Source organism: Odocoileus virginianus, chromosome 25 (assembly GCF_023699985.2).
Source record: "Odocoileus virginianus isolate 20LAN1187 ecotype Illinois chromosome 25, Ovbor_1.2, whole genome shotgun sequence".
Taxonomy (NCBI): Eukaryota; Metazoa; Chordata; class Mammalia; order Artiodactyla; family Cervidae; genus Odocoileus; species Odocoileus virginianus.
In genome coordinates this window covers 22,659,053-22,731,141 of record NC_069698.1, presented here as the reverse complement: position 1 = coordinate 22,731,141, position 72,089 = coordinate 22,659,053, and positions in this window count along the sequence as shown.

Genomic DNA, 72,089 nt, shown 5'->3' with positions numbered 1-72,089 from the left:
ATCCTACAAAATACACCTGTGAATTGTACCATTAAACACTAGAGAGGAGACTACTTATCTACTGATTACTGCCCTCATTCTCTAGGGGCTGTCCCATGAGTTGTTAACCTCCATTTTCCTCCAGGTTTGTGTTTGGGAGAGTGAGCATATATACATGGAGATAATTAAACCCTAAGCAGAAAATTAAAAGTATGAGGTACAGCTGATGAAAAGTGTTGTCAAGTTATTCTTATGCAAAGATGATAACCATGACACCTTCTAGAATAAAAAGTAGTTTTATAGCATTGGTTTCCAACTTTATTGTACATCAGAATCACCAGGAGAGCTTATTAAAACACTATTTTTGGTCTCTACCTTTTTTATAAGGTATGTGATAGAGCCTGAAGTTTTGACTTCAAATAAGTTCCTTGGTGATGTTGATACTCATGCTCCTGGAACCACTGTTTTAGTGTATATAAGGTGAAAAGCAAGAACTGCTTACATGAAAAAAACATAACTTATTCAAGCAACATAATCAGAGAACACAAAAATAATTCAGTGAAGAGTATTAGAATATAGAATATGCACATAATCTCAAAATATCACCTTCCAAACTGCTTATTAATTGAAAAAAAGACAATATATAGTTGAAAGACCTTGAGGATAAAATTTAACCAAATGATCAAACTTTGCATCACTGAAAATGGAGCGTACTGGTACTATGTGTTTTCTGTGATGATGATTGAATAAGGATGACATTATCAATCAGGTATTACCAATTATCTAACTTGAATCTTACAATGAGGAAGACAATTGACTTAGATTCTTAAACATATACATACCAGATAAGGTAAAATGGGACGGTACTACTCTAAAAAAAGAACAATGAAGAAACATGACAATAGGATCATAATTTTTGATTTAGATGTTGAGGGGAAGGGCAGACAGAAAAGTCACTATTGGTAGAATTAGTTAAATATAGACCTTATTTTAGTTTATTATACTAATGCTAAATTTTGCATATATGATAATTGTATTGTTATTTTATAGGAGAATACTCTTGCTCTGGGCAATTCATACAGAAGTATTTATAGGGGAAATGCCATGACACTCTCAAATTACTTCCAGAAATTCAGCACAAAACAATAGAAAATATGTATAGGGAAAGATAAAGCAGAATACAAACACTAAATCTAGGTAAAAATGTATAAGTGGTCATTATACCATTTCTTCAAGTTTCTGTACATTTAAATTCTTTTAAAATAAAGTAAATTGGAAAAAATACAAGAGATAACATGGTGAACACCATCAAATAAACCCTAGAAATATTCTGAAACTATTAAAAATATTAGGAGATAAATCATAGAAATTGGAGGAGTTTCAGCTAGACAGACAAATTTGCATCAGCTCTTGAAAATCATATAATTTTGACACATAAAAAGATAATGTTCAGTAGTATTATTATTGCTATCAACAATAACAGCTGCATCTTATCATTAGCATGTTCAAGACATTAAAGCATTCTAGGAAAATTGAGATAAATTAGCTAAAATCTTGAAAGAATTAGTAACAGTTTTTTGCTAAGGTAATACTAGGTTCCAAATAGAATCCAAGTAAGTTTTCAAATAATATGCACCTTAGTTTTAAGGTACAAACCAGCATATTCTAGGGCAAAGTGAAGCAATTGCATTTTCTGTTATATATACAATACCTGTACAATTAAAAAAAAAAAGTAATGAATTACATGTAGCCATAGGTCTTTTATCCAGAAACAATAGCTTATATAGTGTGAATTTTCAAAAATTGGATATGTCAATTATCTTACAGATTGGCTATGGTTATGCAGATGGTTTAGTGTATTCCCTACATAAATTCAGATTTGTTTTTGTAAGTGTTTTCTTCCATTGTCAAGTGTAATATTTGTGTAAGGGAGGTTTTATAGTCATGCACAGGGAAGCTGTTGCTTTTAGTCACCATTCTCTTAGATAATATGGGGCTTTCTAATGTTAAAGTTCTCCTCCTTCAACACACCGGCCAATCACTAACTACCTGTTACTACAGTACTGAATGGATTTGTTTGGCAACACCCCCTCTAGACTCAACCCTTTAAATTTTCTCATAATATGTGAATTTGTGCTCTATTAAAACCAAACTGTTTAACACACACACAAACACACTCTTCTGCTACTAAGGATCATCTCTGTTTTGCTGCTGCTGTTGTCAATTATTTTCATTGACTTGTCTAGAATAAAATGCCCACCAAAATGTCAGTAACAGTAAATCAGAGGTCTGATCCTGGGAACTGATGGCCTGGAAGATGGCCTAGGTTATTGTGGATTTTTATTTGCTTTTTATATATAAGTTTTGTGTCTCTTCCTACATAAATAGCACAAGGTCAGCTACATATTATAAATTCCTAAAATCCCAGTTCCAGCACTGTAAATTACATGTGATACATGTTTATTGCTCAAATACTTGAATTTTTTTTTTTCTTCAGTATAATATTTGCCAACCTGCTACAAAGTTGAGAACTTGTTCCTACCTCCCAAACTGGCCTGTTTCAAGCACCCCAAGCCAAAAAGTATATATCTGGGAGGAGAAATTCCCTTACAAATTTGATTGCTTTTTATTTTTTAAAATTTCTTGAAACTCCCCATATGCAGGGAATTCTCAGAATACTTCTAAATGAAGGTTGATTCTCTCAGAAGATATACATAAAAGTCTTCCTTTACCTATTCTTCCCAAAGATTCTCATGATAAAAATGCTCTTGAACTCTGAAGAGTTTAATAGTAAATATCCTGTTCCAAGAAGCTCACCTTGAGTGAAGTGGATCTTAAATTTCCCTAGACCTCCAAAAAGGGAAATCACCCAAAGACCAGATTTCTCTCGCTCTCTCTCTCTTTCCCTCATTCCCTCCCTCCTGCTCTTCCTCCCTTTCTCCCCATTTTTTTTTTATTTATTTTTTTTAGTTGGAGGCTAATTACTTTACAATATTGTAGTGGTTTTTGCCATACATTGACATGAATCAGCCATGGATTTACATGTGTTCCCCATCCTAAACCCCCTCCCACTTCCCTCCCCATCCCATCTCTCTGGGTCATCCCAGTGCACCAGCCCCGAGCACTAGTCTCATGCATCCAGCCTGGACTGGCGATCTGTTTCACACTTGATAGTATGTCCCTTTTTAAATAAATAGTTTGGATAACTTTCTATTCTAAAGAAATGCACACAGAGCGAATCAGTCTGAAATAGTGAAACTACCTGAGTTTGCTCCCCAGTCCCAGCGTGTTTTGCTCTAACAAAATTTCATGATCTTTATCATGTAAAAGAAAAATAATAAATAGAAACTTTAATTAAATAGAGTCTAGAGATCAGAAGTGCGGGTGGTGGTGGGGGGGTGTTCTCACACCCTGGGAAGACAGCAGCAGAGCCCAGAAGGAAGAAAACTCTTCTCCATGGACTCTGTTTGCTCTGGCTTTTCCCAGCTTCCTTTTCCTCTTTGTAAGTGTTTTTCTTCTCATGCTGTGCTGGAACTTGCATGTGGCTCTCCACAGACCCCAAATAGCAATTTTCAGCTGATCCTGAATAAACTTATCTTCACTAGAGAAACAACTGGCAACCTATTTGTTTTAGGTCAACAATCACTCTATCAATTTGCTTACTTCTGAAATCAGTGGTTTTAGATTTGTCTGTCACTGCTATCATTGTTATTGTCATCAGGGAATGCCATCCTTTCCAAAACAAACGCTGTCACATTTTGATGGCCAGCTGCTGCTGTCTACATTGGAAAAGTGTGAAGGCTGCCTCTAATTTCATGATTGAGCACTGCTCAGCTAAGAGATCTTTCAAAGTGGTCACAGTATTTTACAAAACTATCAAATGTATTAAACTAGGTTTAGTGACTATGATTCACAAATCTATTTTTCCAAAATCTTTATGGTGCAGACTTACAACAGAGACCAAGCCAAATCTAGCTCTTAGCAACTTTCCTATCTTGCATTCAGCTCTTTATTTTAGTTTCAATTGCTAAAATAAAGGGGGAAATGAGATTTTTGCCTTTATAGTCGAACTTCAACATGGATATAAAAGAATTCAATTTGACCATGTGGTCACATACTGTTTTCTACACTGTGGTATATGTTGCTTCTTCTATGATCCAAAGATTCATTCTGTAGCATTACTGCATAGAGAGTTATTTGTTTATTTATGCCATAAAATCCACAAAAGTTGAGCGGCCATTTTCCATCCATTATGACACAATATTTACACAAATAGGTAAGTGAGTAAATAAGTAAATAGTTCCATTATGATAAAAACCCTGGTTCAGAAACATCAAATTCAAAGAAGGGAGGATTATAATAAGAATAAATGCAGACTTGGATGAAATACATGAATCAATCACTAAAGGGGGAAGGAGGAAATCAATAACAAATTTTGAACTGGATGGAGCATAAGACAGTAGAAAACAATACAAGAAACATATGGAAAGCCATAACTATAAATATCTACATAAATCAAAAATAAAGACCAAACAAAATAAGAAACTATCCAACTCAATAAGATTAAAACTACATATAGCATAATAATTTAAACAAGTACAATGAAAAAAAATATACATTACAAAAAATTTAAAAATACTATATGCAAACAAAAGCTGATCTGTGAAAGAGATTTGCATAATTATTATGCACATATATATAATATACAATAATATAATAATAATGTGATCATCCACTACCCACCCTTAAGAAAAATGTGGAGTAAGCTCCAGAACACTTGACACAAGAATAATTTGGGGGAGGGGGGGCGGGATCACAAATGAGAAAACATTTTAAATCTTTTTTCTCAACTCTGCAAATACACTTCTTCCTGAATATCTAGGGCAATGGTTTATCAAAATACACCACATAGGAGACAGAAGAGATAAACACATGAATATTTGTATCAGAATTGGAGAATATTGTCAAAGAGTATACACTCCTCCCAAATCATCAGGCCCAGGCAGAGTCACAGAATGATACTATATATCCTTTTCAGTTACAGAATTATAATGCTATTTAACTAGTAAGAAGATATAAGAATTAAAAAAAAATTCGAAGAAAAAAAAATCATAAATCATTGCTTTATTCCCTAAGACATCTAGTAGCATATTAAAACTATAATTCACTGTGACAAATGTGGATTAGTCCTAGAATGAAAGCATGGTTCAATACTAGGATATGTATTATTATAATGTATCATTATGGCAGATGCATGGAGACAATTATATAATCATTCCCAAAGATGCTGTTAAACACAAAGTGTTGAATTGACAAACATGAACTATATAAATTATACCAAGTTTTCTGATATTTTAAAGGTTACAAGCAATGCTATGATACAGGAGTTTAAAACATGTCCATTTTGGAGAAATCTGAGATTATTGGACATAGTTCCATAAAATGCTCCCCTCTCCCCTTTCCTTTCTTCCATGAGGATGCATCTTTATTTCAGATTTAAAGACAAAATTTTATTGAGCAATGTATGTGGAGACATCATCCACACAAAAAGAGCCATTTTCATTAAAGGAATTCTTCATTTTATATTCTACTAATTGCACAGCTTACATGATTTTCAAACCAACCATGCTCCCTAAATCCATATATGCCTGGATTATTTACAAGTAAAAATCTGAGTAGATGTGTTTTACTAAAAACATTTTATTAAAAAGCTTAATAAGGAGGTCTGAGCAGTGATCATTAGCTATTTTATAGATATAGCTGATTGAGATAATTTATGCCTCTCCTGTATCCGAGAGGGAGAATGTATACACTGACTATTAGCAACTTCCTATCCAGATGCTAAAAAGACATCGGAAAACATTCACAACCTTTTTTTTTTTTTCATTCACAACCCTTTATAAACTAGAAGTATAGGTATTATAAAAAATAAAGGTAAATCAGTCAGAGATTCAAAAAAGGTAATTGTATCTTTGAGAAATAAAAGAGAAGGAACTATAATATTTTAAATGAGACAAATAATTATTATGTGAAACTATTGCTTTCATACATTTAAAAATAAATTAGATTAAAATACATCTTTCATAGCAGCAACAAATTATAATTCATTTACAAATAAATTTAACAATAAATTCAAGATCTATATAATGAAAAGTTTAAGACACTCATGTAGAATACAAACAACCGTCTCAAAACGTACTTATGAAAATCTTGAACAGCAACAAAAAGTTCAGATCCATTCCATTCAGTTAATTCAAGATAGAACATATCTATTTTTTTTCCCAAAGCGCATGAAAATTTTTTAATATCCCTGTAAAATACCAGTAGATTTCTTTAGAATTGAATGATTTTTATTAACATTTATATGTAAAAATAAGCTAAACATTGACTGTAGGAAATCTTTGAAAAAAAAATTGAATAAGAGAAGACACACTATACTAAATGAGAAAACATTTTATCAAGCTTTAAATATTAAACCAGTGTAGCAAATGCTCACGAATAATCTGATACATTAAAAATAAAACATAAATGCCAGAAATAAACTAAGGACAAATTATTTACTAAAATCATTGGAGAAAAATGGTGGAAAATTAAATAAGTTCTATTTACCAATGTGGATAGCTTGTCGTTAAGAAAAAGAGAAAAGAAAAAAAAAACAAGAAATTATTAAAACTGAATATCAGTCAGTCAGTTCAGTCACTCAGTTGTGTCCAACTCTTTGCCACCCAATAGACTGCAGAACACCAGGTCTCCCTGTCCATCACCAACTCCCAGAGTCTACTCAAACTCATGTCCATTGAGTCGGTGATGCCATCCAACCATCTCATCCACTGTCATCCCCTTCTCCTCCCGCCTTCAATCTTTCCCAGCATCAGGGTCTTTTCAAATGAGTCAGCTCTTTGCATCAGGTGGCCAAAGTATTGGAGTTTCAGCTTCAACATCAGTCCTTCCAATGAATATTCAGGACTGAATTTCTTTATGATTAACTGGTTGGATCTCCTTGCAGTCAAAGGGACTCTCAAGAGTCTTTTCCAACATCACAGTACAAAAGCATCAGTTCTTTTGCGCTCAGCTTTCTTTATAGTCCATCTCTCACATCCATACATGACCACTGGAAAAACCATAACCTTGACTAGATAGAGCTCTGTTGGCAAAGTAATGATTTTGCTTTTTAATATGCTGTCTAGGTTGGTCATAACTTTCCTTCCAAGGAGCAAGTGTCTTTTAATTTCATGTCTGCAGTCACCATCTGCAGTGATTTTGGAGGCCCCCCCCCCAAAAAAAAAGTCTTCCTCTGTTTCTGTTGTTTCCCCAGCTATTTGCCATGAAGTGATGGGACCAGATGCCATGATCTTAGTTTTCTGAATGTTGAATTTTAAGCCAACTTTTTCACTCTCCTCTTTTACTTTCATCAAGAAGCTCTTTATTTCTTTACTTTCTGCCATAAGGGTGGTGTTATCTGCATATTTGAGGTTATTAATATTTCTTTCAGCAGTCTTGATTCCAGCTTGTTTTTTATCCAACCCAGCATTTCTCATGATATACTCTGCAAATATGTTAAATAAGCAAGGTAACAATATACAGCCTTGATTTACTCCTTTCCCTATTTGGAACCAGTCTGTTGTTCCATGATGTATATCACTTCATATTCATGGATAAATTACAAATGGATGACTGATATAAATGAAGTTTAACCATCAAGCTTCTAGTTGAAAATATGTGAGACAGATATTTTGTTAGCTTGGAACAAGGAAATGCCTTTTTAATTATTACTTAAAACCCAGAAAACAAAATATTTATGTATGACTAAGCTGTTTCAATGATAAGATAAACATGAACTAATGACTTACTGGAAAAATTACTGGCACTCAAAATAAGTTCACACTGCTCTCAAAAAATTTCCTTCTTTATAATAGAAATATAAATTATGCTTCAATTGGTTAAAATTTCAAGAGTTTGGAATCAGTTTGTGAACCATGGGAAAATGGACAATCTCATAGATAGCAATTTTAAAAATGTGATAGTCTTTCCACTCAACACAATTTTTATTGTTGTTGATGATAGAGAAAGTTCTCAGTGTACTAATGAGATGTCCCAAGTATACAATAATATATTTTGTGTGAAAAGGAGGGAGGATACTTTATTCCTATTTTCTTATATAAATGTAAATTTGTGAGGAATAGTAAAAAATATCAGCTAAAAACAGTTAGGGTCTCTGATAATTTCAGATGGTAAAGAATCTGCCTGTAATGCAGGACACCCAGGTTCAATTCCTGGGTTGGGAAGATCCCCTGGAGAAGAGAATGGCAATCCAGTCCAGATAGGACTGAGTGGCTAACATGTTTACATTTCAAGAAAGGTTAGCTATGGCAGATTACTGAGTTGGTACTGACAAAATGGGTGAATAGGGAAAGAGGAAATATTTCTCTTTCTATACTTTATATTTAACATATGATGTCACTTCCTAATTCATAATTCCATGATTTCTATATCCATTAGCCGGCATTCTTATTCAAGAAGTTAATTTGCCATTATTATTATGATGATGATGATGTTGGTGGTGTCTTTATGGACTTTTGTTTCTAAAATGTATTATTATATATTACCATCACTGTATGTTTTATATATGTGGAATACTTCTTGTTTTTTAAATTTTTTAAAAATCAAAATTCGGAGGGACCAAAACAGTGAAAATTAAACTTTAATTAATATAATTAAACTCCAATTTTCTAAATCTAATCAATATAAAAAAGAATGGTATATATTAAAATATATTTCAAAGTAATTATTAAACACCTTCTATGTAACCTTGAAAAATGTATTCTCTAATGACATTTGGAATTATTTTGTTTTGCATCTTAGTGCTTTTCTGACAAATTAATAAATGAAAACTTTTATTAGTTTTTATTTTTTTTAAATACACATGCTCAAATATCATATTTGAAATATAAGTGTCAAAACTGAGGACATGATAATGATGAGGCAAATACCTTTTTGTCTTAATGGGTATATATCTAGAAGACATTGCTCATTTTTATCAATTATGAAAATGAATTATATATTAATACTTTTAGTTACCACACAACTTTTTCATGAATCAACATTTAAGAATTTAAATGCTATAGTTTCAATTTATTTGGTTTACATTAAATGTTAACCTAGAATTTTACAGTAAAAACACAGGTAATGAAAACCTAAGAGAGACCACCATGTTCCCCATCTGTAGCATGGTGTTCCTCTCAGTGGTCTTCACAATTTTCTTATCTCAATAGATGCCATTGGTTTCAGTTTTCTATTTTCCTTATTTTGATTTTATTTTGAAATAAAAAACAAAATTCTGTTTTTATCTAAAAAAAGTCAAACTTATAAGGCAATTGGAAGAAAAAGTTCCTCAACAAGATTCACTAATATCTGAGTACACTCAGATCATGTCCCAGTTTGAGCTCACCATATTTCCAGGCACATGTACCTAGTGACTGCTGAATCAAACAGCATAGTTCTAGAGTATGCTATGGCTCAGGAAGGGAATGGAAAAATGAATGTGCTGATCATTTTGTGCCAAACATTTTCACCTGGGCTATAATGCAGGCTTGTATTTGAATTTGTGGTCTAAAATATCTCATAAAATGATGGCCCTCATCTTCCTACCAAAATTATTAAAATTGCATAAATAAATGTATTAATTTATAAATTATCTGAAGACATAGGACAACTGAGTCTAGAGAAGCAGATAGTAGTTATATGCCCTGATTTGTCCACTATCAACATTTTCACCTATGTAATATTTTTATCCAAAGTAACTGAGAGTGTCCAAATGGATCAATTACTTTCTTGGGGCCTATCTTCTTCTTCTTCTTTTTTTTTTTTCCACCAGCAGGAAGTATTCTCTTTATTTATATATAACTAAAATTGCCATTAACGAGGTTGTTTTCTTAGTCTGTGTTCCCAGAATGTTAGAAAAACACTTATCAGCAGTAGTTTATTTGGGAATGTTAACCCAGGCAACAGAGATGCAGTGAGAAGGAATAAAACAGAAATGAAGAGAAAGTCAGTACAAAATGGCAATATTGAGTTTGCATGGTTTTCCACTTGCCAAAATCTCATAAGCAGTTTTATAAAATGTATTTCATAACTGTTCACCTCAACCCCTGCCCTGGATGGAAAGAAGGAACCATTTATCCTCATCTGCCATTCATCAAAGGTGTTAACCCTTCCAAAGGAGTCAAATACTCTGCCCTTTCTGCCTCTGATGGTTCAAATGGTAAAGAATTTGCCTGGACTGCAGGAGACCAGAGTTTGATCCCTGGGTCAGGAAAACCCCCTGGAGAAGGAAATGACAACCCACTCTGGTATCTTCATTTGGAGAATTCCATGGACTCAAGACCCTGATGGGCTATAGTCCATAGGGTCACAAAGAGTTGGATATGACTGAGTGCAACTAACACACACACACCTTTTCTGGCTATGAGTGAATACAAGTGTGTAGGCCAGAGCTCCTGGACGTCCTATTCTTACATCAGAGCAGCCCAAAGGGGAAAGTGGCCTAGTTGAAGTAAGGTGCAGTCTAATTTTACTTGCACTAAACTGGGCAAGGCTTATATGAAACTAGTCAACACTCAACTGGTTAGAATAAATAGTAGGACAAGAGGATTATGAAATGGTATACAATTGTTCTTGTGTGTGTATGCTGTTTTGTTTTCCTAGAGGATTTCCCAATGTGAATTCAAGTTGTAAGCTCTAGTAAAGTTGCCCCTTTACTAGATTATCTACTAGATTATCTGGAATACATTTTCTGAATTTTGAAATTCCTATAAGTATTAATATATGAACATTTTAGGGCATACTTTATTTGACGCTCACAAGTAAACACTCTGTTTTCTACCTATCATTCTTCACATCTGTTGGAATCCCCCTGACTGGAATAAATAAGTATCTGAAAGCCCCTTCTTGCCAAGGACGTGAAGCTCTGAAACCCAGGTAGCTAATGGTACCCTGTCTCTTGGTACTTAGTGAAAAATAAAAACACTTGGTTTTAACTATAATTCACAATTATGAATGATTAGTAACTTTGCTACTTCAGAGGGTTTTAGGAATTCTTTAATATTCATGTCCATTTTTAATTCTAACATTATTTTAGTAACTGTGTGTAATTCTATGAAATTCAAAGAATTGATAGATCCTGGAATTCCAGAAATATGATGTAAAGTTATTTTGAAGTCTACCACAGTGTTAACTTATCCTATAGCCCATGCTAATTTCTACCCTTGATTTATAAGTTTAAACAACTATCAGAGATGTAAAAATGATAAAATTATGCTTATGTTATCATAGTTCTCATTTAAAAACCATATTCTTGCTTCAATGCATCTTTCAGTTCAAATGCAAGACTTGAATAATTTAAACTAAAGATATTCCAAAAGTACCACCCCTATCCTTCTAACAACAGATCAATATTAAAACTTTTGTTCTACTTCTGTCAAGTTTTATCCTGATTGAGGAGACAGGTATTGCTCTTCCAAGCACAGAGCTTTTGACGTTTAAAGTGATTTTTAAAAATGCTTCATATATATTATCTTTAAAACTCAAAACTGCTTACACAATGAAGAGGCTAAATTTTTTATGGATATTGGTGCAAAAATACAGTGGGAGTATAGCAGGCAGAGAATAAAAATAAAATTTACTGAAAGTTAATTAATTAAAAAATACTAAGTGACATCTAAATTTTAGGTAAAGGGAAAACTTTTGCTATTTTTCTGATGTTCCAGCTATCTTATATTACTTAGCAATTAACCCCAAACAAATAAAAAAGGGACAAATTTCTAATGATATAACTGAATATTTGACTCAGTGTGTGCGTGTTTTCAAGGTTAAAGAGAACAAATATAAAAAAAAATCAATCAATGATTCAATCAGGAAGCAAAAATTCTGCAACAAGAGAGAACAGAATGCTCATAATTATATAGAAGTAATTGGGTTTTGAGGTTAGAGAGAGAAAAACATGGACCTTAACTTTTATGTAAGGAGAAGTTTTTTGGCCTTATGTTCCACGATATTCATAGAGCTTATAGTAATATAAGTGTGGTAGTTCAGTTCACTCAGTCATGTCCAACTCTTTGTGACCCCATAGACTATAGTATGCAAAGCTTCCCTGTCCATCACCAACTCCCAGAGCTTGCTCTGGCTCCATGGTGTCAGTGATGCCATCCAACCATCTCATCCTCTGTTGTCCCCTTCTCCCACCTTCAATCTTCCCCAGCATCAGGGTCTTCCCCAATGAGTCAGGTCTTTGTGTCAGGTGGCCAAAGTATTGGAGCTTCAGCTTCAGCTTCAGTCCTTCCAATGAATGTTCAGGACTGATTTCCTTTAGAGTGGACTGGTTGAACTCCTTGTAGTCCAAGGGACTCTCAACAGTCTTCTCCAACACCACAGGTAAACAGCATCAATTCTTTGGCACTCAGCTTTCTTTATAGTCCAAATTTCATATCCATACATGACTACTGGCAAAACCACAGCTTTGACTAGACAGATCTTTGTTGGCAAAGTAATTGTCTCTGTTTTTAAATACACTGTGTAGTTGGTCATATCTTTTCTTCCAAAGAGCAAGTGTCTTTAAATTTCATGGCAGCAGTCACCATCTACAGTGACTTTGGAGACCAAGAAAATAAAGTCTGTCACTGTTTCCATTCTTTCCCCATCTATTTGCCATGAAGTGAAGGGACCAGATGCCATGAACTTCTTTTTTGAATGTTGTTTTGAGCCAGCATTTCACTTTTCATTTTCATCAAGTGGCTCTTTAGTTCCTCCTCACTTTCTGCCATAGGGTCATGTCATCTGCATATCTGAGGTTATTAATATTTCTCCTGCAATCTTGATTCCATCTTGTGCTTCATCCAGTCTTGAATTTCACATGGTGTACTCTGTGTAGAAGTTAAATAAGCAGGATGACAATATACATCTTTGATGTACTCCTTTCCCAATTTGGAACCAGTCCCTTGTTCCGTGTCCAGTTCTAACTGTTGCCTCTTGACCACCATACAAATTTCTCAGGAGGCAGGTAAGGTGGTCTCTTATTCCCATCTCTTGAAGAATTTTCCACAGCATGGCTTTGGCATAGTCAATAAAACAGAAGTAGATATTTTTTCTGGAACACTCTTGCTTTTTCTATGATCCAATGAATGTTGTCTATTTGATCTCTGGTGTCTCTGCCTTTTCTAAATCCAGCTTGAACATCTGGAAGTTAGCAGTTCACATACCATCGAAGCCTGGTTTGGAGAATTTTGAGCAATACTTTTGCTAGCGTGTGAGATGAGTCCAATTGTGTGGTAGTTTGAACAATCTTTATCATTGCCTTTCTTTGGGATTGTAATGAAAACTGATCTTTTCCAGTCCTGTAGCCACCAAATTTGCTGGCATATTGAGTGTAGCATTTTCACAGCATCATCTTTTAGTATTTGAAATAGTTCAACTGGAATTCCATCACCTCCACCAGCTTTGTTCGTAGTGATGCTTCCTAAGGCCCACTTGATTTCACATTCTATGATGTCAAGCTCTAGGTGAGTGATCACACCATAGTGTTTATCTTGGTCATTAACTATTTTTTGTATATTTACTCTGTGTATTACCTTTCCTTAATATCTCCTGTTTCTGTTAGGTCCATACTATTTCTGTCCTTTGTTATGCCCATCTTTACATGAAATGTTTCCTTGGTATTTTCTCAAAGAGATCTCTAGTATGCAAATAAATATTCTCATAGTACCTATCACACTTAGTATGAAAAGGTAAGTGTGATATGTACTATGCAAATATTTATTAAACAAATGAATTATTATTTCCTCATCCTATAATTAAATACCTCATTGATTTACACACACCCACACATATAGGTGATTTTACACAAAGATAATAAAATTCTCTAGACTCTGTTGTCAATATTCATAACTATTATAAGTATGGTAACATAACTATGTCCAAGAACTCATTTCCTAAGCTTCTTGAATGTAGCCAGGTGAAATATTATTGAAGAGGAAATGCTTGAAATGTGGTACCATACTGCAGTTAAAAGAAATGTATTCCATCAGGGCATTGTTAAAACTAGTAACACAGCAGAATAGGGAGATTTAGGAGGTTGCGGGGATATATCAACAAATTTCAACCACCTGATGATCTTGATAATAGAGGTGAAACTCCTGAGAGGAAATATAGACAGCTTATCCAGTTAATCAGTCAGTTCATCAGTCTTCTGGCACTGATACCAATGGAAGGACACTAACATCAGTGTAATATGATGATAGATCTTGGACCAAATGGATAATGCATAGAAATATTAATTATTATTATTATTTATTTACTAATCATACTCTTCAACTTATTCCACTAACCAAGTTGACGCAATACTGAGAAAACTGGTACTGAAATCCTATTGCTTATATTTGAAAAATAATAATTTGAAAAGATCCATCATTTCCGTGCTATATATATCAAATAAGGAAAGCACTATTATTAAGATATATTTTATAAAAAATAAAAAAATTAAAAAATAAATTAAAAACCTCAGAGTTGCCTCAGAGTTTTAAAAAGGCAATCAGTATACTGTAATGGTCTTTATCTTTCTGGCTTACTTCGCTCTGTATAATGGGCTCCAGTTTCATCCATCTCATTAGAACTGATTCAAATGAATTCTTTTTAATGGCTGAGTAATATTCCATGGTGTATATGTACCACAGCTTCCTCGTCCATTCGTCTGCTGATGGGCATCTAGGTTGCTTCCATGACCTGGCTATTATAAACAGTGCTGCGATGAACATTGGGGTGCATGTGTCTCTTTCAGATCTGGTTTCCTTGGTGTGTATGCCCAGAAGTGGGATTGCTGGGTCATATGGCAGTTCTATTTCCAGCTTTTTAAGAAATCTCCACACTGTTTTCCATAGTGGCTGTACTATTTTGCATGCCCACCAACAGTGTAATAGGGTTCCCTTTTCTCCACACCCTCTCCAGCATTTATCGCTTGTAGACTTTTGGATAGCAGCCATCCTGACTGGCGTATAATGGTACCTCATTGTGGTTTTGATTTGCATTTCTCTGATAATGAGTGATGTTGAGCATCTTTTCATGTGTTTTTTAGCCATCTGTATGTCTTCCTTGGAGAAATGTCTGTTTAGTTCTTTGGCCCATTTTTGGATTGGGTCATTTATTTTTCTGGAGTTGAGCTGGAGGAGTTGTTTGTATATTTATACGGAATTTAGAAAGATGGTAATGATAACACTTTATGCAAAACAGAAAAAGAGACTCAGATGTATAGAACAGACTTGTGGACTCTGGGAGAAGCCGAGGGTGGGATGTTTCAAGAGAACAGCATTGAAACATGTATATTATCTAGGGTGAAACAGATCACCAGCCCAGGTTGGGTGCATGAGACAAGTGCTCGGGCCTGGTGCAGTGGGAAGACCCAGAGGGATCGGGTGGAGAGGGAGGTGGGAGGCGGGACTGGGATGGGGAATACATGTAAATCCATGGCTAATTCATTTCAATGTATGACAAAAACTACTGTAATGATGTAAAGTAATTAGCCTCCAACTAATAAAAAAAAATGTTAAAAAAATAAAAAGGCAATCAGATTTGAATATTTGGAGGCATTTTAGTAGAAATTTTTTAATTGCAAATTGCATTATCCAATTAAATTCATAATAGTCAAAGAGACAAAAACATGAACATGGTTTATCTCTACACTTTTCTCTTGCAACTCACATTCCACATCATTTCACTAGCTTTCTTATACAAATTTGTAAATTGCCTGTCTTTTCATTGCTTCTTCTCTCCTTTTTAATAGAATTAATTGTCTGTTACAAGCAACTTTTAAAAATTAAATCTCTACTACTACATTTTCTCTCATTTCTTTTTGCTAAACTTCTCATTATTTTAACACTTCTTTAATTGACTATTATCACCTTTTATTAAATGAGAAGCAAAAGTAAATCTTGTTTTCAAAGTTGGCTTTAGACTATAGAAGCTCAGAAATACACCACGGTTGCAGTCTATGTCTGACTAGACATAAAATTGCTTTCTCAGTAATATATGCATTAATATATAAATCACCAATTCAGTTCAGTCACTCAGTAGTGCCCAACTCTTTCTCACCCCATGGACTGCAGAACGCCAGGCCTCTCTGTCCATGTCCAACTCCCAGAATTACTAAAAATCATGTCCACTGAGTCAGTGATTTCATCCAACTATCTCATCCTCTGTCATCCCCTTCTCCTCCCACCTTCAATTTTTCCCAACATCAGGGTCTTTTCAAATGAGTCAGTTCTTTGGATCAGGTGGCCAAAGTATTGGAGTTTCAGCTTTAGCATCAGTCCTTCCAATGAATATTCAGGACTGATTTCCTTCAGGATGCACAGGTTGGATCTCCTTGCTGTCCAAGGGATTCTCAAGAGTCTTCTCCAACAGCACAGTCAAAAGCATCAATTCTTCAGGCACTCAGACTTCTTTATGATCAAACTCTCACATCCATACATGACTATTAGAAAAATCATACATTTGACTAGATGAACCTTTGTTGGCAAGGATATGTCTCTGCTTTTTAAAATGCTATAGAGGTTGGTCAAAACTTTTCTTCCAAGGAGCAAGCATCTTTTAATTTTATGTCTGCAGTCACCATCTGCAGAGATTTTGGAGCCCCCCACAATAAAGCCTTTCACTGTTTCCACTGTTTCCCCATCTATTTGCCATGAAGTGATGGGACTGCATGCCATGATCTTAGTTTTCTGAATGTTAAGTTTTGAGTTTAAGCCAACTTTTTCACTCTCCTCTTTCACTTTCATCAAGAGGCTCTTTAGTTTTTCTTTGCTTTCTGCCGTAAGTGTGGTGTCATCTGCATATCTGAGGTTATTGTTATTTCTCCCAGCAATCTTGTTTCCAGTTTGTGCTTCACCCAGTCCAGCATTTCTCATGATGTACTCAGCATATAAGTAAAATAAGCAGGGTGACAATATACAGCCTTGACCTACTCCTTTCCCGATTTAGAATCAGTCTGTTGTGCCATGTCCAGTTCTAACTGTTGCTTCTTGACCTCCATACAGATTTCTCAGGAGGCAAGTATGGTGGTCAGGTATTCTGTCTCCTGAAGAATTTTCCACAGTTTGCTGTTATCCACACAGCTTTGGGATAGTCAATAAAGTAGAAATAGATATTTTTCTGGAAGTATCTTGCTTTTTCGATGATCCAATGGATGCTGGCAATTTGATCTCTGGTTCCTCTGCCTGTTCTAAATCCAGCTTGAACATCTGCAATTTACTGTTCATGTACTGTTGAAGCCTGCCTTGGAGAATTTTGAGCATTACTTTGCTTGCGTGTGAGATGAGTCAATTGTGCTGTAGTTTGGGCATTCTTTGGCATTGCCTTTCTTTGTGATTGGAATGCAAACTGACCTTTTCCAGTCCCATGGCCACTGCTGAGTTTTCCAAATGTGCTGGCGTATTGAGTGTAGCACTTTCACAGCATCATTTTTTTTTTTTTTTTTTTTTTTTTTTTTAGGATTTGAACTAGCTCAACTGGAATTCTATCACCTCCACTAGCTTTGTTTATAGTGATGCTTCCTAAGGCCCACTTGACTTCACATTCCAGGATGTCTGGCTCTAGATGAGGGATCACACCATCATGATTATCTGGGTCATGAAGATCTTTTTTGTATTGTTCTTCTGTGTATTCTTGCCACTTCTTCTTAATATCTTCCACTTCTGTTAGGTCCATGCCATTTCTGTCCTTTATGGACAGATGTCCTTGTGGACATCTTTGCATGAAATATTTCCTTGGTATTTCTAATTTTCTTGAAGAGATCTCTAGTTTTTCCCATTCTATTGTTTTCCTCTATTTCTTTGCATTGATCCCTGAGGAAGGCTTTCTTATCTCTCCTTGCTATTCTGCAGAGTTCTGCATTTAAATGGGTGTATCTTTCCTTTTCTCCTTTGCCTTTCATGTCTTTTATTTTCACAGCTATTTGTAGGCCTCCTCAGGCAACCATTTTGCCTTTTTTTATTTCTTTTTCTTGGGGATGGTCTTGATCCCTGCCTTCTGTACAATGTCACAAACCTCCATCCATAGATCTTCAGGCACTCTGTCTATCAGATATAATCCCTTGAATCTATTTGTCACTTACACTGTTTAAATGTAAGGGATTTGTTTTAGGTCGTACCTGAATGGTCTAGTGCTTTTTCCCTACTTTCTTCATTTTAAGTCTGAATTTTGCAGTAAGGAGTTCATGATCGGAGCCACAGTCAGCTCCCAGTCTTGTTTTAGCTGATTATATGGAGCTTTTCCATCTTTGGCTGCAAAGAACATAATCAATCTGATTTCAGTATTGACCGTCATCCCAATTATATAAATGAAAAGTATTTTTGTTTTCCTATTTTCTAAATAATTTAGTCATTAGTATAGTTATTAAATAGCATAGTAACTATATTAACATAGGTTTTAAATAACTCTAAGTTACCCATTTTATAGCTGATATCTGGGGTACACTCAGATTAAGTGACTCACTCAAGAGAGTAACAGTCCAAGGACATAGACGTAGGATTGGAATTCAGGAATTTGTGGTTTTAGAACCTAAATATTAACCACTCTGCTCTGAAATTTCAAAGTATATTTTTAAAATAAAGGGGAATGAAAACAATATTTTACAAAAACTCGTGTTTCTAGAAAACTATTCTTTCTTTCCTTCACTATGTACATGTAAAATATTTTCATTTTTTGGTCATCTAATTTTTTTTTAACCTTGATACTATAATTCATATTTGCCTTAGACTTAGAAACACACAAATACCTACACACAAGTGGCCTGCTGCTGGATGAAGGGCAGAATGAATTTTATGAATGTCAATGTTGAGTCTTATGAGGCAAAGAATCAGTAGGCAGAGGAATCCACTGGGACAAGAAGATGGATTTGTGCTAAAGGTCAACATTTATAGCATAGCATGAAGAGTCAGAAAGACAAACACAAATGCCAGGGGTTGGGATAGACTAGGAATCAGATTTGAGTTACATGGGCATTGTAAGAGTGTGTGTCCCTTACTAAAAGAGATGGGAAGGGACATTCTTAACTAAAATAAAATAACACAAATTATTAGTACTAACTTAATATTCTACTAAGATGTTCCAGTCTATGTATGGAAATAATTCCTCATCAGTATTTTTTCAATCAAAACCACCAATAATACTTATTACAGTCCCTACCAGTGAATTTTTAGCCACTGTTGACCCCCCATATATACTCTTTCATGGCTAGAAGTCTTTCATCACATACAACATGATATAAGTACTTCCTAAGATAACAAAGAATTACTCAAGCGTTTCTATCAGAAATTTTCTATAAAACATGCATTACTCTCCCCCTCCCATGCCAAATAGGTTTTAAAACCATTATAGTAATACATGCATGTTCTGCTTATAGAAAGTTGAAATTTGAAATACATAATAACACGTAAATAGGCATAATTTTAGTTGATCTGCTATATTTTAAGAGGCTGATTATTCAGAGGAATCATAGTTAAGTCTATTGTATATGGACACACACAAATATATACACCTGAAAAGCTATTTGTTTCAACTTTTTGAAATATTCAATATAAATCCTAGTGTGTATATACTTGAAGATTCAAATTCACTTTGAAACAATTTTAAAATCGAATGCAAAATCAACACTTTAGTACAAAGTTCTTCTAGATGAAATTATAAAATTAGTATAAAATAAACACTAGTTGTAAAGCAGAGAGTTTAGTGGTTATATCTAATAGATTATAGACCAAGGTCATGCTGTTAGGGTTTTAGTTTGTCAATAGTCAGATATGAATGAGAGGAAAACTACCATGTTCTTTACTTTCAGAGAGTTGATTTGCTAATTTGTTTGTTCATTTGTGACAGGTACTATGAGGCTGGTATGTTTTCTATAAGCCTTTCTTACAAAGTTTAAAGTGAATTTCTGCAGATTTATCTTACAAAATGAGGTGTATATGAACATGTACTGGCACAGATATCAGATTTATATGATTTTTTGTACATGTTAATTAAAGAAAAAATTAAAAATCAATTAAATAAAATTTAAAAATCTATTAATATACTGAATAGTTTGAAAAATATGGTTATAAGTGAAATAAAAATTTCTGGACAACTTAGTTATAGACTCTTGGAATTTTTCTTTCAAAAAGATTTGATACAAATTTACAGCTTATAGAAAAAAATGTCATCATATTTTGAGTATCGATTGATAATTGATATGTCACTGTTAGATACATTTGTTGAAAATTTAGTAGTTGAATATTTATCTCCTCTAAATGGTACTTTGATTTATGTTTCTAACTCAATCAAAATTGTTAATGAGAAAATTACTAATATCACTTTGTCTCTATCATCAAACTATTTATATGCTCATAATATCAGATATCAAAAAGTACTCAGATAATCTGTATTTAAGTGTAAAGTTAAATTTATAAATATAATTATTCTAATTAAACTTATATTGAAATGCCAATGAGGGTTTCAAGTTTTTTTAATAATACACATTATATTTCCTATAATATACAGAGTTGAAATTAAATTACTTTAAAAGAAGCATCTTAATGCTTTTTTCCCTATGGACTTCTTTGTTCTGTTATCTATTCTTTTTTTGTGTGTGCAAGGGTTGGTGGGGAATACTATTAAAATATTTTGGTTTCACAACAAAATTATGTAAATATGACTTACTGGAAGTAATGAAACCTCAAGTGAATGTTTCTTGATGGAGAGAATAAGTTTAAAAAGTTTAAATACAATTTTACAGTGGTCTATTACTTCCTTTTCTTAGTCGTTTAGTTCAGTAAGATACCTATTAAACATTTCCTTTGAGAAATTCTTACCATTGTTAACTTATCATCATAATATTTCATGTTTTCTAATTCAGTGGAAAACCATTTAATGAAGACTGGATGTAGCATGATCCCAAAGCAAATCATGTTGCAATTCCTCAAATGTAAAAATGGTCCAGATATAACTTTAAATGATGAATTAATATATTTGGATCCTGTTCAGGTAACACCCCTTTATAAATTTGGGTTCTTGATAAGATTCAAAAACATTCTTCATGTCTCGCTTTTACTGATGAGAAATTTCTAATCAGAGGAACTACAAAATTTTCTGTAGAAAATTATTCTATAAAATGTTATAGGAACTGTAAAAGTTTCTAGGAGAGGTTGAGATATATGGAAAGAATAACATGGAAACTTACTTTACCATATGTAAAATAGATAGCCAATGGGAATTTGCTGTATGGCTCAGGAAACTCAAACAGTGGCTCTGTACCAACCTAGAGGAGTAGGATGGGGAGGGAGACAGGAAGTAGTTTCAAAAGGGAGGAGATTTGTGTATACCAATGGCTGATTCATGTTGAGGTTTGACAGAAAACAGCAAAATTCTGTAAAGCAATTATCCTTCAATAAAAAATAAATTGATTTTAAAAAAAGAAACTTTTTTGAATTTTAGTACATCTTTTTACAAAATTAAAGAGAATAATAAAAGAAGTGACATTGTGGGTGGTAATTAACCAAGCTGACATTTATGAAGTGTATATAATATGCTGGCACTGTTCTGAAGAACTTACAATATACACACATACATTTTTCTTGTAATTTTCATATTGATTGCATTAAATTGATATGAATGTTGGTTTCTGGTTATAGACAATGCTACTGAGGCATAGAGAGTACAAGAAGCTTTTCATGTCAATATATGGCAAAACCACTACAATATTGTAAAGTAAGTAGGCTCCAATTAAAATAAATTAATTAAAAATAAATAAATAAATATTTATTTATTTATGCTAAAAAAAAAAAAGACTCTTCAGAGCTTGCTCAGCTAATAGATGGTAGAGTCAGATCTTGAATCCAGGTACCTTGGCTCAAGAATTCATGCATACTAACAAGACATAGGAGAAATAAAATTCTTAGACAGGGAACAGCTTGTGGAAGGATAAAAGTGTATATCACATGTAAGCAAGTCAATTATTAATACTCTAAGAACTAGAATATAAACATCCATAAAACTATATTGTTTTGAGTGATATAAATATGAAGTATGATAGTTTATACATATTAGGGAACAAATTGGATCCAATTTGATATAATACTCACAGTTACAAAATAAAGAAAATGATCTTTAAAATATAAATGACTCATCTACTTCCTTTTGCCTGATACTATATATTTTATTCAATCCTTGGAGCAGATGGGAACACATAGCTTACTAACAAGCAGAGGGAGAAAATTTATATGATGCCACACATTATGCTCTTTTAACAAATGATTATAAGCTAAAGGATTTATTTTTCTCTAGATACGTCTTTAATGTAGACTCTGTTCTCTTTTTCTCCTTTACTTCATCGTGCTTTGGGAAGCTCAAAATTCTTACACAATTTCAATCTATAACATAAGAATTCTAAATCTCTTCTATCTTCTTTGCACTAGCACTGAATCTTTTATCTCTGTGCACCCATAAAATCTGCTGATTTCATCATTTCTTTAAATTAAGAATGTACAGTAAATTTCAATAAGTGTCAATAAATCCCTGATTTACCATGTAGGAATTAAAGGCTTCCTAAAAAGCAAAAAGCAAATCTGGAATCTCTGAATCACAGATAGTGATATCAAGTATTATGAAACTGGATTGCTTTAAGTGATCTTACAGAATATTATTTGTATTAAAACTTTTTAAGGGGAACTTTCAAGATGGCAGAGGAGTAAGACAGAGAGATCATCTTTCCCCTACAATTACATCAAAAATACATCTACTTGTGGAACAATTCCCACAGAATACCTCCTGAATACTGGCAGAGGACCCCAGACTTCCAAAAAGGCAAGCTAACATCTGCAGAATGAGGTTGGACAAAAGATACAGGAAAATAAAGAGACAAAGGTCTTGGGATGGGGACCCTCACTTTGAAGAGAGCCATGAAGAAGGAAAAGTTTCTACATGCTTGGAAACCCACTCACAAGCTGTGATTGGGACCGGACGGGGGAGCTCTGTACCCTCAAAAGGGAACACGCTAACAGGTTCTCAGAAGGTAAAACAGAGGGACATCACCACAGAGATCACTTCGGACCAACCCTTCCCAGCTGAGAAGCTGTTTGCACACTTCTTGGGGCAAGTGGGGCCTGAGTGCTTAGACTCAGGTTTCTGATTTTGGACCCCAGGAAGAGGACCAGCATTGACTGCTGTGAAGATACTCTGAAGATACAGCTGGGGGATCCAGAGAAATGCCTGGGCCTCCCAGGGAGGCAAGGGATCATTGCTGCCAAGACCCTCTAACTCCACATGCTCGCCTATTGCAAGATCCCAGCTTCATGAGTGTCAAGTCCTGGTTGTGAACTGCTATTCCAGAGGTATATAAGCCAAGTCTGGCATGAGTGCCAGCGGCAGACTACCCACAACTGCAGTTTGTTATCCCAGAAGGACCACCTAGGGCTGGCATGGGTGATGAGGTGGAGGACAGGAGGCCGCTGTGGTCTCAACCCCGGGGCAGAGTTGCCACCAAGCTGTGAGAGGCACGGCTTGCTACCCATATTCTCCTGAGAGCCTGTGCATCGTGGTTCTGCGGAGGGACCAAGGCCAACGTCCCTAGGGAAGTGCACAGCTGTCCTCAGACTGTGACAACTTCCCACAGGTCCAGACCACGGCAGGCACCCCTCACATAGCCAGACTATGTCTGCCATGCCCACTCTCTCCCAGCCCAACTGAGCAAGTGAACTCTAATAAGCTTCTATGTTCATCCTCTTCTGTCTGGACAAGGAACAGACATCAGAGGGCGGCCTCTACAAGCAGAGGCTGGTCCATAACCAAAGCTGGGCTCCAGGGGTTGTGTGACCAAAGAAGAGGAAGGGAATGCCCTCCTGCAGCAGCACGTGCCGCAGATTAAATCCCCATAATTTGCTTGAGTCTGTGGATCTTGGGGGCGATTGTGGACTTTGGAAGCAAGTGCAAGCTGGAGTAAGGCCAGATCTGAGTCTGAGATGACCCCACAGTACCCACAGCAGGTCCAGAACCTTCCTAGAAATAATATTGGAGTACTTTCTGAGTAGGTTGATGGCCTTGTGCTCACTGTGTGGTAAGGACAATGGAGGACACAGGAGGACATTCTTCTTACCACCCATCTATATCTATGTCTTTTTTTCTTTTGTAGTGTTTTATTTTTGTTCTTTTTTATTATTTAATTTTTATTTCTCACCTTACTTTTTCCTTTAAAAAAAAACTTATTTTTTGATACATTGTATTCTATTTTCCTATTTTTACAGCACTCTTTAGCTATATTGAATTTCCCCCATGTTTTTTATATGTATATATTTTTTTGCTAGTCTAGTTTTTAGTATTCATTCTCATGTGTGTTTGTTTATTGTGTTGATTAATTGCTTCTTTTTTTGTTCCTGTTTTTATCATTTCCCCCCTTCTTTTTTCTGTCTTTGTGAGTGTATCAGTTTTTGGGTGTTCTTGTCTGTTTAGTATTGCTTTCACCATTTGTCTTGGGCTTCTGCTGTCTTTGGTTTGTTTGTATGTCTGACTGACTCCCCTCCCCCCCCCCATTTTCCTCTATCTCTCTGTCTTTTTCTCTGTTCTGTGTGACTTGGGGAGTCTTGGAATTATAGTAAGGAGTCAGGCCTGGAACTCTGAGCTGGGAGACCCAAGTCCAGGATGTTGGACTACCAGAGAACTCCTGATCCCATGGAACATTAATTGGAGAAAGCTCTCCCAAATGCCTCCAGCTCAGCGTTAAGACCAGGCCCCACCCAAAGGCCAGCAATTTCCAGTACAAGATGCCTCATACCAAATCATCAGTGAACTAGGAACACAAGCCTGCCCATTAGCAGACACGCTGCCCAAAGCCATACCAAGCTCACAGACACACCAAAACACACCTCTGGATGTGGCACTGCCCTTCAGGTGGACAAGATCAAGCTCCACCCAGCAGAACACAGGCAACCGTCCCCTCAGCCAGGAAACCTTCACAAGGTACTGACCCATCTCCACCCGCCGAGGGCAGAGTCCACACAATAAGGGGAGCTACAACCTGCATCCTGCAGAAAGGATATCGCAAATACAGTAAATCAAATGAAATTAAAAGACAGAGAAGCATGCAGCAGATGAAGTAGCATGGCAAAAACCCATAAGACCAAACAAAAGAAGAGGAAATGGGAAATCTACCTGAAAAATAATTCAGAGTAACAATAGCGAAGATGATCCAAAATCCTGGAAATAAAATGGAGGCACAGATAAATAAAATGGATGTATGGACTGATTGAGAAGATACAGGAGATGTTTAACAAGGACCTAGAAGAAATAAAGAATAGACAATCAGCAATGAACAATACAATAACTGAGATAAAAGAAAAAAAAAAATACACTAGAGGGAACCAACAGCAGAATAACCAAGGCAGAAGAATGGATAAGTGAGCTGGAAGATAGAGTGGTGGAAATAACTGAAGCAGAGAAAAATAAAGTTATTTAGAAATCAATTACTGATAATATATATATTTTGTATACACACATATGCAAATATACACATATGAATGCATATGTCACATTGTTATATTTTAGCTATTTTGTGATCTTTAAAAAATGAACTACCTGGTGTTGATATCAAAGATTAGTATGTTAATATATGTATATGTATATAAAACTAATATATCTAATCAATGCTTTTAATCATATTTAAAAAAATATTTGTTATAAGATCATCAATAGAATAGAATGTTAGCTTTTTTCAATACATAGTAGGAATTTATTAAATAGCTATTGCATAAACAAATGAAGAGAAGGAAATGGCAACCTACTCCAGTATTCTTGCCTAGGAAATCCAGTGGACAGAAGAGCCTGCTTGGCTACAGTCCATGGGGTTGCAAAGAGGTGGGCATAAACTGAACAAATGAGCATACAAACAAATGAGAATATCAATTAATGTGAGAGTTATATATTTTTAAACTTGCATTCATATGTGTATGTGTGTGTGTGTGTGTGTATTAGTATCTCATTACTTCCAAAAACAATTATGAAATCATAGCAGATGACAGTTTTAGGATCTTGTAGGGGTTATCATATATTAGAAAATAAGGTTTGATTAAACATAGTATTTCACTCAAAACCATGCTAGGCATTTCATTCTAGAGAATATTTACACTGAGATAAAATTTCAGACAAAATAATATTTTACATGGGGCTTACAGTTATTTACAAACTATTTCTCCATGAAGCATATTCAGATGAAATTTTGTTTACTACCACTGATAAAGTGAATTGCATTTAGTAATATTACAATACATATAGTGTATTTTACCTGTTATAAAATTTTATTTTGTATAATTTCTACTTACTGAAGTTTCATGTTCAGTTGCAAGTCTCCAAAACTAGGGCAAAGAATAGCCAATCTTTTAGAGGAATCTCTAGGGCATAACCTTTCTAATATGTATGCTTTCAGTCTTATAATCAGAGACACAACTGAATCAGCACATGCTGACAAATATGCTTATGCAGGCTTCATAGACACTGTCCAGAACTAAACTGAGAAGAGTAATTCTGACATAAGACATGGAGGCTTTTCCTTTAACTAGGTCTCTCCATGTTTGTCCATTTTGCCTTTCTTGTTTGATCATTAGTCTTTGTTCAAGGATGCTATATAATCAATGAAGGCAGAAGAGCCAAGAGCCCATAGTTAGTTAGTCAAGAAAAATACTGTATCACACAGTGCAAGCACAAATCGACATTTTAAATAGTTTCTCTGAAAATTGCTCACTGGAAAAATAATCATTATCAGTGCTAAAACTAGACTTTACACACAGTAAATACTTGATAATTGTGTGTACATTGTGAAGGTGGACAGTCACCATATGATATCCAAAAAATGAAATTTCCTTCTGTAACTTGAAATAAACACACAAAATATAATTTGTCAATACATAATAGCTCTCAGGCTAAGGTAAGTTTACTTTGTTTTAAATAATTTCACATGTAAAGATATATGAATAGAAAATAAACATACGACAAAATGTTCAACTTTCCTCAAAACACCGACTGTTCTGACTTTTAATACCATAGATTGTTTTTTTTTTAATTTTGTATAAATAGGAGTATGAATTCTTAACCTTTGGTGTTTAGCTACTTTTGTGCAACATTCATAGGTGAGATTCACTCTTGCATGTGTGCTCAGTCACTCAGGCATGTCTGACTCTTTGCAAATCCATGTACTGTAGCCTGTCGGGCTCCTCTGCTCATCACATTTCCTAGGGAAGAATTCTGGGGTGGGTTGCCATGTCCTCCCATGGGATCTTCCCGACCTAGGGGTTGAACTGGCCTCTCCTGTGGCTTCCGCATTGGTAAGCAGATTCTTTACCACTCATTCACCTGGGAAGCCCGAGAGTTGCTCTTACATAACAGTTTGCATGTTCAGTGTGGAGGAAAGAGCATTTTTATTTTCTTTCTGTTTCTTTACATTTGAAAGAACAAACTTTAGAACCCAACAGGACAGGGCAATGATTCATTCATAACTTTATCCATCCTATTGCTGTTGTACATAAAGATTAATTGCTGTTTGAAACTATAATATAATAATATCTTTAAAATTGTATACATATGTTTTAGTGTACGTTTATGCACATTTTTGTTTGGCTCATACTCAGAAGAGAATCCTAGTTCAAAGAACGTCTTAACATTTCAACAGTTACTATACACTGTAAAATTTTTTCCTAATGTAATTGCAACAATTTATATTACCACAGTTCTTCCCTGGTAGCTCAGACAGTAAAGCATCTGCCTGCAATGGAGGAGACCTGGGTTCCATCCCTGGGTCAAGAAGACCTGCTGGAGAAGGAAATGGCAATCCACTCCAGTACTCTTGCCTGGAAAATTCCATGGATGGAGGAGCCTGGTGGGCTACAGTCCATGGAGCTGCAAAGGGTCAGGCACGACTGTGCAACTTCACTTTCTTTTCTCTCTTTTTCTTTCTTTATACTACCACAGGTAGTTAAATCAATTCTAGTATTTCATATCTTCAACAGCACTTGAGATTATCCAATCTTTACAGTTTCATCATTTTTGATGGATGTAAAGTCACACTATACAGGGTATCATTTTAAATTTCTCTTATACTAATAATTGAGTGCAGCACTTTCACAACATCATCTTTCAAGATTTGAAAGAGCACCACTGGAATTCCATCACCTCCACTAGCTTTGTTCATAGTGATGCTTCCTAAGGCCCAATTCATTTCACATTCCAGAATGTCTGGCTCTAGGTGAGTGATCACACCATCATGATTATCTGGGTCATGAATATCTTTTTTGTATAGTTCTTCTGTGTATTCTTGCCACCTCTTCTTAATATCTTCTGCTTCTGTTAGGTATCTACCATTTGTGTCCTTTATTGATCCCATCTTTGCATGAGATGTTCCCTTGGTATCTCTAATTTTCTTGAAGAGATCTCTAGTCTTTCCCATTCCATTGTTTTCCTCTATTGTTTTGCATTGATCACTGAGGAAGGCTTTCTTATCTCTCCTTGATATTCTTTGGAACTCTGCATTCAAATGGGTATATCTTTCCTTGCCTCCTTTGCTTTTCACTTCCCTTATTTTCACAGCTGTATGAAGGTTAGGAAGCAACAGTTAGAACTGGACATGGAGCAACAGACTGGTTCCAAATAGGAAAAGGAGTACCTCAAGGCTGTATGTTGTCACCCTGCTTATTTAACTTATATGCAGAGTACATCATGAGAAATGCTGGGCTGGAGGAAGCACAAGTGGGAATCAAGATTGCCAGGAGAAATATCAATAACCTCAGACATGCAGATGACACCACCCTTATGGCAGAAAGTGAAGAAGAACTAAAGAGCCTCTTGATGAAAGTGAAAGAGGAAAGTGAAAAAGTTGGCTTAAAGTTCAACATTCAGAAAATGAAGATCATGGCATCTCATCCCATAACTTCATGGCAAATAGATAGGGAAACAGTGGAAACAGTGTCAGACTTTATTTTTCTGGGCTCCAAAATCACTGCAGATGGTGATTGCAGCCATGAAATTAAAAGACGGTTACTCCTTGGGAGGAAAGTTATGACCAACCTGGACAGCATATTAAAAAGCAGAGACATTACTTTGCCAACAAAGGTCTGTCTAATCAAGGCTATGGTTTTTCCAGTAGTCATGTATGCATGTGAGAATTAGACTATCAAGAAAGCTGAGCGCTGAAGAACTGATGCTTTTGAACTGTGGTGTTGGAGAAGACTCTTGAGAGTCCCTTGGACAGCAAGGAGATCCAACCAGTCCATTGTAAAGGAGATGAGTCCTGGGTGTCCTTTGGTATGACTGATTTTGAGGCTGAAACTCCAATACTTTGGCCACCTGATGTGAAGAGCTGACTCATTTGAAAAGACCCTGATGCTGGGAAAGATCAAGGGAAAGATGAGAAGGGGACGACAGACGATGAGATGGTTGGATGGCATCATCGACTCAATGGACATAGGCTTGGGTGAACTCCGGCAGCTGGTGATGGACAGGGAGGCCTGGCATACTGTGGTTCATGGGGTTGCAAAGAGTCGGAAATGACTGAGCAACTGAACTGAGCTGAACTGAACTATACTAATGAACGTGCTTTCATATTTTATTGATCATTATATATTCTCAGTTTTGAAGTTGCTGCTCTAACTTTTTATTCATTCAAAAAACTTTAATTTGTGTCTTTTCCTTCCTGCTTTTTATATAACTTACTGAGAAATGTGTTTACAAAAGGTCCATTCTCATGATGGGTTTCATTCATTTTCCTTTTAATTCTGTCTGCTATTTTTTTTTTAATCTTTATATATTTGAGGTTAAGTTATTAGGAGCTTACTATATCTTCCTGGCAAAACCACATTTTTATCATAATGAAATGTTCCTTTTCTCTATAATATTCATTTTTACTCTTCAAATCTACTTTATCTCCTATCTACATATTGCATAATTTCTCTATTGGTTAGTGTTTATAGCACAAGTTTTTCCATCCTTTTATGTGTGTTTTATTATTGTTGTTATTTTCTTTGTTTTCTTTCTATCCAGACTGAAATTTTGAAATTAAGATAGATTTCATTGCAGTGTTATTATCTTTCCAAATACATTAAAGATATTTATCATTAGTCACAATTTTAAAATTACTTGAGAACACATTGTAATGTGAGGTATATCCTTTAATAATCTAACTTTACTTATGCTTTAAAAAACACTTGTCAAAAAAAGCCAAAATTTATATCAAACTGTAATTTGAAAAAAAAAAAAAAAGACCCCCCAAAAGCCCAAGCTGCTCAGTTTATCTGAGCTGGATTTCCTTCTGCTGAACCAAAGTCCATAACTCTTCACTAATTTGTTAAATCTCTGCTGCCTCCAATCATATAGATCCTATTATTTTTAGGTCTTAATAATTTTTCTCAGTGAGGGATAGATTTTACCAATATTTCCAAAAGTTAAAAATCATTCATATTTTCATATTGGACATTGATCATAAATGGGTAAGTCATTGATTTTTGAATCCCACTATCTTCTTGAATTCTCCTACTATTTCTGAAATTTTTCAGGTACTGTTTTTGGGATTTCTAGGGACAGAATCGTATGATATCTAAACAATATTTGCCTTCCATTATATATTTATTACTTATATGTAATTGCTTTGTCTACTATTTTTAAACAACTTTTAAGAACATTGACATAAAGATTATATTGTTCCTGACAATAACATTAATCATCTTACATCATCAATTATTATGATTCTCATTTTTGTTTTAATAGTAATAAAAAATCAATCTATTCTTACTCCTATTCCATTATTGATAATCAGAAGTGGATTCTAAAATGTATCACACATCTTTTAATATCTATAAAGATTGATTTTTATTCACTATTCAGTTGGTTAGTATATAACTAGATTTCTTAATATTTCATTATCTTTGCATTCCTGCATTGAACTATTTTTGGCCATGTTTTATCATTTTTGAAATACAGTGATAGATTCTTGTTAGTATTTTATGCAACTTTTCTGCCTCTGTTTATGAATGAGGTACTTTGGTATATTTTTATCTGTTTTTATCTTTGCTTGATTAGCTAAATGATTATATTTTTAATTCAAATCATAGAACAAATTTTTATTTTCTCATATTAAGAGAAATTTTAAGAATTAAAAATGCTATATCATAATAATACTTCTGGGGATTCCCACGTGGTTCAGGAGTAAAGAATCTGCCTGCTTATGCAGGAGACACAAGAGTCACAGGTTCTATCCATGGATTGGGAATGTTCACTGTAGGAGGAACTGCTGACACGAGTATTCTTGCTTGGGAAATCCCATGGACAGAGGAGTCTAGCAGGCTACAGTCCAGAGGGTCACAAGTCAGACACGACTTAGTGAAACAATAACAAAAAATAATATTTCTAATTAAAAAAAACTAAAATCAACATTATTATTTATAACAATAAGGTATTATTAAAATATACTATTTTTAATTCTTAAAAATCAAAATTATGAAAATAATTCAGACTACTGAAAATTAAATATCAATTCTCTATTTATCTTTGCTATCATCTAAAAGGTGAATGAAGATCAAAATTTCTTAGTGTGCTTTATGTACTTTTATGTATTTGTGTTCATAAAAGTATTTCAAATATTCTGAAAGAAGATAACAATATAATAATAATTTTTTATCTTATACTAAAAGACGTTGTTGTTGTTCAGTCGCTCAATTGTGTCCAACTCTTTGTGACCCCATGGACTGCAGCACACCAGGCTTCCCTGTCCATTACATCTTCCAGAGCTTGGTCAAACTCATGCCCATCAAGCTGGTGATGCCACCTAACCATCTCGTCCTCATTCATCCCTTCTCCTCCTGCCTACAGTCTTTCCCAGCATCAGCGTCTTTTCTAATGCATCAGCTCTTCACATCAGGTAGCCAAAGTATTGGAGCTTCAACTTCAGCATCAGTCTTTCCAATGACTATTCAGGATTGATTTCCTCTAGGATGGACAGGTTGGATCTCCTTGCAGTCCAAGGGACTCTCAAGAGTCTTTCCCAACACTACAATTCAAAAGCATCAATTCTTCAGCACTCAGCCTTCTTTATGGTCGAACTCTCACATCCATACATGACTACTGGAAAAACCACACCTTTGAATATATGAACCTTTGTTGACAATGTCTCTGCTTTTTAATATGCTGTCTAGGTTGGTCATAGCTTCACTTCCAAGGAGCAAGTGTCTTTTAAATTCATAGCTGCAGTCACCCTTTGCAGTGATTTTGGATCTAGTCTATGGGGTCAGAAAGAGTCACTAAGATATAACTTAGTGACTAAGCAACAACAATATACAAAAAAGATTATGAATCATTTTCAAACTCAATTATACATTTAATTTTCCATTCCCTATGCTAGAATATAAACAAAGTTAAACACATGTCCCATTTCTCCTCATATCTTAAAGCAAATCTTACGGTGTGCAGACAAAATTAATGATAAGCCCAAAGGATCTTCCTGACCACAGGATCAAACCTGAGTCTCCTACCTTCCTGCATTGCAGGTGGATTCTTTATCGCTGAGCCACCAGGAAGCCCTACCTCACCATAGATAACATATAATTATTTAAAGGTATATTGTCACATTGTTGGACTTCCCTTGTGGCTCAGCTGGTAAAGAATCCACCTGCAATGTGGGAGACCTGGGTTTGATCCCTGGCTTGGGAAGATCCTCTGGACAAGGAAAAAGCTACCCACTCCCATATTCTGGCCTGGAGAAGTCCATGAACTGTATAGTCTATGGGGTCACAAAGAGTCGTACATGACTAAGAGATTTTCACTTTCACTTTCTCATATTGTTTCAAAAAAAGAAAAAATACTCTTTCAGACGGTTGTTTTGTAAGTCACAAGGTTTAGTTATTATTTGTTCAAAGAAGCAGAATAAAACATTTTCAGACATGGATTTCTTTACATTCCTTATGAGATTGATAGTCCCCTTAGTTCCAAAGTCATTGTATCATGAAAAATAGGAATTTGAGATTTTATCTCTAAAGTCTACCTATAGGCTAGTTTAGAAAAACAAAACAGGAATAAATACTCAGAATAATTTAAGGTAAAATCTACTTCATAAAACTGTAGTTTCATTATGTGCTTGAATTCATGCATGTGTGCTCGGTAATGTTTGACTCTTTGAGATCCCACGGACTGTAGCCTGCCAGGCTCTTCTGTCCGTGGAATTTTCCAGGCAAGAATACTGTAGTGGGTTGCCATTTCTTTCTCCAGGGGATCTTCCCAACTGAGATCAAACCCGAGTCTCGTATGCCTCCTGCATTGGCAGGCAGGTTCTTTATCAGCTGAGGCACAGGGCTTTTCATTATATGCTTACATAATCTAAAACATCTGGGAGTGAAGCTATAGAGATCTTCCTAATGACTTTCTTAGTACATTTGCCTACATCATTCTTGGTTTAAACTTTCACCATCGAATTATTGCTTAAGAGTATAATTTTCTGTAAGTTACCCTGATATATTTTTGAGCCAGAGTTTAAATTCCAATTTTCTACTTTTATCTTAAATAATTCTTCTCATGTCACTTGGTCATGTCTTGTGGGCAATTTGCATATTAGACAGTTTATGTGAGTGTGTTTCTGTGCCACTCTCTTTTCTTAATTTTTTAAGAAGGTATTCCGAATTGCCTACCACGCTCCATATTTAACAGAGAATGTGCTATTTAGCCACCTAATATTGTCACAATTAGGCCTAATTAGCCAATTATTTGACTTTAAAATTTTTGTTCCTGGATAGATTCCACCTTTGGGTGTTTAGACTGATTGTTCTGCAACCTCGAAGGAGAGGATACTAATCCCATTGTATGCTATTAGTTATAATATATGTTGCTAACAAATACATGTCACTTAATGTCACTTTATTTTTTCACATTTTTCAACTGAAAAATAGATCACAAATTAATAAGTAGACCAATAAAGTCATTCAAGAACAATTCAAACTGAAAATTTTGTTCCTATAACACTAGCATATTATATATTTAACAGAAAAAAAATTCTTCATCTCTCTTTATAACTTTTTCTGCTCATTGTTTAATTATTTTTACTGGTCCTAAGAAAGAATAGCAGCATGAGTAAATTGGAGTTAGTGACAGCAATTGGACTCTGTGATATTATCTTCTCAAATTATTTAATAGTTTATTACATAATAAAGGAAAATGTGTATTATGTAGCTCTTAGCTTAATGTCATTTGGATACATGATTTATTAAATAAGTACGTGAAGAATACATGTAGCTTGCTCTGAATTTCAAGCTTCTGTTATCTAGCTGAGCATATTCACATGAGCTCTAGATAATCTATAGCACTATCTTAAGACCCTAAATAAAATAGAAAATGGATCCAACTGTATTCATATTTACCAGGTCTCATAATATACCATATCCAAGGCATTGATCTATATTTATGTGAAGTAATTCTTGTATAGATAATTCCCTTTTACCAACATAAAGTGTAACCCTTGAATATAAAACAATGCAATCTACAATTTGGACTGGCAAACCATGTCATTCTTTATGTCTACTTTCCTTTACTTCTGTTATACATAAATATAGAATACAAAACACACACAGATATACACTATATTTTCTAAAATCCTATTTTTTAATAAAATATATTTTCATATTTTATGCTCCCTAGATTTTGATTCTATTGCATTTGATCATACTACTCCCTCAAGATAGTTCCTTTCCTTTTGTTTACCTTAGAGGAAATCCACAAACTCCTAAAAATCATCACAAGAAATGTATCTTTATCAGTAAGAGTGATTTTACTATTTTCTGTGTCACTATAAGTTTACAGGATTTCTAAAATGTTGCTTGTATTTGACAGCATTTTTCATTTGACTTGATTAACAAATACACATGTTCATGTGTACACACACACACAGACACACACAGAGTTTTTCAAGATAAATTAGTCCACAACTGCAGTTCTCAAATACATTAAAATCACCTTGGGAGTTCTTTAAGAATACTAAATATGTGGTCACTCAGTCATGTCCGAATCTTTGCAACCCCATGGACCATAGCCCTCCAGGCTCCTCTGTCCATGGGATTCTCTAGGCAAGAATACTGGAGTAGGTAGCCATTCCTTTCTCCAGGGGATCTTCCAGACCCTGGGATTGGATCCAGGTATTCTCCACTGCAGGCATAATTCCAGAGATTCTTATTTAATTTCAAGGGTGAGGGTTAAATGAAAGAGGTTTGACCATGGCTAATTCATTTCAATGTATGACAAAAACCACTGCAATGATGTAAAGTAATTAGCCTCTAACTAATAAAAATAAATGGGAAAAAAAAAAAAGAGGTTTGAAAACTCAATCTGGTGTTTCCAGCATACAGTCAGAGTATGATCCACTGAAGTAGACATGTTGCTATGAGAATTAAAGAACTTGAATGCCTAGGAAAAGCTAGTATCTTTTTATCTTTCATAGAGACTTGCATAGAGCATTTATTAATTTGCATATTAATGGAAATGTTGGAGTTATGTAAAAGGTGAGGACTTGAAGAGAATATGATCGCTTTGATTTTTCTGACTCTGAAGGCTCTTATCTCAGCACAGACCACACTATCTCCTGCAACAGTAACATAAATAAAAAGGTAATTTAAAAAAAAAAAATGTGGGGACTTCTGCTTCTAGACAAGTAAGACAGAAATTTCCTTTTTGCTGAAACCAAAAGATGGGAGCTAACAACGGCCATAAGTTTTTGCCTAAAGAGAGGTTGTATGCCTCACCAAAGGAGAGGAAATAACATAGAGGTCAGCGGTTTCTCTGGGTTTAGGTGGTGGAGCTTGTAGTGTAGTGTATAGGACAGAGTACTGGAGAAGAAAGAGCTGCACAGAGAGAAAGAACTGGGTGTCTGCCAAAGGACCTCAAGTCTTCAGCTGAGTGTTGACCACTGCATGCACATTAGGAAAGGAGCTGAGTCTAGGGGGGAAAATAACCCAAAAGAATAAGAAGAAACAACTACAAGCATTCACAAGAGCTAAGAATTGTTCCTTTTCCCATCAGGCAGAATAGAAAAACTCATAATTGATTGTGCTCAGGTGGATTTTCCCTCAGTAGTGGGGCAAAAATAACCCAAAGCTAAAGGCTTTCTTCATGCTTAAACAAAGCTTAAAACAAGACCCAGCTCTCAAGCAGTGATGATGGAAATGTAAATTGGTACAACAACTTTGAAGAAAAAGTTTGTCAGTTTCTTAAAAATGACTCAGTGATTCTACTCCTTGATATTTACACAAGAGAAATTAACTTTTATATCTATATACATCTTAAACAAGAAAGTTTATGGCAGTTAAACTGCAGACAACCCAACGTCTATCAGAAGGTTAACAAATCAACAAATTATAGCATATTCTTTTAGTGAAACACTACTCATCAACCTAATACAAAATGAAATAATGACACATGGAACAAGATAAAATAAGCTTAAAATAATTATGCTACATGAAGAAATCTGGAAATAAATCATTGTATTGATTATGATTTGAAGTATGAAATTCTAGAGTACTGAAATTTATCTACAAATACAGCAAGCAGACTAGGGTAGTCTTTTCCTGGGGGAGTGGGATGAAGTGGTCTGAGAGATAAGAGTTACAAAGGGGCACAAGGAAACTTTTGCTGGTGAAAACCCCAGAAGAAATCTAACTTATCTTATGATGCCTTGTGTGGGTTAAAAAATATTTTCTGGATTAAAATATAGTCTGCCAATTCAATAGAAATTAGTTTTGTGAATCATTTTAAAATCATCTTTCACAGTATACTGAAATTATACTTATTTGCATTCTAAAATAGAAATATGTGTCACACATTAAGTAAAGTGTTTTTTTTTTGTTTTGTTTTGTTTTTTCCTAAATCACTTCTTCTAAACATTCTATTTTACTTGCTTCTGTATATTCTAATCTTCCAACAAGGTAACATAACAATGTTTCTCAGGAAAAGTCATTATTCAGGAAAATTCAAAGGTGATCTTTTAAATCCTCAGCCTTCTCTTTTGAAACATTATTCCTTCTTTTATTTGAGAGTTTTGCATCATAACTAGGTCAGGCTATCTTTCAATACCCAGTAAGGCTTTTATTCCACACAAAACCTCACCTTCAAATGACATGTCATTGGTTTTATTACCCATAATTGTTGCTAACTCTCAAAAAAATATTAAGAGACTTAATGAATATTTAATGATTTCATAAAATGCAAACAACCAGATTGCACATTTTTTTTTTACTTCTATTGAGTCCCTTCAGTTGACTAATTTATATTTATATTTTATTTTTATTTAAGATGAAAATTTTCTTCAAGAAAAAAAAAATCAATAAATCTTCCTAGTCAGCACTCAAAATGGTTTCAATATTTGTTAAGTGAATTAATAGGAATATATAATAATTTTTAATTATGAGAGAATTTTGACAGAAAAAATATTTTTTCACTAAATTTAGAAAAATAAACACCAAAAGACATAAAAAGGTTCAAATATTTCACTACTCCTTATATTTTAAAACATGATTTATATCATAATATAAATAAAGAAACAATTTTGTTTAAACAATTTTAAAGAACTTAGATGTATTAAAAAAGTGAAAGAGATTCTGAGCCAATAGGTATAGATAAACCATAGCAGTCATTTTGAAAATGCTATTAGAAATGTAAACTGAAGTTAGTGGACTCAAAGCCAGATTTAAAGCCTAAATCTAAAAAAATAAAAAAAAGCTCTCTAACAATTCAGACATTCTCTGTACTGTGTTATATAGTTTATCCTTATGGGAATATAATAAATACAATAGCTAATAATTATATAATACTTTCTAGGTGATAATTATTTTCATCTAGATTTTCTTCCTTTTTAAAAATGTAGTACCTGATTATTATTATTATTCCCCTATAACTAATGAAAGCAAAGTTCAGAAACATGAAATAAATAGCTGAACACCACCAATCTGTTAATATTACCATCAGATCCTAAGCTTAGGGCATAAGGCTTAAATCTCTAAACTACCAGAGTCATGGGGAGGACAGGTTTGAGGCTGTTGTGAAAAGGAGGGAAGCCAAATGAGGAATTCCTGGGCATGTTAGGCACAGTAGTGGCACTTAATTTTTCAGTAGTGTTGATATGAGTCGAGACACATTCTTTATGAGATCTTTAGATCTTTATAAAGGATCTCATTTAATACTTAAAGGAGGAGGTGGGGTGGGGAAGGGAGAGAAAGAATCTAACTCTGAACATTCTCTGATATGTTCTGCCAAGTAAAAAGAAATCAGCCAATGTTCAAATATTTTAGAAAGTAGCTAAGTATCATAAGTGATGAAACAAAAATAAAATAACTAAAGGAAGCGACACTTTTTGAAATCATATACTCTTGTACATATTAAGTAGTCTAAACTGTTTCTTCGAATTTGCATCATCACAGTTAGGAGGCAATAATCAAGCTTGGAATTTCACAGTTTTCAGTTGGGTAGAAAGCCGGGATGCATAAGTCACTTCAAAATCACAAAAACTAATAGTATCACTTTCTTTTGTTAATGATGTTGTGGAACTGAAGATATGGTTATTGTTTTCTGTACTTATTTCCAATCCCAGTTTGTTAAGCCCTCCATGACACTGAGATAGCAAGGTTAGAATGGATTTTTTGACACAGTGTCATTGCATTGTGGAAGGATACAGAAGCCGATCATTTGAAGGCACATTAATAGGCCCTTTTTAGTACAGTGTGATCTGGGTAGAGTAACCAATAAGGGATGTTAATGTACACAAGCTCTATCAACTGCAGAAAATCATTACCTCCCTAACCCTGAAGGAGCAAAGAGAAGAAGAGATGTTAACTAGAGCCCAGTGAGGGCTGGTTATAGGAAGGAAGAATACTCAATAGAAGACACCCCTTTAAGACTCAAACTAGAAGTGAGTAAATAACCAGCCTGGCTCTGTTCTCCCTCTACTCTTCTCTCTAAACTCCCGCCATGTATGCTCTTTGGTCAAATCCAACTAGAAGCTAGAAGGCAAGGACACTTAATTGGTGCAGTCCAAAATAGTCAAGTCTCCCAAAACACAGAGCAGGGAAGAGGAGGGCAGGAAGGTTAACTAGACAGTTTTCTGTCCAACACCGTTATGTATTGTGATGCAAGGTAACCCAGACAAGGCCAGCTGGGAAAAGGAATGGGATGGTATAGTGTTGACATGCTCATATGCAAGAGTATATGAGTACATGACATGCTCATATGCAAGAATACAACCATCCTTTGGTAACTGTGGAGGATTGGTTCCAGGACCTCCAGGGATATCAAAATTTGCAGGTGCTCAGGTGTCTTATATAAAATGGTAGAGCATGTAGGCCTTCTGTTATTCATGGATATACAGAACTCACAGATACAGAAAGCCAATATGAGTTCAGTAACTGTTCAGTTCTCATTAAAACACTTATCTTCAGTAGATTTCAGAAAGAGGAGACTTTATGTGAGGGGCTGAATGATAAGAAATAGTTCTCACTTTCTCTAAAATAATTATGAAGGAAGGTTTGAGAGAAAAAGAGTTGAATGTGGTTCCTGTGTTAGTGTGTTAACCTGTACCCATGTTTCGTCAAATGCTGGTATTGCTCTATGACCTAACTGATGCTGCTGCTAAGTTGCATCGGTCATGTCCGACTCTGTGGGACCCCATAGATGGCAGCCCACCAGACTCCCCCATCCCTGGGACTCCAGGCAGGAATGCTGGAGTGGGTTGCCATTTCCTTCCCCAATTCATGAAAGTGAAAAGTGAAAGTGAAGTCTCTCAGTCGTGTCCAACCCCTAGCGACCCCACGGACTGTGGCCTAGCAGGCTCCTCCGTCCGTGGGATTTTCCAGGCAAGAGTACTGGAGTGGGCTGTCATTCATTGCCTTCTCCGGACCTAACTGCTGAGGGAAAACCAACTCCAGTGCTATGGAGTAGCTTATTGGTCAGTTGTGTTTTCTATCTCCAAACATATTGTGAATTATTCTTCTTGTAAGGTAGTGATGGATACATTTGGCAAACAAATTTCACTCTTCTTCTCAGCCCAATACTTGGCTATTCACTGTGTGTTCATTGGTCTCAGAGTATATGAGTTATCACTCAGTTCTTAATTGTAGAAGCAGCCTGCATTTTGCCTAACTTTATCCACTCTAGATTTATTTAGAAAACAACTAAATTATTTTTACTATTACTCAGAATTTGAAACAATTACTACATTAGGTCAACTCAATCACCTAAATGCAAAATTTTATTTCATCTCATCTCACTGGTTGGTTGGTTGTTTGGTTGAGTGAGAACTCAAAACTCTCACAAGTCTTTCAACTTTTAAGCAAAGTGCAGTTACCCATGATTTGTATTTACCCAGAATATATGTTTAAGCAAGAAATATTTGTAATCTATTCTGTAGTTTCAGTCTTCATTTTGTTTTCCCAAGTCCTTTCTTCCTCACTACCAAGGTCATTTCCTCTCAATTTCCTGCTCTTTAACCACTGCTCACATTGAATTGTCCTACTAATATTTCTATTTTAATTTGCTTATTTGCATAACCCTCCTTCCCTCCCTCCCTTCTCTCCTTCCTTCCTTTTCTTCTTGTTTTTATACCTTTCTTTTTTTCATTTCTGTAATCTTAGTATTCCATCTTCCTTCTTTAATCTTTTTTGCTTACTTTCCAGATTTATAGAACAGTATTTTATATAATATTCACAAATAACAAAATAGAAAGTTACATTAAATATTTATGAGAATTAAAACAAAAAGAAAACAATATAAACAACACTATGTCAAACCCTGAAGACATTAAACTGGTATTCTTTAATAGCTATATATATAACAACTATTTGGTCTTGTGTCTCTTGATAGTCAAGGAAGGAAAGAAGTTATTTTATAAGACGCATAGTGTCTCTGAAATTGTCAGTCACTCAGTTGTGCCTGGCTGTCTGTGCTCCATGGACTGTAGCCTGCCGGGCTCCTCTGCCCATGGAGTTCTCCATGCAAAAATACTGGAATGGATAACCATTCCCTTCTTCAGGGTATTTTCCTGACCCAGGGATCAAACCCAGGTCTCCTGCGTTGCAGGCAGGTTCTTTGCCAGCTGAGCCACCAGGCAAGCCCCAGTATCTGTGATATAAAATAAAAAGCCACTTGAAATGTGAACGAATATCATCGACTAATTCATTCTCCATGAAAGTGTGTATTGAGCACTCATCAGGTGCCAGGAATTGGTCTTGGTTCCTGGATATAGAATTTGACAATTTAGCAAAATCCAAGCCTTCATGAACATTACGTTTTAGAATGACAGGAAAACAAATGAAATAAACATAAAGTATGGTGGATTGTGATGAGAAATAGATAAAAATATAAAATGTGAAAACAATCATCTGTCTTAAGAATACAATGTGGTTTCTCTAGGGAATTCATGGACAGCATATTCTTTAAATATGCATGCAAGATATTGCTTCAAATAGTTTATTGAGAACTATTGAACTTCACCCTCTCAAGTACCAATGATGTTGCTAACTAAAAAGAGAAACAACAATAACAACAACAACAACAAAACTTTTCCAAACTGAAATTCTGGAAATGTAGCTTGGTTTTTCTTAGAGAAAATTAGGAATTATAACCAAAATTCAGGCTTATATTTAATGACTACTCAAGGCTCTTCTTTTTTTTTTTTCTTTGACATAGTTGTGTTTCTGTGTATGTTCTGGAGACTTATCAGATTTTCACCTATTGCAAAATTTAAAAGATTTAAAGACTATTAATTCCTATCAACAATGGAAACAGTGAGAGACTTTATTCTTGGGGGGCTCCAAAATCACTGCAGATGGTAAGTGAAGCCATGAAATTAAAAGACACTTGCTCATTGGAAGAAAAGCTATTAAAAAAAAAAAAAGGAAGAAAAGCTATGACCAACCTAAATAGCACATTAAAAAGCAAAGACATTACTTTGCCAACAAAGGTCCATCTTGTCAAAGCTATGGTTTTTCCAGTAGTCATGCATGGATGTGAGAATTGGACTATAAAGAAAGCGGAGCACCAAAGAACTGATGCTTTTGAACTGTCGTGTTGGAGAAGACTCTTGAGAATCCCTTGGACCTCAAGAAGATCCAACCATTCAGTCCTAAAGGAAATCAGTCCTAAATGTTTATTGTAAGTACTGATGCTAAAGCTGAAATGCCAATACTTTCACCACATGATGCAAAGACTGACTCATTTGAAAAGACCCTGATGCTGGGAAAGATTAAAGGTGGGAGGAGAAGGGGATGGCAGGGGATGAGATGGTTAGATGGCATCTCCAACTCAATGAACATGAGTTTGAGCAAACTCCGGGAGTTGGTGATGGACAGGGAGTCATGGCATGCTGCAGTTCATGGGGTTGCAAAGAGTTGGACACGACTTAGTGACTGAACTGTACTGAATCCTTTTTCTAACAATTGTTCTTTATTTAAATGCACCATTTCACAAAGAGAAAAGGTCATCAACAAATACACTTAAAAGTAAAATATGCTGATATCTTGCCCAGTCACTCAAAGAAACATAACTTTGTCATAGGTTTCAGGTAGAGAGATTTTTTTCAGACAGTGAAGCTTATTTTTGTTTTCTTCTCTAGAATTACATATTGATCCCTGTTAGTAAAAACTGTTAAAAACTGTTTTTTTAAAAAAAATGCAATTTCTGGCAGTTAAACAATATACTTGAAACAATACACTGGAGGCTCTTTGTGTCAGTCTCTTCTGATTGAAGGAAAAACAGGAATTAAAAAAATATATACCCTTTTGTCTCATGCTTTTTAGTTATTGTGGTAGAAGTGGTGACATTTTTCTTCATTCTCCAACTTGGGGTTGGAGTTTGAGGAGTATATTATCACTCTATCAAACATTCAAAACCAGATACATAATTATCATTGTATATTAGTATCCCTCAAGGAGGAATAATAGTAAGTTCATGTAGTGAGGGTAAAAAAAGCTTCTCTGACTTTTTCCCTGGCTCTTTTCCAACTTACAGCCCTTATACAGGTCTATTAGGCTGTCTTTTCCACCTACACACCTGCAGGTTCTAGTGAAAGTACACCAAAAACACAGGCATTCATGTACAGTAAAGATAGCTCATACTCCCCACACCTCATACTCCTCATAGTTTTACTATGTTCTGAACTGCCTTATTTCATATAGGTGACAACGCAGACACATTGACACTGCTGGAAACTCTCACTAGAAGAAGTCACTTGACATGGAGTTTCAGGAGAAAAGCAACAAGATGTGAGAAGGCAACAAGAAGCCAACAGGATGTGAGACAAAGATGGAGCTCATTAGCCACTCTTTTTGTTCTGATGGTAGAAACTATCCACCCTAGGCAATGACTTTAATTGCTGCAAACAGCTCCAGAAGGCTGCACTTTCATTCCCATTGTAGGTCAATGAGCATATTTGCATGGTAGGAATTATTAGCAACTAGGCCTGTCCCCAGGAGAGTATCCATGATGCTATTCACAGACCATTAACAGCAGAGTTCACCCATGACCAGGAGAGGCTATGAAGAAATGTTCTCTCCTTGGGAAGAACCACTAGTGGACAAATGCCATTCTCTTAAGACATATTTCTTATTTACTTGTACAAGTCTTACAGATTTTTATAAATCTCATAATAGACCTAAAATATTTTTCATGAGCAGGCATGTTACTGAAGTTTTTCTTGCTTTTTAAATGCAGCTATTTCATAATCCTTATGATACAGAAATGTGTTTGTACCCTTTGTTTTAATTTTTTTTTAACCTCTCTTTACTTTTAAAGTAAAATCACTGAATGGAAGCATTTAAGGAATTGGAACAAATCAAGGAATGCCTTGTCCTTTAATAAGGAATTTTATCCTAAATTTATCCTAAAAATGTGGGGATGAACCCACAGTATAATACTCCTTAAATAGAATGGAAAGAAGCAAATTTAGTCTCCTGAGAAAAAAATACTGATTGATATGTAATATTGAGAATGCCACACACTGGTTTATAAAATACACTTTGCAAATTGGTTCTTTGCAAAGGAATCCAATGCCTCTTGCAATCCAGATATTACACATCTTTGTAGGGTACATTATCTATGTCTTGCCATACTGTATTAATATTTGGGATAGAAATTTGTTCAGAAAGAATGTTGCAACTTTAACCAAAGTTTAAAAAATTACAAACAGAAAGGAAAGGTAAGATGAAAGTTATCTTGAAAAACAAAAGACGGCAGAGATAAAGTTTGACCATCATGGAACTAGAATTAACTTTCAGAGATCAGTTGGTTCTTGCCCTGTCTTAGGAAAGGGAGTAAGGGTACCACCTCACAAACCAAACAATGTTTTGTTTCAAGCACTGCCTTACTATGAGAAGTCATTGGCATTCACTGCTTTGACTGGAGTCTTCATGTAGTATATTGAAAATCTTCCAACTGAGCCACATTGTTTTTCCTATGTATTGCTGGACTTCTTTGCAGTAAGCCATGGTTTTTCAGTGTGACAAGATATCATTAATATGTATGTTTCCTTATTTGTACCAGATTATGGCTGAGAGTTTATCATACTGAATATATTTAAAGGTAATTTATCCAAATTATCAATCTTGAGGGATCCAAATTCATAGCTATCTTGATTGTATGAAACAGCTATAATGTTCTTTCTGTTGTTTTCACTGGGCAGGACACTGAGATAACATTCTTCCTCTCATGCACATTCTCTGGTCTTATCCATGCTTCTCAAAGGCTACACTCTTAAGCCACTCCCCAGAACCCCCTTGGCAGTTGAGAAAAACTTTACTAGATAACATCATAATTGCAATATGTTTTTTCATTCATTCAGTGTTATGAGAATTATGAAACGGTGAAATGACTATAACTAAAAAAATCCTGTAGAATGATTATTATGAATGGTTTAGAGCACCATTCATTCTTCAAATATGTAAATTTAAGGCTCAAGAACCATGAGACTTTGAAATGTATTTTCACATGTAATAGGAAGAATTGATGTTTGCTCCTCTGTCCCATGGATCTGGGACCCACATGCTATGTCAGAAGGTAAAATATTTTCACAGCATGTACCTCATTCTGCAGAGAGTACCCCAAACTCAAAATGTGTTGTCTTTCAGGAGACATCATATTTGAGACTGCAAAATCAATGTTAAAGTACAACATAAAAGTAAAGACAAAACTAAAGGGAACCACAATACTGATGTAAGCAGAAACAAGGCAGGAAGAAAATAAAACCAAAATCCAAACTAATTGCCTTTTCAGTGAGGTATAGCCAACTCTGACACTAGATGTCTGGTTGGTTCCTGCAAGACATGAAGGGGACATGAATGCAGATGCTGGCATATTGGGCCCTTAGTCATAGCAGCAGCCAGAGTTGACCTGGTGAAGCCAAATGTATTGAATATACATCGACTCTGAATCTCTGGAGCCAAGACTGCTTTGAGAAAGAGAACGGTTATATTTTACTGTCTGAAAATTTGTGTCCCCTATCCAGTCAAATTCTCATGGTGAAATCCTAAAGCCCAATGTGATTGATTGTGGGGGGAGGCTTTGGGAAGTGCTTAGTTCAAGAAGGGGAAGCCCTCACAGAAGGAATTAGTGCTCTTATAAAGGAGATCACACAGAGATTCCCTTTCACTATGTGAAAACACACTAATAAACTGACCATCTATAACCCAAAAGAGGGCCTTCACCAGAACCCAACCCTGCTGGCACTCTAATTTTGCCTTGAGAACTGTGTCTGAATTGAATTTCTATTGTTTATAAGCTACCCAGTCTATGATATTTTGTTAATGAAAGCTGAATGGACTGAAAACCATGGATACTCATAGACTGGATCTTTATCTTCATGTGGATGTTAAGTGTTCTTTCACAAAACCAGCTTCTTTAATACTCAGAATCAAAATGATTTTAAGTGGCCCCCATCCACTTATTCACAAACCTCCTGAATTGCTTTTTATTCTTTAAGTACTAGGAGCCTCATCATCAACTATCTTACCTAGAAAATTCTACCTTATGACAACTTGAACTGGTTTCTGTCACCCTAGAATAAATTTTAATATAGAGCCGGATACCAACATATAGAGAAAATTGAAAGGAAGTATTATAATAAATTATTATTTTGAGCTTTTGTATTGGGAAGGGAGACCTTTTTTCCAATAACTATTTGGGGTCACAAAGAGTCAGAAATGACTGAGTGACTGAATCTAACTTAACTGAACTGAATATGTCATTGGTCTATTGTAATCCAAACCATTTTCTCTAATTCTCATTTATCAACTCTTTAAAAATAAAAGTCTTAAGCTAAGTCTTATGATAGATCAGTCATCATTTGCTCCTAGAATAAGTATAGGTTACATTACATTCTTCATCTGAAATTGAAAGAATAAAGTAATAAATGTGGCACATTCTTGCATATGAAATTTAAAGCACATGCAAAGAAATTTAAAAAAAAATCTATACAGAGAGAGATGGAGACAGAAGACAACAAAAACGCAATGTGATTGTGGCAGCCAGATATATCTGAATAGTACCATAGAAGACTGTTTTGCTTAACTATATGTTCTTAAATATTTTATCAACACTTTAAACTTAGTCACTATGTACTGTAAGAGTGGATACCATAAACACATTGGATATCATGTATAAATTGTGATACTATATGCATAAATCAGCTGCATAAATTGTTTAAATAGTCACTTACAATTTTAGGAAGAGATAAGGGATGTCAGGAAGTGTTTAACAAGAGGCTTCCTGTGTGCTGTTTTGGATCTGTCAGGAACCCTCCTGCCCTTATTAATCCCTGAATATTCAGGAATTAAGAGAGAGGCATGCCTTTCCCAGGGCTGAGGAATCCAGGCATTTCTCATTATGGTGATAAGTACCCTCTTCCTTCTTATGAGCCATACGGTAAAAGGTGATTGTTTGCAGCTCTGTCTTTGATAGGGATCGTCTTATGTTTTCTAAGTCTGGAATTTTAATCTTTATCTTCGCTGAGAATAACCACCTTGTAAGACAGTATATATGCCCACGCCATGTAGATTAAAACACCTTTGCTCCATCAGAGCTCGGGTCCCCGTGTCTTTCTTTCTCTCTCTCTCTCTCTCTCTCTCTCTCTCTCTCTCTCTCTATTTCTGGCTAATTCCTTGGAGCGCGGAGGCCCGCTGAGCTCCCTTTCTTGCCCGGGCTTCTGAGACCCTCTCGAGAAGGCGCCCTGCGCCTCCACCCACTCAGAGGGCGCCCGGTGCCTCCATGCAGCAGCGCCAGCCCTAAGAACAGGGCTCTATCGGCTCTCCGCATAAACCAGGGCATATCAGTCTCTTTCTCTCTCTTACTTTCTTATCGTCCACTCCGGACCACCAGGTTCCGGTCCATTAGAGGACCAACAAAGGGACACTTTCGTTATGGCTGTTCTAGAAATATTCTGATGGACAAGTGAACTGAATTACCAAACTACTCTTACTCCAGGACAAATTCTGAAGGGAAAGGAGAAAAAAAAGAGAATAACAAATTGTTTTGTATAAAAAGTAACCAGCCATCTTGGGGAACTGATCATAATAGCTGAAGATTTGGATGTGTGGTTTGGAAATTGATACATCTGGTAGATGAGGAAATTTATGAGGATAAAGGGAAAGAAGAAAATGAGAGAGTACGATAACAGAGGAATAGGGAAGATAATTATTGTGCTGTGAAAATACAGACATGTTTCTAGAATGGAAAGAATTTAAAGTTGTGGTATGTCTTGCATTGTAATTATATTCTGCCATCCAGAATCATTCAATATGTTTTATACATACAAGGACACTATGAGGGGGTGAAGGAAAGAGATATGTCCACAACATGAAGAAGAAAGTAAGAAGCAAGAGAAGATGACAACCATAGACAGGGATTACTAAAACCAGACTGCCAGTAGATCATCAGCGTCAGAAAAGCAGGAGGCTGAATGAACCGAACAGGAGAAATTTTAGTCATTCAGCCTTATTTCCTCCTAGGTATCTTAGAAATATGGAGGTGCAGCGTGTAACTGCTTGGACTGTATAGAACAAATTATGTGAAATTCTAAACTGAAGGAAAACGTATCCTCAAAAATTGGAAAATTGGTGATACAGATGTGTCTTCTTTTGTCCATGGGCCACAAGTGAGTTTGTGGCAATGATTATCTCAGACAAACACAGCTCTTTATGATTGGCTTAAATATTTAACTCTCTTGTTTGCCTTCAGACATAACCATCTTGAATTAAAGAAATTCTTTGGGAATGATAAGGAGATGATAAACAACTATTGAAAGACTATTAAGTGCAGGGTTATCACATACATTTTCTGATTCAGTCTTCACAGGAACCTGTATTTTCAGACTCTTCCACAAAGTTTAATCTATAATTCATATCATTGTATTAAATATTTATTGCCATGATAATATTCTATAATAAATTTTTAATGACATACAACAATAGCATCCATTGATCATGAATCTTGGATTGTTGGATATATGAGTCTGCTGTTATAAACAGCACTTGCCCACATGTCTATAGTTTCAGCTGACCATTGACCACTGTAGCAGACATCTGCTTAGATGATGAGGGGAGCTTGACTGCTTTGTGGCAACCACATTAATCAGCAGAGTGGTTGGCATATGTCAACATATACAAAGTAGTATATGTAACATATCAAAAGTTAAGAGGCATGCTTTAGTGTTCTATTTTCCACTTTATAGCAGCAAAATATGTTGTTTTAGGTCACTCAACTTTAACAATTGATACAGTCAAAAACACTTGGCTTTTTATTGAAACTGCATGGCCACTAAAGTAAAAAATTAAAAGACAGAAATGGTCAATCTAACTTATACTTTGAATGCTTATTTCAGCATCTCGTTATCTCCTTTTATAGCAGGAAAATGCTAGCACTAGAACTCTTTTGAAATTCTCCTTTTCAAATATAAAAATTAATATAATAATGTTTTAATGATAATTATACCAATTCAGTACCAGGGTATAAAATGAGGAAAACAGAGGAAAATTAAAACCTGCAGCAATATTTTTAACCTTAGTATGATTCCACTAACTGTAAACAAACACTAATCAATACAAAAGAGTTAACTATTAACCTTGGTAAAATTTTAATTAGGAGGTAATAAAGAATAGACAGGAACTGCTAGACAGTGAAAGATTTCAAGGAAGAGAAAAATTAGTGCAAAATTCAGAGCAATCTTAAAAGTAGTATGGAGTTCTTTAGTCTCTTTATTTAGAGAGGGAGTAATAAGTTATATTCTATAAAGAAAAAAATTAAGATGGATAAATTTGAATAAAGAGAAACAAACATTTTGGTGAAAAACAATACATAGTTATTTGACTGAATATTGTAGGTACAAGTTAGAACATTGCCATGCTGGTCCCTTTGGCTTTGATGCCCTTGATATTCTTGAACTCTCAGTGCACATATACTAAGTTGCTTCAGTCGTGTCTGACTCTTAGTGACCCTGTGGGTTGTAGCCTGCCAGGCTCCTCTGTCCATGGGAATTCTCCAGGGAAGAGTACTGGAGTGGGTTGCCATGCTCTCCTCCAGGGGATCTTTCTGACCCAGGGATCGAACCTGCGTCTCTTATATCTCCTGCATTGGCAGGTGTGTTCTTTAGCACTGGTGCTACCTGAGAAGCCCTGAACTCTCAGTATCTCCACCAAATGCATTTCTAAGAGATCATTACTCAGGCTGAAGCAATGACCATTATGCATTGTTTATTTTGCATTGTAGTGCTTGTAAACATTTCTCACCACTAGATATGATCCAAAATTACTTGGAAAAAGAAAAAAGCAAAACAAAACAACTATGATTCTTGTCTTCATTTTATCTCCATTTTCCTTTCTCAACTGTCTGAAGATTTATTTATTGAATAATCCAACCTGTAGAACTAACTTATTAACCATCCAATATGATATAGTCTGGACAAAATCAAGAAACACATATTGGACTTATTGACACCAGCAAGACATAGGAAACAACCAGTACATTCCTGCTACTGCACACTTCAGCTCAGGATCTGGGATACCTCAATCAAGTATGGGTTTTCAGCCACTCGGAAAGCTTTAATATTGTATTTTGCTGCCAACCTAAGGACACACTGCCTTTATTGTTAGTTGTACCATGATCATTCCCTGGCTTCTCCATTGTATTCCATTTCATTTCATTTATAGCTCAGGAATGAAGTATTATTCTAAACTGACAAAGAGTGAAACATTGACATCCTGGAGAATCTTTCCTACTTATCTGTCTCAAAGAGGAAGCAGATGTGAGGAAGCAGAAGCAAAGAAGCAGGGTCTTGATCAATGTTCTGAGTTATTGCCAAAAACTTTCTTTAAACATATATTCACTCACTGTGGCATCAGCCAACCATAAGTATATTCCTGATTTGCCATCGTAGGTTGAACATTTTATAAATCTAGTAGATAGAGTGTGGTTGTAATATTATTCATTGCCTCCAAGTAGTTGACTAAGAGGGTTTCCCAGGTGGCTCAGTGATAAAGAACCCACCTGCCAACTCAGAAGACATAAGAGATGTGGGTTCAGTCCCTGGGTTGGGAAGATCCCCTGGATGAAGGCAGGGCAACTCACACCAGTATTCTTGCCTAGAGAATATCCATGGATAAAGGAGCCTGTGGGTTAAAGTCCATGGGATTGCAAAGAGTCAGACATGACTGAGTGACCTAGTACACATACAGTTGACTGAGATATCCAGAAAGATTACCTTCAAGGTAAATATTTACCTTCTAGGTGAAATGTTTGAACTCTGTTTTCTCATTCATTAGGGATCAGAGAATTACGAATAGGAAGTGTTGGTTTAATTTGACAAAATATTTTGCTTTTATAGGAGATCACTCAATAAATGGACCCTACTATTTTTTGCCTTGTGGAAACAGTGTGCCATGATTTACATTTGTGTAGGCATGTTTCCTAATTTATACAGTGATTGTTAAATTTTGCATTCTTTTGACCATTCCATTGTTTTTCCTATTTGCCTTATCAGATTTTTGCATGAAGATTTGGTGGAGGAGGAAGGTGGATCTCAGTGAAGTAGTGTTTGGTATGTACATGACCTCTTTCCCTGATATGAACCTACTCTGATACTTAGTACTATGACACTTAGTACATAGAAGGTTATTTAGAAGTGATTAATTATGCCAATTCTAGATTTCAAAGATAAGATTGAAGTTTTAAACTCCCCATAAGTGAATATCTCCATTATTGCTGTTGTAGCTACAATGGAGTGACTATTTCTTGAGTCAAATACACTGAAAGAAAGCATAGTAATAGTAGTGTTAGTTGTTCAGTTGTGTCTGACTTTTTATGACTTTTTGTGACTGTAGCCTGCCAGGTTCCTCTGCCCATGGGATTCTCCAGGAAAGAATACTGCAGTGGGTTGCCATTTTCTTCTCCAGGACATCTTCCTGACCCAGAGATCAAATGTGTGCTCCAGGGTTGCGAGCAAATTCTTTATCACCTGAACTGCAAGGAAGTACTGGAAGAAAGTATTTTTGAAGGCTTTTCTGGGACTTTATGGTCAGTTCACTTGCTCAGCAATGTCTCACTCTTTGCGACCCCATGGAATGCCAGGCTTCCCTGTCCATCACCAACTCTCAGAGTTTGCTCAAACTCATGTCCATCAGGTTGGTGATGCCATCCAACCATCTCATCTTCTGTCATCCCCTTCTCCTCCTGCTTCAGTCTTTCCCAACATCAGGGTCTTTTCCAATGAGTCAGTTCTTTGTATCAGGTAGCCAAAGTATTGAAGGTTCAGCTTCAATCCTTCCAATGAATACTCAGGACTGATTTTCTTTAGGGTGGACTGGTTGATCTCCTTGCAGTCCAGGGGATTTTCAAGAGTCTTCTCAAACATCACAGTTCAAAAGCATCAGTTCTTTGGTGCTCAGCTTTCTTTATGGTCTAACTGTCATATCCATACATGACTACTGGAAAAACCATAGCCTTGATCAGACAGACCTTTGTTGGCAAAGTAATGTCTCTGCTCTTTAATATGCTGCTTATGTTGGTCATAGATTCTCTTCCAAGGAGGAAGCTATTTTAATTTCATGGCTGCAGACACCATCTGCAGTAATTTTGGAGGCCAATAAAATAAAGTCTGTCACTGTTTCCATTGTTTCCCCATCTATTTGCCATGAAATGATGGGATGAGATGCCATGATTTTTGTTTTTTGAATGTTAAGATTTAAGCCAACTTTTTCACTCTCCTCTTTCACTTTCATCAAGAGGCTCTTTAGTTCCTCTTCACTTTCTGCCATAAGCATGGTATCATCTGTGTATCTGAGGTTATTGATATTTCTCCAGGCAATCTTGATTCCAGCTTGTGCTTCATCCAGCCTGGCAGTTCGCATGAGGTACACAGAGTATAAGTTAAATAAGCAGGGTGACAATATACAACCTTGACCTACTCCTTTCCCAATTTGGAACCAGTCCATTGTTCCATGTCTGTTTCTAACTGTTGCTTCTTTACCTGAATACAGTTTTCTCAGGAGGCAGGTAAGGTAGTCTGGTAATTCTATCTCTTGAAGAATTTTCCACAGACTGTGATCTACACAGTCAAAGGTTTTGCTGTAATCAATAAAGCAGAAGTAGATGTTTTTTTCTGGAATTCTCTTGCTTTTTCTATGATCCATCAAATGTTGGCAATTTGATCTCTGGTTCCTCTGACTTTTCTAAATCCAGCTTGAATATCTGGTAGTTCACGGTTCACCTACTTTGAAATCTGCCTTGGAGAATTTTGAGCATTACTTTGCTAGCATGTGAGATGAATGCAATTAACTTTATGATACTAAATATTAAATATTAAGTTCTTCAAGTTAAATACTGTTGATTTACTAGCTCAGGAAACATGACATTAACATAATACACCTGTATTTACATAGGTAGCATAATAGCAGCAGTCTTTGTATGGCTACAAAATTTATAAAATGTTTTCACTTGCTTTATCTCCTCCATTTCATTTGATTCTTCTACATGTTGGGGTTTGTGTTGAGAACATATTGCTACCATTTACTGATGAGTAAACAAAGGCTCAAACATATTATCTAAGATGATCAAGGCTAGGCAGTAACACTGAATATAAAATAATGTAAAACATATTAAAATTATTTTGTAAACTATATATGCTAGTGAAATAGATAGAACACTAATACAGCTTCTGCATATAAGCTTCTCTATTACCACTCTTAAATGAATTGTTCTGTGTAACCATATATTCTACAGAAATTAAGTTTTCCTGGTTACCAATCTAACCATTATCAGGGTTTTCTGTTGATTTTTAAAAATGTATCCGGATACTGAGATGAACAGTGCTCAATCCAAGTAACCCATTTTAAGTGTATCCTGAAAGAATATAAATTACTGTAATTTTAATTAAAGCTTTAGTAACTTCACCCTCTTCCAATTTTTTTTACTGGCTTCTCACCAGATACCTTTTCCCCCTAAACTAATTAAAGTTTAGAAACCTCAATTTCCAGGAGTGCTGTTGTAGCCATTTATAAGAAATAACTTGTCAACAGATGCAGAACAAATTTTTTAACTACTATACCTTACAACTGGAGAAGGAAATGGCTACCAATTCTAGTATCTTTCCCTGCAAAATTCTGTGGATGAGGAGCCTGGTGGGCTATAGTCCATGGGGTCACAAAGAGCTGGACATGACTGAGTGACTGAACACAGCAAATATCTCATAATATCTTCACTGTAGTCTTTCATTATAAGAAAAAAAAATGACATTAGTGATGTTGATTACACATCTCCATTCCATCTCAAACCATACTGTAGACATCTTTGAAGAACGCCTAGTACAAAAATATTTTCACTCTCCTCAATCATCAGGCCTTGGTAAATACTTTACATATCATCAAATATTTTACCGAGTGAAGTGTATCTTTTAAAATGGACATCAGTCACCAAATTACACTAAAATTAAACAACATACAGAGAAGCAACAGGCTGCCATGCATAGAAATGGGGATTTGCATATATTATCCCTAACCAATAATAAGTATGCTAATCAAAAATTTGCATTTGATGATAGATATAAAATGAATCTAGTGAGGAAATGCTACAAATAGTAAATATTAATATCTGTTGCTTCTACATATAGTACTTTAAAGAAATAGCTTAAGACCATAACGTCAGTTCAAAATTATCAATAAAAATACAAAATTTTGTCTAAAGTTAATTACACATTATTATCAAATTTGAATAATATAAAAACAATACTAACTATTATTAGTGGATAGAGATTTTTATACATACAATATAACCTTTGTGATAACATGCAAAATTAAAGATAATAATACAATTTGCAATGCAGGGAATATAAATTTCTTCACAAATTCAATAGTTATATCAAGTCAATATGTGTTATTAAAAAAGGGGGTAATTTTTTTAAAAAATTGAGTGAGAAATCTTATTAGAAACATGATAGGATTTTCTTGAGTCTTTAGTACCCGAGGCTCATCTTTTCCCTATATAAACTATATAACCTTGGGCATGTTAACCTGTCCAAACCTGAGAATTGCCCTGAAAAATCTGGGTGATAACTGTCTTCATACAAGAGTAGAAGTGAATATTACATAATAAATGTAAACAGCATTTACAGAAATTTAAGCTACTGTACTTGCCTGGTGGGCTCCCCTGGTGATTCAGACAATACAAATTCTGTTTGCAATGCAGAAGACCTGGGTTCAGTCTCTGGGTAGGGAAGATCCCTTGGAGAAGGGTATGGCTACCCACTCCAGTATTGTTTGGAAAATTCCACGGACAGAGGAGCCTAGCTGACTACAGTCCATGTGGTCTCAAGGAGTTGGACATTGACTGAGCAAGTAAAACTTCAAGCTACTCTAAATGTCTGTATTGATTCTTTTTGTTGTTGTTCTTCAATTTTCCTTTAATATTAACTTTTAAGCATGGAAATATGGAAAACTTTTTGTTGTCATGGAAGATTATTTTGTTTTAGGGGGTCATTGGAGACGGACCATTGAGTTTCTCATATTAAGTTTAAGTGATTTTTTAAAAATATATTCTGCCACTGAAACTAAATATCTAGTTGTTTTGAGAAAAATAACATTCAAAAATGTTAAATAAAGCTATTAACTAATGATGATGATTCTGAACCATTAATTTTGGGAGTGAAATTCTCCCTGAAGCACGTATATAGCAGGTACTATTTTTTTTTCCTCATTTAATTCATTTCATCCCATGTTCAGAGGTACAGTTATGTGAAAATGTTATAAAAATATTAACTCTGTACTATAAAATAATTTTGCTATCAAGCAGTCTGTTGAATATAGATACCAAATAAATGAAAATGCTTACCAAAAAGAAAAGGCTTAGATTAAATATGAATACATAATGCAGTTGTTTTCTTATGTATTTCAAAATATAAATACAATGTAGAATTTGTACTTAATTTTATAGTGTATAAATATATATATATCTTCACATATTTAATGATTAAACTTAATGATTAAGTTGTTTCATTATTTTTTTTTCAATTCCCTTGATATTAATTTGTATAAGGTCAACAACTAACACTTGTTTATATTGACTCTCCACAAATGCCAATTAATTTACATTTTATCATAATTGCCTTTGTCTTCCTATTCTTATTTTTCCAACTCCTGGGCAATTTACAAATTTCAGTAATGACAAATTCATAATAATATGATATCATGACTTCTTATGCTATCAGTTTAGTAGGGATTATGCTTAAGTCTATTATTTCTGATGTATTTCTTTTATATAAAATTTCATATTTTATAATACTGTAGCCTGCCTGGCTTCTCTGTCCATAGAATTCTCCAGGCAAGAATACTGGAGTGGGTAGCCACTCCTTTCTCCAGGGGATCTTCCTGACCCAGGAATCAAACCTGGGTCTCCTGCATTGCAGGCAGAGTCTTTATCATATGAGCCACCAGGGAAGTTCATTTGATGACACTGGAAATAAAAAAGTCAGATGTAAAGAAAGAGAAAAACAGAGATGAAGACAAAAGAGCACATGCAAAAAAAGTTTAGGAACAGAGAAAAATACATTATTTGGACTCTAAAATCAAAATAAAAAATTGAAGCCACATATAACAGAAATAGTGGAGCTGCATAAGTTTGTGAAGTATATTTTATGACATTAATGTATGTCATATAGCACACAATTATAGTGTGTGCTTACAGTGAAGTAGAATATCTGTGGGAAAGAATATGAAAGTGAACCTAGGCATACATAAATTTTAATATGCTCACCTTTAAGGAATAGTCTTTAAATAATAATTATAAATTGTTAATATGCTTATATACTAAGAATACATATTATTTATTACTAAATTATTGATCTTCATAAATAATAATGAAATGATAATAAATGATAGAGTAAACAAAAACAAGACATGATGAAATGATTCAACATTACATGCAACAGATTATCAAAAGATCTGCAAATTAACATATAGTGGATGCAGAGACAATAGAATAGTGATTAAATATTGATTAAAGCTGAGAAACAGTAAACGTATTGATCAAAAGAATAAATTGTTGATTTGAATATCACAGCCCTATGTTGTGGCAGAAAGCTCTGCTTTCCTTGGACACTTGGATTTCTGCCACTCACTGCCACTCATTTGGCTTCAAATGAGTAACAAGACTAGAGAACTGTTTCCTCATTTCCAGTGTGAAGTAATTATATTATATGGCTACTAGATCAATGTAATAAAGATGATCTGTCAATCCATCCATCCATCCACCTACCTACCTACTACATCTCTTTCTAAATATCTATCCATATACACCTGTATTCCCTACTCTAAATATTCCTGTATATATATAGGATCTGAGTGTCACAAGCTGGCTCCCCTAGAAAACTAAGGCTGACATAGAGTTTAGTGTTCCTGGGATTCATAGGGAGAAGGGAGTGTAGCAAGATTAAATGAAGAGTGGGACTTAAGGCACAGATATAAGACATTAGTGGACCCCACAGGAAGTGAAAAGGTGGCTCTTCAAAGAATTTCTAACTCAGAACAAGAGAGCCAGGACTATGTACCCTTACAGACTGCCAGGGCAGAGGACATGTCTTTAAGAAAAGTAATTTCCAGCTGAGGAAATTCCTCAAGAGAACTGATACCTAGGACCGGCAGACAAGAACCTTCTCAACAGTTTGGATAAGATCCTCAGCCCTGAAGAAGGGATCTGTAAGTTGTAGCAGAATGTCCTGATACAGACAATACTTGAGGTATCCCAGTTTGTCAAAGAGATCCATCTATCTCGTTATATATTCAGGGTGTGAGCAATAATAACTGGGATGTTCAAAGCTCTTTTAACAAAATAACCAACTCCATCAGTGAGGTACGATATGACAAGCTAATTTCTATTTTAGGTTTGCTTATGGTATAAATTCCTCAGAATTTATAAAGTTTATGAGTCAGAGCTCTCCAGTGTCCTTCTAGAGAGATTCCTCTATTCCTTTGAGGAAGTAGTTTTCATAGACACAACACATCTTTTCATTAAAAAATAATAATAATCTTAATGCCTTTTTTATTACTTTGAAATGAAATTCATAGATAATATAGCCCATCTGTAAATATAATTTCAAAGGATGAATATGATACAACTATAAGGAGAAATAAGAGAAAATTCATTTATAATAAAAATAACATGCATTTCAATATGTAAATATTCAGGCGTGACAAAATTGGAAGAAATTATGTAGTCAGCTACATGCACTATAAGTTGACTACAACAAACACAGCCTTATGATGTCCTGTATTGGAAAATCAAATACCAATAGAGGGATTACTATCGATGGTCTAGTACCTAAAATTAAGGACAACTCTAAATTCCTGAACAAGACAAATTAAAATCTTCTTTCCTCACTACTAGTATTTGTGTTCCCTGGAAACTTGTATCTTAAAACTGAAAAAGAAAAAATGTATTCATATGTAAAGAAATTTAAATTCTATGTCCAGTTTATCAAAAACATGTTTTTCATCTCTATGACTGTTGGGCGTTAAAGTCACATATGAAGCAAAGAGCAATTCCCCATGCAAGACAATGGTTGCAAACTGCATTCTTTGCCAACCCATTGAGTACCAGTATCCTTGAATCACTATGAGAAATAAAATGCTCCTATATTTATTTTGGGGTTTCCTAGGTGATGCTAGTGGTAAAAGAGTCTGCCTGCCAACAGAGGAGACACAAGTGAAGTACATTCTATCCCTGGGTCGAGAAGATTCCCTAGAGAAGGAAATGGCAACCCACTCCAGTATTCTTGCCTGGAGAATCCCCATGGACAGAGGAGTCTGGCAGGCTACAGTTCATAGGATTGCAGAGTCAGACACGACAAGAAACTTGGCACTCACGTATTTGCTTAATGCTTCCAAACACCAATATCCCACAGCCAAGCATTACACCAGAATGCCTGTTTAGTCACACAGAGCGTGGAGGAATTGCTAACCACTGATCTTGTTTCTTGTTTTCATATATGAAATTTCGGCCAAGTCTCTTCATCCTCTCTCTCTCTCTCTCTTTTAGAACTGGGCAGTCTTACTCTGAATTACTTCATTTGTTAAAGAGTTTACAAGGCATCCTCTCTTCAGATTTTGTTCTCACTAGAAATGAGATAAAGGCAATCAGTTTGTTTGAGCTTCTTGTGGGGACATAGTGTTGCCTGATATATATTGAGGACCTAGGTTTAAATCCCTATTTTTCTGCTCAAGACTTAGGATTATTAGAGACTAAATGACTTTGAGAGTCATTTCTCCTATCATTTAATTAAAAATGAAACTAAAATCTGTTTGCCATGAGAATTAAAAGAAATAATGTAGACAATTCAGCAGTTAAGATAGATTATAAGCAACACATAGTTCCTGATACTAAAATATTATGATGCAACATAGAGGAGAGGATAAATATAGACAGAGAAGTACCTAGATAGAAAGTGTAGAGTGAAAAAATTGGATTCTAATAGTGCTGTATGACCATACCCAACGATTCCTCCTTATCGTAACGCTGGCATACCACCACATCTGATAGGTACGGAAACCACAGAACTTATCGTTTAGCAGTCAATAGATTGGAAGGAAAGGGGATGCTATATACTGTTACACTAGAAAAATAGACATAACCCAGGAGGGCACTATGCAAATTAGGACCCATGGACACCATAACTAAAAGTCTTATCGTCTGACTCCATTGGTGGCCATGGTTAAAGCAATCGTGACATATTTGACTCTTCTTATATTTTATGTCATAATATATTATTTTAACATAAAATTTGGCAACTTGCAAATTTTAATGTTTTTACTAAATGTAAGCATATCTTATTGCTAACCTTTTTATGTATTACATACAAACCATTACCTTCAAAAATGTAACTAGGCCATTATTTTTTAAATAACATGTACTTAATAACAATATTTATGGACATGAAGGTAAAAAAATTATTGAATCAAAACATTCTAACTTTTGGAGTCATATGACAATATATCACTGCCCTTCTGTTTTCTTACTGCATACGTAACCTTGATCAAATTGTCTACTTTCAACTAATTTGAGGTTCTTCCTTTGGAAAACAGGGATTATAACATCTACCTTGTATGGTTGTTTAAAAGAAGATTGAGTTATTTTTAACATACAATATCTTCATTTTTAAAATTTTAAACTATTAAATGAGGTAAATGAAGTTTGGAAAATAGTTACTTTTTAGAGTTGATGAAATAATCTTTTCACACTATATGTATTATATATATATATACACATACTGAATTATTGTATCTTCTCCCATGAATTAAACTACTGTTTATATGCCAATAATTCAATAATTTTATCTTCAACAAATGTTTCCTATTAATAAATTCCAAGGATTTGGCCACCTTATGTGAAGAACTGACTCGTGGGTCCCTGGTGCTGGGAAAGATTGAAGGCAGGTGGAGGAGGGGACGACAGAGGATGAGATGGTTGGATGGCATCGCCAACTCAATGGACATGAGTTTGAGCAAGCTCCAGGAGTTGGTGACGGACAGGAAGGCCTGGTGTGCTGCAGTCCATGAGGTCACAAAGAGTCAGACACAACTGTGCGACTGAACTGAACTGAACAAAATTCCAAGACTGTAAATACAATGCCATACACCACAGCTCTTCTGGATGTTGTACAGCTGTCTCAAATTCAAAATGTTGAAATTAAACTCACCATCTCCCTCTCAACACTACCCTTAGCCTACATTCCAGAGCTTATAAATGGCATCATTACTTCCTTTGTTACCCAAATGAGAAACCAGAAGAGATTCTTCATTTTTCCCTCACTTTTATTGCTCTACATCTAGTTTGTATTAATAAATGAAGCCGGTTAATTTATATTTCTGGAATAAGCAAATGTTTCTTCCTTTCCAACTCTTTTATGAACTACCTCTCATCATTTTTATGTGAATTTTTTTTAATGTTTCAGAGTGATAAATAACTACACTATTTTCAATCATATCCTTTTAATGTCCTTGTTCTCATTGCGGCTGGGATAATCTTGTAAATGTCAGCATCTCTCCCCTGATTTCTTAGCCACATACCTTCAACAAAATGTTCAGACCTCTTTCCATTGCATACAGAGTCTGTATTTGATTTGGTCTCCATCATCATGATTTGCTATTCCCCATCCCTACATTTTGCAGTCTACTTTGAATAATTCCAATTGTGGAAATTCTGTTTTAATCTCATTAGGAAATGTGTTGGCCCCTACTCTTCAGCCCCATATTTTTAACTTATTTCTCAAAACTCAACTTATGACTTATCTCATCAGTAGGTTTCCAGAAAAAAATGCAGGATTCCCCATGAAATTTGTACTTTAGGTAAATAATATTTCAGTACAATATGTACCATGTAATATTTGCAACATTCTTATGCTAAAATATCATTCATTCTGTATCTTATTTGTTAAATGTGGCAAGCTGCTTCCACAACGAAGTCTTTCCCTAGAGCTCATCTAGATTAATTGCCATGTTCATGCATTAAAAGCACATCTACCCCATCACATATCTGTTTTGTGTTGAATGTATTTAAATGCCTTTAACTGCCAATAAACTGACTAAAGGAAGCACCTAAAATTGTGATATTTCTGTATTTCTATTTTAAAATATTCTGAATGAAGAGTAAAACTGCATCTGACAAAGCTAGATTGAATCATAAATACAACTTTACTGTTCTATATTGATAGCTATTTCCTTACTATTTATATTTTAATCCATTTGACATTGTATAGCCTTTATTGTTTTTCTTATAGGAGCAGTGAAAAACTATATAACAAAAATAAAGGATTATTTCTTTTTTACAAGTTTTTTTCAAGGTTTGTAAAGAGATTATAAATGATTTTTCTGGTGTCTATTTTCATATCTATGGAACACAAATGCAAATGTCAAAAATATAATCAATTTATGTACAAATGAGTACTATTATTAATGCAACTAATGTTGCTTTATTGATGTGAATAAAGTATTATGGGTAAATATGATTAAATGAAAAACAGTAGTTTGTGAATGCCTGTAGACTTAAGAAAATCTGGTTTCAGAAAATATTTATAGGTGACAGCTCTAAGCAAGCACAGTTGGATATCTTGCCACCAAACACTGTTTGATTAATTGGAGTGGTTGTAGTCTTAGAGTAACTACAAAATAATTCATAGTGGAAAACTTCTGAAGATTGATAGCATAGGATGCAAATAAAAATTCTTATACCAACTGAAGATTGACTGTAGGCTTAAACCATTGTGATAGTACATCATTGATAGAATAAGTGTATTTCTGTTTTACTTTTATTTTTTTCCCTGTAGTTAACAGGTTAAAATTTATCCAAACTCATATTTTTATACTATATTTTACATATTTTAATATATATAATACTGTGTGTATATGCATGTGCACTTATATAAAGAGCCTTAAAGCTAATGGTTTAAGGCTGATTCTTAGCATATTTTACAAATGGGGAAAAATGGAAACAGTGGCAAATTTTATTTTCTTGGACTCCAAAATCACTGCGGACAGTGACTGTGCCCATGAAATTAAAAGATGCTTGTCCCTTGGATGAAAGCAGTGACAAACCTAGCCACATATTAAAAAGTAGAGACATCATGTAGTTGACAAAGGTCCATAGAGTCAAAGCCATGGTTTTTCCAGCAGCCATGTATAGATGTGAGAGTTGGACCATAAAGAAGGCTGAGCACCAAAAATTGATGCTTTCAAGTTGTGGTGCTGGAGAAGACTCTGCGAGTCCCTTTGACTGCAAAGAGATCAAACCAGGCAATCTTAAAGGAAATCAGTTCTGAATATTCATTGGAAGGACTGATGCTGAAACTGAGCTCCAATACTTTGACCACTTGATGCAAAGGTGGACTCATTGGAAAAGACTGATTCTGGGGGAGATTGAGGGCAGGAAGAGAAGGGGGTGACAAAGAATGAGATGGTTGAATGGCATCTTCAACACAATGGATATGAATTTGGGCAAACTCCAGGAGATAGTGAAGCACAGAAAGCATGGCATTTTGCAGTTCATGGGGTTGCAAAGAGTCAGACAAGACTTAGTGACTGAACAACAACAGCATATTTTGTACCAGTTTAGAATTAAACAAATACCTCCAGTTAAATTTCAAGTACAATAAATTATATTTACATTACTGTTAAAGTCACTCAGTCATGTCTGACTCTTTGCGGCCCCATAGGCTATACAGTCCATGGAATTTTCCAGGCCAGAATACTGCGGTGGGTAGCCTTTCCCTTCTCTAAGGGATCTTCCCAACCCAAGGATTGAACCAAGGTTTCCTGCACTGCAGGCTAATTCTTTACCAGCTGAACCACAACGGAAGCCCATTTGAAAGGAAGAATTCTATAAGAATTAATTCTAATTTGTATTGATCATGTTTTATATTTTGTATTTAGCAGTTTCACTGAATTCTGTGACACTCATATGTATTTCCATTGCTTTTTCTAGGATTTTCTCAGAAAAACATTATGATCTTGGTATAATAGAATTTTAGGTAAATTACAAAAGGTCAGCTATATTTTTAAGTGCACCACCTGATGACTTTTGATAAATGGAGTAATCCACACCCCAATCAAAATGTTGAATACATCAATTACTCTCAAAATTTTCCTCATGTCCCTTGCCAATTAATTTCTGCCTCCTTGAAGATAACTGCTGCTCTGGTTTCTATCATCATACTCTGCCTATTCAAAAATACAGATGATTGGAATACTACAACATTTACTAGTTTATGCCTGCCTGCCTTTCACTTAGTATTGTTGCAGCAATTCACTCTTGTATCATGTGTTAATAATTTGCTCATTTTATTTTTAAAGATATTCCATTGACTAAATATACTACAATTTGTTTATCCATTCTTCTGATAATGGATATTAGGTCATTTCTAGTTTGTTGCTGTTATGGAAACAGCAACATTCATACATATACCTTTTTGTATACATATATTTTCATGTATATTAAATCAAACCCTCTCAGTGGAATTGTTGTATCATAGAGAAAAATGTTACCTTAGTTTTACAGTGTTAATTAACAATTACTTATTTCTACAGTAACATATGAGTTTCATTTGCTTCCCATTCTTGCCAATATTTTGTATTGTCAATGCCTTTTTAAACATTTGGCATTGCAAAGATGCATATAAGTGTATCTTCCTGAGGTTTTAAGTATCATGTCCCTAATGAGTATAATGTTAAAAAAAATTCACTTGCATATTGTAAAGTGTATATTCAAATCATTTATCTATATTTTTAATGTTTTCATATTTTGTAATTGAATTATATGATTTCTTTACATTTTCTGAATAAAAGGGTTGATTTGTCAGAGATAGACATTGCAAACAGCTTTTCAAAGTGTTGCTTCATAAATCACTACTAAGTTTCTCTTGAAAAGTTTCAAATTTTTATGAAAATCATTATACATTTTTTTTTTCTTTTAAGAATAATGATTTCTGTTCCAGTCCAAGGTATCTTTGCAACCTACACAAAGATCATGATAATTTTTTAAGCTTTCTACAAGGACTTATGGAGTTTAATTTTTAAGTTTGTGACTATAATCTATCTGCAATTAATTTTGTGTTTGAAATGAGACAGTGGTTGATATACACACACATTTTTTTTCCATTTGCTCATCCAGTAATTTAAGCTCCTTTTGTTGAAAATATTTCCCTTTTATACATTGGATTGCTTTGTATCTTTACTGAAAATCAACTGACTTGCCTTTGACTTTAGACTCTGTAGTGTTCTATCACTGTTTTTTCTCTTTTCATGTCAATGTCATACTGTCTTGATTATGACATTTTTATAGTAATTCTTTAAAATCAGGAATTCTAAGTCCTAAAATTATTTGGGAATAATTTTTGGTATACTAGGTCCTTTGTATTTACAAATGTATTTTAAAGTATGCTTGTCTTTTTAAACAAATTGCATGTTGGGGTTGGATTAGTATTGCATTAAATATAAACATCAATATGGAGAGAATTATCATTTTTAGTAACAATTTTATGTTAAATCAAACTATTAAGATGTAGACAAACACTGTATGATATCCCTTGTATGTGGAATTTGAAAAAAAGTTTAAATATAAATATGTATTAATGTATAAAATATATTTAAATATGTATATATAACACAAATTTAAAATATATAAACCAAACCATTATACCAAAACAGAAGCAGAATCCACATACAGAGAACAAACTAGTGATTACCAGAGGAGGCAAGGGTGAGGGGAGGAGCAAAATAAGTGAAGGGAGTTAAGAGGTACAAACTACTGGGTATAAAATAAGCAAATTACAAGGATATAACATATAACCTATGAAATATAGTCATTAATTTATAACTGTATGGAGTGTAATTTATACAAATATCAAATTACTGTACTCTACATTTGAAACTAATATAATATTTTACATTAATTATACTTAATTAGAATGAAGGAAAGTTAACTTGAAAGTATATTTTTGACATAGTACTGAATTGATAGTATAGATTCACTGTAAGTCTCATTCAGATATTTTCTGATATATTTTAATAGAATTATTACACTCCCCCCCAAAATCACATATTTGAAATAGAGACAGATGATTTGCAATACACATTATATTCATTAAAATATCTGAATGTCTAATTTTTCATAGAAGGTAATAGCCATGAGAGGCTGTAGGAAAAATTGCTATGCTGTTCTGCCCTGAACTCTCTACTCTGTGTGGGGCATAGCAGGGAATTTGAAGGGAAACAAAAAAAGAAAAAGAAAACAAATGGACAATACAAGAACATGGAGTTATTTGTACTCCTGACATTTCTGTTGCATTTTCTGAGCTGAGTTTGAAATATTAAGATGATGTCCAGGAGGAAAGAATATGAGTTAAAAACCTTTTATTTTACTAAAACATAAATGTTTGAAAAATACTCTCATGAGAATCAAGCATACAAAGAAATAAGAGGAATAAAATACACAGCCTTTTAAAAATGGAGTATTAATCTTTGTGGGGTGAATTATCTCTTGAAGGTGATTATTTGCCATCATGTTTACTTGATATCTCTCTGTTAAAAAGATGTTATTTTTTCTTAAATCTTTCAGTACCACAGTGATTATAATTCTTATTCCAGTGGCCAAAATAAATATTTTTGTGTTAACCATATGACAAAATATTACTTTTTAAATATTGCAATTAAAGCTCTTTCAATTTTAGTTTGGTAATGCAATTTGAAGCTTTCTTTATAAAATAGATATGTTAGAACTATTTGTACATCACTAGAAAGCTTTGTGTTATCTGATGGAAGCATTTGTGTTATGTAATTAAACTGAAGTGTCAATATCATTTTAATTGCATTCACTCTTCCCACACGGTGAACTTTAGCATTGATCTAGCAAGAACCTCCTGAACTAGTTTTATAACCAGAATCAAATTAACTTTAATTATATTGTCAAGGTCTCTTATAATTTTAATTTCCTTGATACATCAAGTTTATAGATAACTATTTAGATGCCACTGAGGGAAAATTCTTCAAAAGGAAAGTATAATTTCTTATTTGTAATATTAAATATTCCTATTCTTACAATACCAAAGCTTCAAAAGTGTCATTAGCACCCCCTCTCCATTTCCCTTTATTTTATCACAGGCTATTCCCATATAGGCTGACAATATCCAGTTACTCTGAGAGTATAGTTGGTCTTTAGAGTATGCTCTGCCTGATCACCAAGTAACTCAGCTATGTCAGGGAATTAATGCACCAGGGACGATACTAAAAACGTGTAATGAGGGATAGTGGGTAAATACCCCAATAGCCTCACCCTTCACTATAATTCTAGATATGTTCCACAAGGGTTCTCAGAAGGCATCTAATAGGATTAAATGCCAGTTGACTCATGCATATACACTTCCTTGGCTTTCCCCCTTTCTTGCCTTGCCCATCCCCTCAAAATTTCTTCTGGCATCACCTTCCAAAACAATCTACTTATAACCAATCCTTTCTCAAGACCTACATTTGGAGAACCCAAAATGAAGCCACTAGTTTTGAAATATTTTTGGTTGATTTTAGCCATTCAAAGACAAAATTAAGTGAATGTTAATCTAACATGTAACATATTCTTACTAGTTTCAAAACCATGCGACGTGATCTTTTAGTCAGACTTCTCTAGAGAAACAGACTAGAAGGATGTATACTGGAATGGATTTACTTTGGGGAACTGACTAATGCAACTATGAAGGTTATGAAATCCCATGATTTGCTGTCTGTAAAGTAGAGACACCTGAAAGACAATAGGGTAATTCACAGTGAATTAGAAAGTCTGAGAACCAGGCTAGCCAATGGTGTAGATTCCAAACTAAATCTGAGTGCCTGAGAAACAGGAACATTGAGTGTAGGATGAGGTTGATGGACCAGTTCAAACAACCAAACAGAAAGAGGCAATTTCTTCTTTCCTCTACATTTTTGTTCTTTTCAGGTTGTCAAGAGGTGGGATGAACCACACCCACACTGAGGAGGACAGCTGCTTTATGGAGTAAACAAATTCTAACACAACTTTTATCCAGAAACATGCTACAGACACACCCCCAAAATGTTTAACCAAGTATCTAGGCATCCCATGATTTAGTCAAAGTGAGAACACTTTGCAATTCCTTCCGTTTGCATAGGCAAACGCAGTTTAGTCACTAAGTCCTGTCCAACTCTTTTGAGACCTCATGAACTGTAGCCCGCCAGGTTCTTCTGTCCATGAGATTATCCAGGCAAGAATACTGGAGTGCATTTTCATTTCTTTTTCCAGGGCATCCTTCTGACCCACGGATTAAACCCATGTTTCCTGAATTGGCAAGCAGATTATTCACCACTGAGCAATCAGGGAAGCCAGAGGCAAGCATTATACTGCTGTCAAAGCCCAATAAAGAAAATATAAGGAAACTTCAGACCAGTATATTTTATGACTAATGTTTCAAAAATCCTCAACAAAATACTGTAACTTGAATACAAGAGCCTATTAAAAGTATTCTTCACCAAAGTCCAAAGTGGAATTTATTCTAGGAATACAAAGATGATGGGATTATGAAAATCAATCAATGTAATACACCACATCAATAAGAATTTTCTTTTTTCGTAAAGAAAACCCATGATTGTATCAACAGACACAGAAAAAAAATACTTTGACAGCATTCACAATATTTCATGTTAAGAAAAAAAACACACACACACACACACACAATAAAGATAGATAAAGCTTTTCTCCTAATTCCTGGAACAAGATGAGAAAGTCTATTCTTACTTCTTCCATCCAGTACCATACTGGAAGTTCTAGCCTCTTCTATTTGGCTGGAAAAGGCACTGGAAAAGGCACCCACATTGGACAAAAAGAGGCAAAATTATTCCTGCCCATATAGATTATTCCATATCTATATCATGGATATAGCCATAAGTCTCCTAAAGAATCCACAAAAAAGTTAGAGGTGTTAGAGGTAAAAAGTTATTTCAGCAAAGTTGCAAAATGGAAGACAAAAATGCAACAATTAGTTTCATTTCTGTAACTTGCAATGAACAACAGAAAGATGAAACTAAGGAAATGATTCCTTTACAATAGTTTCAAAAATAAGAAATACTTCCGAAGAAATTGAAGCAGAAAGTATGAGACTTACAATTAAAAATATAAAACAGTTGCAATGAAAAGTATAAAAAAAGTATAAGACTTGCAATGAAAAATATGCTAAACTAAATAATAATAACCTAAATAAATAGCATATACCACATGTTCATCTATTGGAAGACAATATCACTAAAAAACTCATGTCTTATCAGATTAATCTATACGGTTAATGCAATACTTTCAAAAACATTAGTTTCCTTTTTTTAAGAAATAAAAACTATGATTCTAAAATGCCTATGGACTTGCAAGTAATCCAGAAAAGTAAAAAAAAAAAAAAAAAAAAAAAAAATCTTGAAATAGATTAACAAAGTTGGGGAACTCAGATTATTTCAAAATTGTACTAATCAGAACAGTGTGGCATTGGTATAAGAACATAGAGGCATTTAGATCAATGGACTAGAACTAAAAGTCTAAAATTAAACCCTTACCTCTATGGTCAATTGATTTTTAACAAGAATTCCAAGACATTCAATGAGGGAAAGAACAGTTTTCAGCAAATGCTGCTCAAAAAACTGAAAATGCATAAGCAAAGAAATGAATTTGGACACTTACCTCATATATAGAAACTAAATCAAAATGAACGAAAGATGTAAATGATAAGAATTTAAACTACAAAACTCATAGAAGGAAACATACTGTGTAAGTTTTGTCACCTTGGATTAGATAATGTTTGTTTAATGCAACACAGGCACACACAAATTAACAAAAATAGATAAATTGTACTTCATCAAAATGAAAGCATTTTTGCCTCAAAACATACTATGAGCAAACTGATACACACACCACACACACATACACAAAATGAGAGAAATTCCATATCATATATCTGATACAGGTTTACTATCCAGAATATATCATGAACTCTCATAACTCACCAACAATAAACAACTGCAGATTTTAAACCAGGCAAATGCCTTAGATATTTCTCCAAAAGATTTACAAACAAAAGATAACCACAGTAAATGATACTTAATTTCAGAGTCATTAAGGAAATGGAAATTTAAAAGTACTTCATGGTCATAAGGATAGTAGGAAGAGAATAAGAAAAAACAGGGAAAGAAAGAAGAGGATGAAAGGATAAGGAAATGGAAGAGGAAGAAGAATAAATAGTAGAAAGGGGAGGATGAAAAATAATAAATATAGGCAAGGATGTGGAGAAGTTGGAATCATCATAAATTGCTTCCTCATAAATCCTCATAAATTGGAATCCTCATAAACTGCATTGTAACATGGTGCCCTGCTATGGAACCAGTATGACTGTCCCTTAAAATTTACGTGTAGAATTACTATGATGCAGAAATGCTATTCTTAGGACATACACAAGAGAACTGAACATAGGAAAATTTGAATACAGATATTCATAACAGCATTATTCATACTAATACCAAAGTGAAAACCACCAACAATTTATCACATGAATGAGTTGGATGTGGTCCAAGATGGTGGCACAGGAAGATCTTGTACTCACATTCTTCCATGGACATGCCAAATTTACAGGTACACAAGGAAAAATTACTGCAGAAAAAGAACTGAAAATTAGCTGAACAGGTTCTAAACAAAAGGGTGTGAAAGGGCCCCATAGAGATGGGTATGAGAGGCAAGATGCGTTCTTACCAAAATCTTCACCCTCACCATAATGATCACAATAAGGAGAAATCTCTAGGGTCCAGAGTTATTCCCTGGGGAGCAAGGGGTTTAAGCTCCACACCAAACATTTCAATATTTGGGTGCACTGGAGAGATGAGGGCCCCAAAGCGTCCAGTTTTGTAAATCAATGGGGCTTATATCCAGGAGACATGGTGGGGGGCTATGGGGATAGAGGATACTCATTTGGAGGGGATCATGCACAATATCACTTGTCCTGGGAGCCAGGGCAAATGCGACAGTTAGAGAAGTGTTTGAACTAAATGTGTAGGAGATTTATTTGTTAATTCTAAAGCACCTGCCAGAAAGGCAGAGATGGAATTTCTTTGGGGTTAAAGGCCCTTTAAAGTACCATTTTTGCACTGTCCTTGCTGCTACTGCTGCTGCTAAGTCGCTTCAGTCGAGTCTGACTCTGTGTGACCCCATAGACAGCAAGCCACCAGGCTGCCCCATCCTTGGGATTCTCCAGCCAAGAACATTGGAGTGGGTTGCCACTTCCTCCACTGCATGAAAGTGAAAAGTGAAAGTGAAGTCGCGTCTGACTCTTGGCGACCCCATGGACTGCAGCCCACCAGGCACCTCCGTCCAGGTGATTCTCCAGGCAAGAGGACTGGAGTGGGGTGCCATTGCACTGTCCTTAAACCTGGCTAACATAGGTAGGCTCCCACAGACACAGACCCATTAAAGCTGTGAGCATGCTCACCCCCAATGCATTTTCTCTGCCTTCCTAAGGCTGTGAATGTGCCCCACCCTTAGTACTTTCCCAAAGCCTCACTATAGATGGCGAGTGGAAAAGTACAAACAGGAGATGTGCCTTGCTAACTTGGCACTTGTGGCCAGAAAGGTTGCAATCTGAGGGTTCATAAGGCTGTAACAATCAGAAAGACAGTTCTGGCAGGCTACCACACCCAGAGCACTTCACAGAGAGCAGACTGAAACAGGAAACCAGGCTATCCATGATAAAGGCCAACTGACTTGCTCTTGAGCATCAACCTGAAGAACAGGATTCAGGTTGGCCATACATCTAAAGGGTCAAGAGAAACTCCCAGGAAATGTAGACAGGGAGACACCATTATTATACTCTTCACTGGCCTTGCCACAACTTACTGGTACCTACCAGAAAGGAGCTTATACACCAAAACCTCAATTTTTACAACAGTTAACCAGGAGATACCTCCAGATCTCCTGGTCTAGAAGTCAACTGAGTTATTGTTGCAGTTCCACATGACTATATGTAATTGCATATTTTAAAGTTACTGCCTGAGTAGCTGACTCCCAATCAGCCTGAAACTAGGTACTGACTGAGATCTCTCCCATTGGAACACTGACAGGTCTTGTCCCTCAAGTACTGGGACCTATCAAGAATAAGTCAGGCTATTTTAGAAATTCACAAAGTTTGAGAGACAATCAATAGCCAGGAGAAAGTTGAAATAAGGTTATTCTCTTAAATAAGGCAAAAATCACTGCATATGGGTGGTTGCAGCCATAAAATTAGAAGACATTTGCTCCTTGGAAGAAAAGCTATGACTAAACCTAGACAGCATATTAAAAAGCAGAGATATGACTCTGCCAAAAAAGGTCCATCTAGTCAATGTTATGGTTTTTCCAGTAGTCATGTATAGATGTGAGAGTTGGACTATAAAGAAAGCTGAGCACTGAAGAATTGATGCTTTTGAACTGTGGTGTTGGAGAAGACTCTTGAGCATCTCTTGGACTGCAAGGAGATCAAACCAGTCAATCCTAAAGAAAATCAGTCCTAAATATTTATTGGAAGGATTGATGCTGAAACTCTAGTACTTTAGCCACCTGATGCAAATAACTGGCTCATTAGAAAAGACCCTGATGCTGGGAAAGATTGAAGGCAGGAAGAGAAAGGGATGACAGAGGACAAGATGGTTGGATGGCATCACTGACTCAATGGACATGAGTTTGAGCAAGCTTCTTGTGGTGGTGAAGGACAGGGAAGCCTGGTGTGCAGCAGTCCGTGGGGTCACAAAGAGTCAGACACAACTGAACAACTGAACTGAACTGAACTGATTCCTTCAAGTTTGGGAGAATTAGATATTCCACAAAACACATAGAAACAAATACAAAGTCAAGCAAAATGAGGAAGCAGGAATATGTTCCAAAGTAATAAGACCTAATATCAGAAAAATACCTAATGAAATAGAGATAATTAACCTACCAGATAAAGAGTTTTAACAGGAATTGCTATAAAG